Consider the following 72,089-nt stretch of genomic DNA (forward strand, 5'->3'; position numbering starts at 1 on the left):
GCGACCAGAGGGAAGCGGGAAGAGACACACCACAAGGAGCCACAAAGGGAGAAAAAGACCCAAGACGCAGGGAAGCACAGAGAGACGGAGAAAGGGGAGCAAAAAGAATAAATACATAGATATTTCATAAACAGATTACTTCGATGTAGGTGTCAGATAGTATGTAGGGGAGGTGATACGACGTTGGGGGTACACCGGTGGGTAGGGTACCGGGGGAGGGGTGAGATGACCCAACCCCTAGCTTCCATGACCCACAAAAGGCCCACTATTGTGTGAAAGTTACACCGATCGCTTTATGGACTTCAACAAGTTCTACGAGCTTGGTTTGACTGGTTAAGCACATTTTTGTTGGAGTTTGGCTTTGTATGTTGTGCATTTGATAGCTCTTTGTTTATTTATCTAGTCAATGGCTAGATTCTAGTTCTTCTCTTATATGTTAACAATATAATAACAAGCCTGTCAAAGCCTTCGCCATTTGGAAGATGGGCTTAGTAAATATTTAGCAAGTGTATTATCATTTAAAAATCTTTTAATGCTTTATTTTGATCAATTTTTACAAGTGTCAAGAAGGGGGAGGAGAATAAGTAGACCCATTAAAATTCATAGATGCGAACTTTCTTTTGTATATTAGTTCTATAATTTTTACTTCTTTGTAGATTTTTTTCTTTTTTTTGGAACACCCAACACAAGAGACTTGGAGAGAACTTAATGTTTATATGTGTTCACATGCATTTGATAAATTTCACACATCAACAAGGTACTCAAAACATACCGCTAGTAAACCCAATTCTAAACTGTTAGTCAAAACTGTTACTCAGCCCGAACCCAAATTGCACCGGCCTGAAACTAACCCGAAACCGTTATTTTCTTAATGGGCCATGTTTGGGCTGAGTGTTTTTCAACCCGAAACTGCCCCAACCTGAACCGTTGACACCCCTAGTTTATTGGAAAGCTAGGTGCACCCTTTGCAATAAAAGATTTGGGTTCTGGGCATAGAAGTTTCTTCTACAAATACTGAGTTTTTCTTATCTTAGAAGAAGTATGCTGCTTGTGATCTACTTCAAAAAGCTCATTTAGAAGATGCCAACACCAATGGCGACTCGATCCAATCAAAATACTGATCAAATTTTATATTCTGATGTGTATCATTTTAGGAGCTTAGTAGGTCGGTTGCAATACCTCACCATGACTAGGTTGGACATTTGATATTTAGTTAATACCATTTGTTAGGCCGTGCATAAGCCCACAATGGGTGATTTTATGCTTCTAAAACATATCCTTCGCTATGTTAAAGGCAGTTTAATTAGATCATGGGCTTCATATTCACCAACATAGCTCTTTTCAATTGTATGGTTTTTCGGATGCAGATTGGAACGGATGTCCAAATAGTAGATGGTCTACTACGGGATTTTGTACATTTTTGGGTACCAATTATATTTCTTGGAGTGCAAAGAAATGTCCCACTATCACCCGATCCAACACGGAGGCGGAATATTGTTCTATGGCATCTACCACTGTGGAATTAAGTTGATTGAGCTTTTTGTTACGAGATATTGGTATACCACAACCAGCCCCTGCTATCCTATATTATGACAATCTCTGTGCACTTCACAAGACCATTAATCCGGTCTTTCATGCCCGTAAGAAACACATCAAGATAGACTTTCACTTTGTTTGGGAGAAAGTGGCACTTGGTCACTTGTTTTGTGTCTTCAAATCATCAGTTGACTGACATTTTTACCAAAACTCTACCCTGTTGGGAATTTTTTTCTATATGTTGCAAACTAGGTCTCTTGCCTCTTCCTATAGAGACATGTCTATAGTCATATAGTTAGAAAATATTTGTACTTTTTATAATACTAGCCTTGTACTTAGATTCATTAACTACAATAATACATTCCATTCTTCTCTCTTCTATACTTTATTCACCATATAGATAAGTACACAAAAAGGTACTTGAATTAGATGATTGCAGTACACGTCTAATTCAGTCTATAAGGATTACACTCTTACCTAAGTTTAGACAGAGTGATTTGACACGTCTGGAACCAGGATACAGATCTAGACATACTAGATTCCCAATAGTTGTGTTTACCTTCACAAGTTGTGAACATAGTTGGCTAATGACCACCAAAAGATTATTTAGTCGGTGTTTTACAACCAGTACCAATTTTTAGTTCGAACCTTCTTAGGGAAAACCCTCTTTGATGCTCCATTCAATATGAGCTCTCTAGTACAACTTCAAAGGGTCACATAATAATAAAATAAAATAAGGGGGAAAAAAAAAAGAACGGTAGAGACTTATCCATCTCATATTGCCCTCACCCACACTGAGCAATTGAAGTGGCCATGAACAAGGTTGCAATGAACACAAGCAATTCTAGGGTATGGGAAAATCGTTGACTCATGAAGAATCAAACTCTAAGAAATGCTAGTCTCCAGCTAGGGTATGCAAAATTGGGGATTAAAGTCAAGTAGAGTTAGTGTCATGACCCCAGTTTTCACAGGCTTGGTGGGGCCCACATTACGGACATTCAACCGGGGCATGTGACAGTTCCTCTCTTTATCAATCTGTTTATAGCCACTAAAAATAATGCTAAACTAAACATTTCCAAGGACAAAAATAGAAAACTTGTTTGACAGTTTGACTCATAAACATATGTATACTTGTCCGAGTCCTGTTATGCTCACGTTTGAGTTTTCAATAGTATCTAGTTAAGTACATATAGTCTCGAAAGAAATATATACATTCATAATCTAGTTAAGCAAACATCAGTTACAACAAAAAGAAAAAGGATTTCCATCTTCTACTTTAAAGGCGTTGTTGGGTGGCGGCACCCTTGCCATTGTCATGTATCTAGGGACATGTCAACATTTACAATAGTGAGCTTTGCAGCCTAGTAAACGCTATAGACAACCATGTAAGTCAAGCAATTCATCATGCATCCACTATCACATCAAAGTCATAGAGCATTATGCATTCCAATTTTCTTTTCATTTATTCTCATCTCTGTTATCTGACATTATAATCTTGAGCCTATGCAAATCCAGAGGATGTACATTTATCTTCACCACCGAAGTGGCTTCTATCTCTTCACCACCAAAGTGCCTTCTATCCCTTCACCACCAAAGTAGCTTCTAGGCACAAGGCCATGTACACTTCATGGATTGCCATCATTAGCACAGACTCAATCTTTCCACTTTTCAGTCTTGCTTCATGATCTCCTATTTGGGTATATTAAGTACCTATCATTTTATTCCTTTCTCTCTTTTTTCTTCTTTTTCTTTATTTATTTATTTTTTTTAATTCTTTTTCAATATTGCATTACAACCATTACTGAACCCTATCCATTTCAATGTACTTCTTGCATTTCAATTATCACTTAGCCTTATGTGAAACCCGGCCCTAAACTTAACCAAGATACTCTATTGTTTGTAGGTCCGAAGACCTGAAGTAGAAGTGAAAGTCAACTATGGGCCATATCAATAGAAGACATGGTGTTCGACTCTGAACCGATGGAGATTGACGATGATGCCCATACTTGAAGACCTTGTTGGATTTGGAAAAGAGACTGCACCTCGATGAAGAGAATATTGGTTGATGACTTTAGAGGTTGGTGGGACATGATTCGAAGGCATTTCCCCATGCTAGGTGAGTTATAGTTCATGTTGTGAAAAGCTCGTTTGATTCCGATAAGAGATAGGCCCTCAAATCCTTGATTCAAGCTTTGCTGTCAACCTGGGTCGACTGAGCCAATCAACCTAGCCAATCAACCCAAGGAGACAGAATCCGTGCAAGATCTCTTGTAAAGGTCTGTGTTGCTATATTTATTTAGGACTTCATATTTTTAGTTTCCCTTGCCTTCAAAACACTTAGAGAATGAAAGGAACTCCTCCCCAAGCCTCCAATAGTGTGGAAGAAGATCAACTCTTGCAACTTTCAAATTTCCTCTCTTGTTCTTCAATCAAAGTAATCACTCTAATATGGTATTGATCTACTCTTACTATGATTCATTCTCTATACTGAGATTATGAAGAAGATGTTGCATCCTTGCAAACATCTTTTTTACAATCTCAATTCATTCTTTCATGCTATGATCTTCATATTCATTTTCAACCATGATTCTTATGATTTCTTCATGAATCTATGATTATACTCATATTATGATTTCTCTAGCATTATAGATGCATCTTCATAGTTGTTCATACTCTTGATTTACTGTGTTAATCTACTAGAATGAGATCTCATCATCTCTAGTCCTTCTCTTTCATTCATAGCTTGTTTTCATTTGAAAACTATGTTTTCTACCAAATTAGAAAGTATGATTCTAAATTAGTAAGTATTGGTTTTTATCATTGTTTGATGTCTAACATATCCTAGAAACTCTTATAATACTATGTTAGACATTTCCTCCAAGTTCTGTAGCATTCCGGATCATGTAGAATAGGTTTCGGATAAAAAGTCTGATTTTGGATGCGTACTGTTCACCGGGCAGACTACCTGGTCGATTGGACCAATCAACCCAGCCAATCTACCCAGCATGACAGCAAGGGATTTCTTCGTCCGTTTTGATTCGTTTGATGCTTATTCTTTTAGGACTGCTTCCTAATGATTGTATGATGCTTATCTAGGGTTTGTTTGCTAACTTTGGATCCATCCTCTTGTCCATCCGGAATATCTCCAAATTTATTTAAGGTAAGGACAGTTGTTACCATATTAACATAGATTGCGTGAATCTTAATTTCTAAATTGGGAATCACCTAGATTCGCTACTGATGTTATAGTTTCTATTATGATATGACTGCTGTAAATACAATAGGTTCGTACTTTCGTATTTACTTTATATGCTTGATCATGTATGGATTCTTATTCATGTATGTTGTATATTCATTTGATCTTGTCTTTGTATACTCTTTCATTTGATGAGATATCAGTTGTGTGTGATATGACTGAATTGGGATTGTGATTGATTAGGTATGATTTGGGATTGGGGTATGTCCTTTTGACATTTCTGTCCTTGGACATCAGTGGGACTAGTATGGGAAATTTCCGATGGTGCCCCTTGACGCTTTCTTGGATTATTGGTTGTCATACCTAGGACTTGTCTAGCAGTGTATATATATAATACCACTTACATGATTTATTATATTCTAATATATATACATATATTAATGAGTCTAGTTTATGGGCTTGCAGGCTCGCTCTATTTTCTTATGCAGGGCTCACTCTGAGATGCGAATATTAATACTTCCAGGTTCAAAAAATTATACTGATTATTTCCTTGTTTTCAGTTCAGTCTAATTCCATCTTTGTGGGACCCATAAGCAATGTCGGATCTCCACCAAAATACTAATTGGAAATTCAGTTCCATTTGAGCTATCATTTAATTACATTCAAACCATTTGGTTAAACCATTGACACATGATCTAACCACCATAATCCTTTAATAATCTTGAGGATTGAAACATTCCCACACAATGACAAAATAATAATATAAAAAGGTGTGGGGCATCACAGTTAGGAGCTTAGTTTTGTAAACTTGTAAATTATTAAATCCTTGAACATAAAAATAAAATGTTATATTTACAACATAAATCCACTCATTTGATTTCACACTGTCCGATTACTTTCTAAGCACATGGTAAAATATCGACTCTTGACTACAAGCTGTAGCCTTTGTAGCAAATACAAATCCTAAGATAGGAAGAAATCTCCCTAAAATCTAACGACAAACAGGTTTTGGTAAATCAACCACAACTTCCACTCCTCTATTTTCAAGTTTTGAAAATCCGTAGGGAAGAGACCAACAGAGTATGACTCCCCTCGGGGCCAGCGGCGAAGCCCCACCTATATTAATTATAAAAAAGCTCCCAAAGGATGTAATTGAGGTGCGCGTAAGCTGGCCTGGATGAACCTCAGATAAAAAATAATAATAATAATAAAATAATCTATAGGAAAGACATTAAATAACATATCCAGATAGTGAGAGATCTACAAAGCTCTGTAGAGAACAAATTGTTGAGATATTTGAGTCATACTCAAATATGGTTGAAATATTTGAGTTATACCCAAAGTATGTTCTAATATAGGCCATCGGATCAATTACAATCCAACGGTGTAATGGGCCTTTATGGGAGAGTCCAACTAACCGTAGAACCTAGTGTTGGTCTATAAATACTAGCTGGAAGCAACGGTTGGGTATTCCAATCTAGATACTCAAAGTGTAATGCTTTAAGCAACCTTGTGCTTAAACCTTAACAATCATAAAGCATTGTGAATTCATAGGGATCAGACCTTGCCATAAGTCGTGCAATTCAATTCCTAAATACTATTTCTTGAGTAATCTTATCGTGCGGGTACGTTTCTTATTAACTCTGTGTTCGATTAGTTGCTTGACTTGATTAGGATCGGCAGGAACAGCGGACAAAAGTAGCAGCGATTGCATCAATTGACGATTTCATAGTTGGAATCACCACCTGGAAGAGCCCTTGGAGACTGAGTACCAGCTATCAGCGATGATGGCAGGAGATCCTTCAAAGATGGGATTAAGATCTACCTGTATTTTGGAAAAACTTGAAGAGTTGGTTCCAGTGCTTGAGCGGGCGCCTTCAGTCATGGATGTTGCCAGAGGACCAGACCAAGCGCTGGCTGTGTTCTCAGTTACATGCAGTTCGGTTAACAAATCGATTGCCTGTTGTGAAGCTGAATGATCCAGATATAAAAACTTTGGATGACTCAGATTTAGTCGTAGAAAACTATGGCGTATCTGGTTGGAATTGACGACCGGCAGTCATTGAGAAAAGATAATCTGATTCCCCATTGCTGATGCAAGCATGACTTCAATAATCATTGCTGATGCAAGGTGCTGTCATTTTGCAACTTTGCAAACTGCTGAGGCTTGAAGAACATCCAATTGATCAAAAGCTTGTTGATCCTAGTTTTTTCCTTCACAGAGCGTTTGCTAGGAGAAAAGAATGTTTATGTTTCTGATGGGGCTAAACAATATGTTAGTGTAAATTAAAGAAACAAACACAGCTGTAATGGATCAAGCATTCAACACACAAGCCACAATAGACACACATGAATTTTTAACGTGGAAAAACCCGCAAGGGAAAAAACCACGGGACCGTTATCGGAGTCCACCCAAAACTTCCACTATCACTAAATGATAATAATAATGAGTACACAATTAATATCTCATCTCTAGATAACACTAGAGGAACTCAAAATCATAAGCACATCATCAAATAAATGGAATCATAGAGAGAATGGAGAAAAGTCACCAGGGAGGCTTCCTGAGAACTATGGTAGAATGATATTTTGATCGTTGGATATGAAGAGCTAGGTGCCACAGCCATTCCCTTTAAATTTCAAATCTCACTTCATTCCGGCAACGTATCACCATCGGATTCTCCAGAGAAACCAGAAAACTCTCCCTCTTTCTTTTCTTCTCCCGCTCTCTCTCCCTCTTTTTTTTTTTTCTTTTTCAGTTGGTTATCTTTCTTATGCGGCAACCATATATATAGGAGAGTGAGGCGGCAATAGGGTTTCTTTTGAAACCCTATTGCTTCACTTAAAGCTGGGCCCCACATGTCTTTAATGGGCCATGGGCCGGACCCAACATTTTCTAGGGCTGCATTTTGCATCATAGATAGCATGAGGCGAGATTGGATCCAGACAGGGAGAAATCCTGGTGGTTTATGTGGAGCTCTGAGAGATAGAATTATATCTTTCTGGAGAAGATGGATGGGGGTACAACTGAATGTTTTAATACCAAATTTACCCATTCCGTTGATGACCTGCTTCAATCAAAATCGATATTCCTTTGATTTTTTATTTTTCGGGCTTGTGGGACTTGCTTAACCACAGAACTGCTATTTTTTATGGCATTGAGGGTTGGATCAGAGCCTCCCCATCATACTCTTACCATGAAATTGATGAACATGACAATGATAGAGCTGTTGATGGATTGCAAGACAAAATCAATTTACTGAAGAGAGTTTGGACTTTTTGAAGACCTATAGTTAAAGCATCCTCTTTATTAGATGTTGTTGGGCCCCACCACTTGCAACTTTTGAGAAGGAAAATATGCCCCCAACGCTGGATTCTTTACTTCCTCTCTCCTGGAGGTGTCCGAATCGAGTATATTAGTTGAGATGCTGAAGCTTGGCTCTGGATTAGTAGAGCTCTAGAAGTGGAGAGAGAATCAGGGTCTTTTTTGGGAACTTAATTGCTCACTTCTCGTATCTATAGTCAACTCTATCAAGAAGGTACAATGGTATTTATTTTCAAGTATGGCTCTTGAATATACGGTATAAGGTACTTTTAATCTTTCCTCTATAGATTCATCTTTCAGTTAACATTGCATTGCTGATTTGATTTTTAAATCTAGCATGGATGTTAACCTTGATTAATGTTACAGTCATTAGCTATTATTTGTGATTCTTGTTAGATGATCATGAATCATTGGTTTGAAATGTTCCACCACTTACGCTAGCACAAGCCAACATTATTCCAACCACTTGAGTGATGGTTTCTCAGTCCTTCTTAGTTTCACTTAGTCGTGGTTGAATTGAATTTTGTACAAAGATTATACGTATTTCTTTGTTGAATATTGGTATTGGAAGCCTTGGTAAAGGTGATGTTTTTGCTGTTAAGACTTTAAAATCATAGTGATTTTTTGAACGGTGAAACTAAGGTGGAATTATGTGGATAAATTTTTTAAAATATTTCCAGATGCTTTGAGCAAAGAATGGAGAATTTGAATATTTTCAGATACTTGGTGCAAAACCATGAAATTTGAAATAGGAGACCCACATTGTTTGGGTTGCTATTTATTCTACGTTTTTATTGTTAAAACAGAAGAAAGGATTCGGTTAAAGTGAATAAAGTAATGCCTTTTTCAATATCGAAATAAAAAAAAATAAAAAAAAAGAAACTGCAACTTACTTTGTCAAGATTTTTTTTTCAGCATTTTTTAGGGGAAAAAAAGGAGGAGAAGAGAGAGAACACCTGAATGGAGATATGCGTCCAATTAACCTGACCAAATTAGAGACCTTCATTGGGTCTAAAATCAATGCAAGAAAAAAAAAACAAAATTTGGATAAAAGACTCTAAATTTGTTTTATAGAATACTAATATGTTTTTTGATTCAGTCTTATGATTCTTGTGTCATTGATTCTTGGTCTTGTAAATAAAAAGGACATGTCTCTAAGTTTTTTGTTTCATATCAAGTGATTTATATCGGTTTTAAATTTTGTGGATTTTGATAGAGTGAATGATATTGACAAATAATATATTAATTATAAAATCTACATGAACAAACTTGAAGGGTATGTCATGAAAGGTTTTAAACATAAAGACTACAAACTAACTAGTCCTTTTATGATTTTAAATACGCACCTAAATTATGGCACAAAAATTTGACAAAATAAATAAAGAGCTTTGGGTTTCAAACGAGTAACTCGATAATTGCCTTTACTATAAGTCTGTGTCGAATAAGGTCATAATTATTTGCTTATATGTAGACGACATACTGATTCTTAGTTCCGATCATTATGTAGTGAGTGACATCAAAGAAACCTTAGCTAAAAATTTTAACATGACGGATCTTGGTATTGTCAACACCATTCTTGGCATAATAAATTTTTCTAGACAATGAATTACCTTTAGTCAATCTAGCTATATTGGAAAACTATTTTCTAAATGGAAATACAGTGGATGCAAACTAACAAAGATGTCATATGATTATAACAATCTATTTAGGTTTCCTTTACGGTCCTTGAGTGGGGATTTTTTTCTTTAATGCCTGAGCAAATTCGATAAATCCACTTTCCAATATCAAATTTTTACATTTTTATTCTTTCTTGAAAGGTTATGCGTGCAGTATAACACAGCTGTTTTTCACCTTCATAGGTGCCAACAGACAAATATGCAATACCAACAGCGTCCTCAGTCTGATTTGTATCCTTTAAAAAAAATGAGTTATGCAAAGCATGAAACCAGCTTATGATAAGCTTTTGTTCACTATTCCAGTTTGGAGCCATTCAGGTATTTCTAGTATGATAAGTAATTGTTCACTTTACCAGTTTGGAGCCATTCAGGTATTTCTAGAGTGGCGGCACTGCAAAAGCATGCAGTACTATTTCCTGAGAATCTTCACATGCAAGACAGGAAGAGTTATTGCTACTATCCTTTTCTCAAGAACCTTTTGCTTACTTGTAAGAGCTCCAGTGCAGCCTTAATGGCCAATTTTAATTCTTAATATGAACTTTGTGCATCTTTTGGTTTGTTATATGTCTGCCATCCATGAGCATTTTCCGCCCACCACAGTTTCCATTTTCGACACTAAAGTCTCATCTTTCATTTGATCTCATAAAAATCAAGTCCTAATTATCGGCAATTTAAAGTATTGGTATCAAAAATAATATCGGTCTGGTGATTTTAAGAGATGTATCGTCGTATCTAGTATTGTATTGCTCTGGCTAATGTATTTTAGTGTAATTCAATGGAGAGACGTATCGAGATGTATCATCTTTAGAAGGATTTGGCATTATGACTTTTTTGACTGACCCTTTGTTATATTGCTTTTTTATCTTCTGATCATTGACGAATGGACTTCGCAGCTCAAGTCAATTACTGGATTTACCAATCTATTCAAATCTTTCTTGACATCCATTATGAGATGTACGTCTTATATAGGTCTTTAGAGGATTTGGGTGAGGGTGACCCTAGGAATGGCTATTGGGTCCCAAAATTGATTGATATGCCCTGGCTGCAAACATGGCACATGTGAAGGACCCCCTCATCCATCAATGCCTTAATTGGGTGATAAATTGGATTAGTTCTGTTGGTCTTGTCAAATAGTTCATTTTTACTTAGTCAGGCATTATCCTGAAACTGGGTTAACTGAAAACTAGTCTTGGAAACTAGTACTAGTTTGAAAGGAGTCAAAATCTGAGCCCGCACATCTGATATCAAAACAAGACACAGAAGCAACTATTTTGATGATAGAAAAATACCAGTTGCATTGATTCTGTATTTCTTCTAGTGCTCTATTACAAAATTTACTAACTCTGCATGCTGATGGCACAGGGGATGCAAATCAAGTTGATTTGATGATGGTGCTACAGCCCATGCACCCATGCAGTGGCCGACCAATAAAATTGATTTGACAGTGCTTTCCGAAGAAAAAAGTATGGAGATGATACCAGACAAGAACCACTGATTCCCTTTAAGGGCTTGAAATCCTAAACCCTAATTCGAGGGTTCTTCTTAATGGCTGGTAGATCAAAAGACACTTGTCACATGTGTAACTGCAGGTTTCCACTTGAGTGCAGATTACGTGTATGACAAAACTACAAAGAGAAAAGAGGACAAGACAGAAAGGGTGGCAACAGAAACGTGTTAGTGGTGGGATGATATCTCTTTCCAATAATGGACGCCCTTTTACATTATTAGGGTTCAAAGAGAACATGCATGGTCCAAAAAAAGTCTCCCAACGCTCCAAGAATAGCAGTTCTCTAAGGTTAAAGCTTTCCCAACAATAATTTATGTAAACAAAGCTGCTTGAGATACTGCCTATATCATCTCACCCCTTCGATTCATCATTACATATCCAATTTTAGTAGGTCGTGGATTATGCTGAAATGATGCATCACTCCTACCTCGGTACCACCCAGTGTCTCTCTATTCCTTTTAAGGTAATTGGCTCTGGGCTTGAGATAAGTCATTTAATTTGCCACCTTTCTGGGCCATTTTAATATCTATCAAGATCTCGACCGTTTGCTGCAGGTGCTGCGCAATTATTGTGCAACTCCCAAGCAATTTTATTTTCGTTGTGGCTTGATTTTCAAGATTTATTAGAATTATTTCTTAGTCGGGTTTTAATTTTGATGATAGGATAATTAATTGTCACATGTCATAATCCTAGATGAGAAGAGGTGAGAATTATAGAGGATGTGAACTCTCACCGCATTACATATGGGTCTCACATTTTTATTTCCCCCTCCACCTTTGCAAACAAATAGTGCCTTGGGAGAAAAGAGCATATTGCTGCAATGAAGTGAGAATCCTTACTCCAAATGATGCAACCATTGTCTCCTTTTTATGTGGAAAATATCATCACACATGATGTGGTATTCAATAAGAATAGATCTGGTGTCATGTTGATAGGTGATGATAAGTGATCTTGAGGTTAACAGACGCTGCCAATTTCACTAAATGCCATGTGGAATGCAACCATTGTGGTTTGCAGTGAAGGTGGACATTTGAAAGATAGCTCTTTTATCAACATTACTTTTGCAATAGATGGGGATACTATTTGCTTACTAGATCTCCATGGACAAAGAAATTGAACTCACCATACCATACAAGAACTAATTCTGTCCTTTGGTCTTGTCATGCTGTTGTACTCGAAAAGAAAAATCTCCATTATTGAAGAAGCTGCTGAAAATCATAGCTAAGACGACCACATTCGCTTCCTCTAATGAAGACGCATGAGAGTAGCACAATATGCTACCCTCAGGGAGTGTCGAGTCACACTCGTAATCTACGGGGAGTCATATTTGCATCTTCTCCATCATATATATAGTCTCTTGTCCTTTTCCTTTACCCCACTAGGGTATTTGATAAAGACCCACAAGCTATACAATCAATATATTGTGGTACATCAATGGTTAATACCAACAAGAACCTATCGTCTTCACCAAACAATCTATTGAATGCAAGAAACTAGATTGATCACAAAACCTTCTTTACTACAAAGAAAATAAATAAATAAAAGAAAAAAAATCATCAAACGGTTGTTCAGTCAATGATGACCAACACCTCCTAATGAAGAGTTCATGTTTTCAATGTACTCTATGTATATGTAATAGTTTCCATCTCCTAATATAAAGCTACCAATAATCAAGAAATAAAAATAAAATAAAATAAAAATAAATAAAATAAAAAATAAAAAAGATAAAAAAGCAGACCTCCTAAGGGTCAAAAATGATATAAGAAGAGGGGCCATGCAGCTCAGCCTATTGTAAGAGAATAATAACAAATCCAATTCTTCTAGTTTTAACTCCATTTGTGCAGCTCAAGCTCTCCAACATGAAAAGGGTAACTTGTGCAAATCTTCGCATACATTTTTTCAGATTGGGTGTTAAAAAATCTTTTTGATACGCCCAATCCTGACCCATTCGTGTGAACTAAACCCACTGGCTAGTTCAATAACCTATTTACCAAGAGAAAGTGAGCATAGGCTGGCTCTAAGGCCGGTCAAGCACCTCTGGAAAATTAAGTCGATTCAATAACAACATTGCTCAAAAGTCGGGGACTTGGAAATTATGAAGATGATGAACTATAAATGCTCAAGGAGTAAATGTGCATTACTAAAATGGTAGATGAGGAGTATTTATAGTGAAACCTGGTGCTTCTTGGTGGTTGGATCGTCCAACACGTCTCAGATCTCCTCCGTAGAATACATGTGCCATCTATGTTTATGACCTTTCTGACAAGTGTAGGCTTGATACTAAAGTGACAGAGACATGTCCTACCTGCTCACTTGACAGCTCGGCTAGAACGCCGCCCTAGGAAGATAGGGGTAAGGTCAATGGATCTCTTGGCAAGTACGAAATAATGTCAGGCCTCTAGGCATGTAAAGACAAACCATTCTACTTGTCCCGAGGTTGGGGGGTGGTTCCTCAATCTCATCCTAGATCCTTATATGGGAATAGAACAGTTTGAGACACTAACTACGGGAGCCTTCATCCATTGAAGCCCTCAGGCTTGGGCTTTGACATGATATTCCGGTTTTCTCTAAGAATAAAAAAGTCAGACTTTGTTTGCTTGGACCTAGTCTAGACTTGGGTCTCCCCTGGGGTCTAGGGCTTTGCCAAATTTGGCATAACACTTTTTATATTTGATAATATTTCTCAATGCTTGAAGACCTGCGTGCACTTTCATCTATTCTTAAACATTTTACATGAGCTCCCTCTGTTTCCATTGGAAACAAGGCACACCTCCTCCGGAATCAAAACATTACTAAAACCCTCTCCATCTTTAACACCGTAATGTCTTGTTAACCTAAAATGTGATTTTACATTTTTACCCTCAATTGATAAAATTATTTTAAAATCTTTACAAAATGACCAATATACCTTGATGTTATTTCCATTCTCAATCGATTTCTCTTCTTGTCTGAGTTCCAAATTGAGGGCCAAAGTTTAAATCTTATGCATAAATTTCTTAAAACCCCATCTTTTATTTTTAATTATGATGAGCAGTAGAATTAGGTCTTGCAAAAGGGCAAGGAGATGGTTGGTCATGTCGGGATTTAAATGCATATTCAGTTGCAACAGTGGTGGGATGGCTGTGATGGGAATTGGGAAGAGATTAAGCAGGCTGATATTGGGGAGAAATAAATCAATATATACCTTGTAGAGGGGAGGGTTGTTCCTGACTGTCTTGCAACACCATTTGGGGGGTTAATATGGTCATTGTAAAGTTTAATTTGAATTTTAATAGTCCCATATGTGCAATAACTAATGATGTTAAATTTGGAGGGATCTTTGTAAAGCTTTGATTTTGAGGGAGATGGGAATAGTTTCCAATGTAAACAGAGGGGGTTTATGTAAAAATTTTCTTTATTTCTTTGGATTAAAAAAGAAACTTTCGAGGGGTGGGTCAGCTGGTAAAAAAACCAATTACTCTAAATAAGAGATTAGAGTTTGAATCCCCAGGGGCAAAGGGCGTATAGCCCGGTCTATTATGTAATACTGCCATCCCAATATACAAAATTGCTTTAACAAAAGAAAAAAAGAAAAAAGAGACTCCCTTTGTTTTGATATAACTGTTAGTGCTTTTCATTCAATAATTGTTTCAAAATGAAAAAAGGGACAAAAATAAAGGCTACATATGGTTGGTTGTCTAGTCATTAATTAACGAGCTTGAATTATCTCCCCTTTAGAAAGCTCTTGCAAATCTTACTCCAGAACTTCCTATCTGGTTCACCGATCTCCATTCTTGATTTTGCATCCTCTGCAAATTCTTTCTGTGTTGTTCCAATCATTGTCAGATATACATATATAATAATTTTAAATGTTTTTCTTTGAAGAAGTGAACAGAAATTGATTAAGTACCGATATCTTACTTCTATGACATTGTTGTTAGCAAGCCGATCTATGATATTATGTAAGATGTCTTTGGTGTATTCTGGGTGGCCTTGGATGCCTAATATATGTTCTCCAATTGCAAACATCTCTACTCCTGTTTGTTCTGAGAATGCTATCACTTCAGCTCTAAAAGGTACTTCCCATACCTGTTTCACATTTGAACAGTGCTGTCATGACAGATGAAAACTAATCACTTAGAGAGAGAGAGAGAGAGGAACCTCATCCTGATGGCATTCAATGATGGTAAGGGAAGGTGGGATTTCCTCAAGGTCACCAAAAGAGCTAGAAAGCGGCAAGTCTTCAGCAATCCTGATTTTCCTCAATCCAAGATCCCATCCACCATAAGCTTTCCCAACCTTGCCACCCAATGCTCTGCACAGCACCTATATGACAAACAAAAATAGAGAAACCCATGAGCAGATGAACTATTAGGAGAAAAGAAATGAAGAGAACCCAACTTGTGAAACCAAGCCAAACCCTTCATGTACCTGGTGCCCAAAGCATATGCCAAGCACCTTCTTTTCCATGGCATCCAGTGTTTGCAAAAGAAAGCAAAGCTTCAAGATCCACAGCTCATTTCCATAAGCATCACTAGGACTACCACTGATGACAAAACCATGGTACTTGTGAAGATCATCCATGTCAGGAAACTCCCCATCAAAAACCCTAAACAAGTCCCATTGGTCTCCTTCTTCTGCAAATGCTTTAAGAAATACATTGAAGTATCCACCATACACTTTCTTCACATAATCAGAATCCTTTACTGCCATCAACAGACAATACTTCTTCTGATCTCCAGAAACCATCTTCAAGACAATAGCGAGAGACAGAGAGAGAGAGAGAGAGAAAAAGAATATTGATGGACTCCGAGAATACTGGGGTAAGACGGTGAGAGATAATAAAAACCCACTTGAAGGAAAGTTGAAGGCTGAAGAGTTGAGAATGAGAAGGGCGTTGAGGGAGAAGGAGCTATTTCTAGTGAGGGATCGATAGAGACGTAGAGTGAGTCGGAAAACACATGGTTTTATTATTTAGTTCTTTTTATTATTTAATGCAGTGAGTTATACTTGCACGTGTTTTGTCTGATGTTAAAATCCAAAACTGTGATTCTGTGAGATTTTATATAGGCAAATACTTTCTGAGTAAAGCCATTGAATTTGTTCTTAGGGAACCTAAGTTTGTTTAACATGTTTTTGTTGGGAATAAACTGTTATTTGATTCTCATCTATCTCTCTCTCTCTGTGCAGTCCCCACTTTTTTTGTTTTTTCGGTAGAACAGTTCCATACCCACTTTACAGCTCCATATTATTATAAAGAAGATATTAGAAAATTAAACCAAAACGCTTGGTTCTCCTGATTTGATATCTATTTAATTTGGGGGTAGAGGGACCATATATAAAGTTGTGAAGCAGGTGTCAACATTTAAATAGCTCCATTTTTCTCTATATACCAACTAAAGAAAGAAAAAAAGAAAATCTATTATGTTAAGAGTATAATTAGGGGAAATCACTTCATGGGTCAATCATATTATTTATTTATTTATTTAATGATATAAAGAGATAGATAAACATGTTAGATACCCATATCAATGACAGACGGAGAATCACTGATAACTAGAATTGCCATTGGTTGATTCGTCCACCCACCAATTTAATGTCACATTGAAGGCTAGAAGAAGGATAATAGACATTTATGAAAGAAAAAAACTAAAATGAATGATTTGGACATGAGCTTATGGAAAAATGATAGCATTTTTTATTCTTATAATACCCTCAATCATTACTTAAAGGGATAATTACTATTGCCCCCATACAACAAGCCCACAAAACAACCAACCACGCAAACAAGCCCCCCAGCCAGGAGGGCACCCAATTTAAAAACCCAAAACCCACACCACATTACCCGCAAGGCCCATAAGAGAAAAAAAACAAACGTACCAAAAAACACCAAAAAAAGAAAAAAAGAATAAAAAAAGAAACCGAGAGGAGGGAAAGAACAACCAAAGGACAAACACCACCGAACCCCGCAGAGGCACAAGGGGGAGAAGCGGAAAGCAAACCCCAGGGGAGGCGCCAATATTAAAAAGCACCCCCCAAAAAAAAAAAAAATGGGTTCCCCACGAGCGGGAGAAGGGGGACCAACAATGAATTTGCCAATTCTTATCGATAAAAAGTAGGAGGGAAACCAATATTTTATAATCAAAAAGAAGTGGAAATACATTACGGTTTAAGGGTAGCGCTGTTCTAATAATGAGGACAAGACATCCAACCGCACACCGTAGGGTGAACGGGAAAAAGTTCCCTACTAAATAATATATTTCTGTCTAATAACTTTGGATAATGTTAATGAAAGAGCATCAGGATTAAAATGAATTTTTTGTGTGGATTGAACAAATCCAGTCGGAAACCACACAGGAATTCACCTTCTACGTACATGGACAAAAGTGCATGAAACTAATCGCTTCTCCAACTCTCGAACTTCCAACTCCAAATCATCAACATACTATGACACATGGTTGTCCTCTGTGATCATCAAAATTACCACCTTTGGATTTGAGTGAAGATGAATACAAAGTAGATGTAGCTCCTTTGCTCCAATGGTGAAGATTGTACCCCTGAGAACTCCTATTGTTCCTCTCTTGCCACACCTTATATATCACCAACATAAAATTGTAAATTCTTACCATATTCATAAAGGTGTTACCTTTGAAATGGTTTGCAATCCAGTCAAGCCCCTCCTTCCAACAACTTAAAGGACTCTTCAATTAAATCCATTCACCTTCAAGATGGCACCCCATATCTTTGCAGAAAAAAGAACAAGAGAAAAACAGATGATCCATGGTTTCAACTTGCACACCACAAAGACTACAAACAAGATCAATAATTACTCCTCATCGACACACTTGATCCTTCCTTTCAAGTGATTGCAAACCAGGAGCCAAGCGATGAAGGTGTGTTTACGAACCTAGTCCCCAAATAACCTTATTTCAACTCGTCGAATTGTATTTCACCCTTGCCATTTCTCATGCCGAGCTCAAAGTATATGCACCAGATGACTCAACCTTCCACATTGGAGGACGTGAAATCCCCTAGGATCCTAACTTGAAACCCTGATCACAAGTCTGAGAACCCTAGGATCTAGTAGAAGATAGTTGTGGGCCATCCGGATTGAGACCATTTGATTAGGATCAGAATTCATGAAGTTGGATGGTGAGGATGGTGATTCCGTCATTTTGTTGGAGTTTGGAAGAAGAAATAACTTGAACTTGAATTGACTCGGAAGGTGGATATCCAACTCACAGATGATGAAGTTGGGGGATGCCCAAGTCTAGGTAAGAGTCCTTGACATGCTCCCTAGGGCTAGGCAAGTGTCTGAGGCCAGCCATATTGAAAAACCACCTTACCATTGTAAAAATGGTAGGGGCAGTTGGTCGCCCGATCGACCTCCACATGTGGTGGTTGGTCAATTATGCATGGACAATTTCGGGTTTTTAGCTTCTAACACCCATATTTAATAATCTTAAACCTCATGAATGGGATTATTTTATTGTTAGACGACTGAGAACTCTAAAATGAGTTAGAGTTCACGGTATGCGATCTTAAAGGTAATCAATCTTTTTAATATTTTTCCATCGTTTTTCTTCTATTCATGGAGGAAGGATGTCTAAGATTTATGTTGGGAATCTGATTCAATTGGGAAACATGTGTTTTCCAATATTCTCAATCTGATCTAGTATGTGGGATGAGAATTTTCTCTCTCCCATTGGTAACATTTTTTTTCTTCCCAAAATAGATCTCAGAGAACCTCAAATAATTTTTGATTTATTTCGTGATTGGTTTTATTTATTTATTTTTGGGGTGGTGGGTGTTCTTACATCCATTGGGGACAAAATTCTAGTTTAAGGTCGACCCAAGACCTATTGGAAACAGGATATCGAAGACGGGAAGTTCGAACCCAAGTGCTATCATGTGCACCTGGGCGATTGTTTGGGGGCGGTCAACTGCCCTCATGCAGCCCGACAGACCACCATCCCTCTGTAACGGATTTTGGGCACTATTTCGGCTTATTTTGGTTCCAAACTTAGTTCTAGTTGCATGCTTATATTTTATTAGGGATTCCAGTAGCTTGTTAGCATATTGATTTGTGAAGTTTGGGTATACTTTGGAGATGTTTGAGTGTTTATCAGGTGAGGGATACAAATCCTAACATATTCATGATTATGTTATATGCCTTACAAATCCACATCATGCCTATGTTATTGTATGATGATGTCTCTCACTCTTAAGGCATGCTTGCTTGGGTAGTTGATGGGATCTATGTTATCTTGCTATTTCTTTAATTAAATATCTTGAATATGTGAATTGCTATATGTTGGGTTATAGGAATTGTGTAGATCCATCCATGCATATTATTTGCTTGGGGTTGTGGTTTAAGCCATTACCCTTCGTGCCTTGCATGTCATATGGATTGAATGTTCATAATTGGATGTCTAGATTGCATGGCCAAGAACCCTTAACATGTACGACTTTATCGAAATTGGGCATTGCGATCGAATGACTCATGACCATGGTACCTAGGTTGGTGGGCATCCAAGACTGGCTAGGCCGTGTGGGAGACACAACCATACCACCGTATCATTCATGGTAGGATTACATATGGTAGGTGTAGGGTTTGTGAATGTCCAAGAGCGAAGGGAATCCATCAGCGACACAATGTTTGCCCTATTATATGTGGATGACCATAGGGTCATGGGTGTGTATCCGAGGGTAGGCCATAGGATATGATATTCTCTGTCTTGGGAAGGATATTGGACCGAGTTCGTAGGCCATAGGGAAGGTATCTGGACCTTGGTTAACACGGTGAGAGGTTGTGGTCCTAATCCCTAGCCATGGTCGTGATGATGGATTTATATCCCTATACCTAAGTCATGACAAGCCGTGACACTCAGGATCAGTTGGAGCGATGAGGGGTCTGTGTGTGACATTCCTAGAGGGGACTAGTGGCTTCCTTTATGTATGTCTACCTAGATAGAGACCAGCATGGTTAGACCTTAGATGCATCCCACATTGCATTGCATTCTCATTCATATTATGATACCAGGGTTATGTGAGTATTGTGATCTCGTGAGTTTTTAAAACTCACTCCCGTAGATATATGTTTCGGGTTTGGTGCAAGATATGATGACCAAGCCATTTAAGAATACTTGGCGCCGTCGGAGATGTATGAGGTTCCAGGTGTAGAAGACTACAAGCTTTATGATAGTTTGTGTGTATGTTTGAAGTGCTCCTATGGCACTTAGTCGTCTAATAGTAGAGTAGTTATTTATCGAGACATTGAAGTTATAGAATGGAAAGTACTTCATTTTGTTACGTTCATTGAGGGATGTAACTAAACTCAACGTTATTTCTCATTTCTTTTGAGATTTTTGAGATAATTGTTCATTTGATATTTATATATTATGGACTTGATTATTCCTGCTATTTGATTATGATATTGTGTATAATATTGTGGACTGCAATGTAACCTGATCATGTGACCACGGATCACATCCACGGGTCTGATACCGGCGGGTAGGGTGTGAGAGGGAATCCACAGATTCAACTAGAACAATTGACCACCACCCCCCCACTCCTTTGAAGTTCCACATCCATATGTCTATTATGCCACCCAACTCCTTCCAACCTCAACCGACTAATCCTATCCTCCTTATGTTTCCCAACAACCGACTGACTAGCAATCCTGATTTATAGATGGGGCCATTACTCAACATGGTTCATACCAATGTCTAGTTTCTTCTCCACAATGAAGCACATACCTAATACACTTCTATGTTAGCCATAGATGAGCATGAGAATGGCATCTCCAAAGACCATATGGAATTGCTACCAAACGATCTATAAGTGATAAACCTCACCTAACGGTATCTCCTTCCATAGGAAGGCTCCCGCCCCCCCCATATGTGAGAATGGCCTACTTGACTCCATTCAGTAACTAACGGATGAAAAGGACCCCCCCCCATTTTGGATGAACACACTAAACTCCATGCCACATTGTGAGAACCCACATCGAACTACCAAACCAAAGAAACTTCGCAGCGACTATTTATTTTGTGCATTACTATTTTTGGGATGGCCATTGCATTGAACTAATAAGTTAGTATTCCCATAAGCAAGCATATATTTAATGTGCTAAATGCCCAGCATAGGATACTACTCTATTACACCAAAAACCAATCCAACTATCAATTTTCGATCAAACCATGGAAATCACCGTCGATAAGCCTTTGAGGAAATACGGATGCAAGGTACTAAATGAAAAGTACAAGGCTAAACCCTAATCTCTAGAAAATCATCCCCCCCCCCCATCACACTTTCCAAAGAAAATACTAAAGTTGCTCTATTACGTCAATGCTGATTGCAAAGAGAAACAATCAAATACCCTCGAGAAAGCTCCATTGTACCAAATCGTTGGCTTTCTTAGATCCACCTGGCCGCAAATGTAGTGTGCTCCAATTCAAGTGCTACCCATGCAACAATTCTTGGAAAAGTATAAGTCTATGATCCGCCTTCCTTCAATAAATGCCCATTGAGCGGACCTATCACACCCCACCCTTGGTGTGTCGGGTCTACCCAAGTAATTTGAAGTCCGACAGGCGACCCGTAAATAGGATTCAATGTCAAGCTCGTAGTCCCATTAGTGGGCAAGGCATCTTCCACCATTGTTGATCGATACCGTAATAGTACTCCATACCGGTGCATGGATTGTACCACGTACTCCTATCAACTCCCACTAGGTCCTCAATTATATCTTAAAAGGAAGGGATCTCCAAACAGGAGTTCAGGATCTCTTCATCACCTGCAAAACCATCTAAAAGAAAACATTGTCCCCAAAGAGTAAGCTCAAAAGAACTCAGTGAGTAGTTCAAATACAAGTAATGAATACAAACATAGTCAAGAACAAAGTATGATGCAATATGATATGAGACAATATGCAAGTATGCAACTAACTCTAACAGATACTGGTCTCTAATAGGCCAATAGCATAGGGGTGGGCAGGTTGCCCAAAGGACCAATAGCTAGCTACTGACCAACTACCCCATCAAAATCCACATAAAGTTGTGGTTTTCGGCAAGGTTCATCCGAGACGCTTCCCCTGCCTTGTAGAGCAAGATGAGAGCATTTACTTGAGCTTTGAAACCTTCTAACCTTGTTTTTTGTGCCTACAACATCCACCTCCTATATCTATCTGGGTTGGATCTAGACCTTCTCCCAAAGTCTTCCAAAGTGGCCAATTCCCAATTCACCATATTCATCATCTGTTCATGGATTCAACACTTGATCCAAAAGTCTTTGTCTCTTCTTGGCATTTAACCTGCAAGATGGGATTTTAGGTTAGGATTCTAATGGATTTCAAACCCCACCCCAAACAAAAAAGGGGAGAGGAGGAGAAGATAGGGAGCATCTCTCAGAGACCCTTAGGGGGGAGCACAAATCTACTAAAGGATGGGATGAAAATTGTCCTGTGGCAGGATCTCTAGGGATTCTAAAGTAAAGATAGAAGCTGGACTCTGGGGAGGGGCCAAGTCTCTTGCACTACAAGAATAGAAACATAGAACACATAAGCAGGTAAAGATGGAGGAAGGGAAGATAAAAGGAACAGTGATCTCAAATGGTCGATGTACCTAGGGGTAGCTACCGAATTAATCCACACCCCTTCAAGGTGAAATTCAAGAAAGGAAAAGAAATAAGAGCCTGCGAGGACTCTACCAGAGAGTTGTCGATCTCTCTTATCATAACAAAATAGCTCTAGTAGCTTCTATCAACTCCAAACCCAAAAGGCCAGCTCATCCTAATATAGGGAGTCACAGTCCATTCATACAATGCTGAATGGAGCAGAAGATCAACCATAGATGTTATTGAGGCGAACTACTAATGTTAGGTGTGTGCAGTAATAAAGGGGTAAGAGGGATATCATTCCCACTAGGATAAAAAGAGTGAAAAATTACATACTAGCAAGAAAATAATTATAGCTAAACAAATTATGAAAGATAACTAAATATGATTTAATTACAAAAAAGAAAGAAATAATAAAGCAAGAAAACTAAGAATGAAAAAAAGAGATTCCAAAAGAAAAACCACCCCTAAAAAAAAATCAGGAGATGAGTAGATTACCCAGACGAAGATCCCTAACATATAAACCTCCCAAGTTATGCAGAGGATCAATTTAATATATGATTAAACACAAAAAATTATAAACAAGTCGAACAAAGCATCTAACCTATAAGTTAGATGTAATTGTCATCTTAATCCTAGGTCTAGCATGCATCCTATGTTACATGAAAAAAACGATATTCATGAAATGGCAAACATAAGGCATTAAGAACAAAATTGAAGAAGACAAAAGGGAGAATTGAATCAAATGAAAGGGAAATAAAATCAAAACTATCTCATGTAAGGATCCATCTAACCCTAACAAAAGAAACTTAGAACATTATAGAAGAAGAAATAGTTAAGGGAAACATCCATAGGGTTGTAGAACAAACTCAGCAACTCAAAATTCATTCCAAAGAGCTCCAACTGCAAATCATCGTCGCACTCTCCAAAGCTCCAAAAATGTTTATGCGAAATATGCTCCCTATATAGATTGATTCAGATTATATGGGATATGATTCGATAAAGTTTGAAAAAACAAGTGAATGACCAACCAAGAAATGTTTGTCTAAGTGAGAAATTATAGTTTAGAGACAAAATAAAACACAATTGGATAAAGATCAAGAAGTCGAAGCCCTCTCCAAATATCAGCTCGATGAGCGGATGACCATCCAATGAAGGACTGATCGAAATGACAAAAAAAAAAAAAAAAAGAAAGAAGGGATCTTCTCCTGAATAGGATTCTTTTTCCTCTTTTTCTCTTCTTTGATCAACCATCAAATTCCATTAATTGCTCCAAGAAAATTGATGTTGTTCAAGGAGTCTAAGTACTAAGATGATTCACGGCAAGCATAGATAATTTGAATAAGTACTTACTAGGATAATATAAATTACCAAAATTACTTGAATTTGGCGAGAGTGCATTTTATGCTCATTTACATGCGATATTAGGGTAGAATGATACAAAACGAGTGCCAATACATGAAAACGTATCCAATTAATTACTCAAAATAATATGCATAAAATAAATTTATCAAGTGTTCATCCCAATTTTTAGACAACCTCTAAGCATATCTTCCAAGAACTATGTGGTTTGCTCAGACTATCCATCTATCTTAGGATGATGGATTGTATTCAAGTTCAGAGGTTCCAAAGCTTCGAGACTACTCCAAAATGAAGGTAAATCTTGGATCTGGCGAACAATGCTAAGCGAAAGAGAATCTCACACATTTCCACATATAACCTTACTAGTCTTGTCCATTGTAAAGGTAATCTTCGTCGGGTGAAGTGAGCGATTTAATCAATTTATCACGATCACCCACACCTTGTCCATTCCTCAAGGTACGAGGCAACTGTGACAAAGTCCAGTTATGTTCTCCGACTCCGATAGGTACGAGAGTGGTGTGAAGGACCTGATGATGGTTGTCTAATGGCCTGGGATAGGTACAAGTGGACAAGTCTACATCATCTAGTAAAGAAGCCTCAACCGAATGTGAATGCTATCGGAATGTGCAGTGAGCACTCAATGATGTTCCTCATTCAAAATTCCATAGGTTCTTCCACAATGGAACATACAATCTTCCTCTATACGAAGGCACCAGAGAGGATATAAAGAAGTCTAACACTTCGTAGATTTGAAGAAAGTTTTCAATATTATCCTTCAATTCTAGATCCGAAACTATAGGGCAATAATGTCTCTTAAGTTTGGTCTTACTGTCAAGGCTGCAAGAATCACATCCAAATCTACTGGCCACAATCTCCAACTCAAAATCCATGATGACCTTCAATAGAGGCTTGTTGAGCATGCAAGTCTATGTCTCAAGTTGCTCTTCCTATTCAAAGCATCTACAAGAACATTTTCCTCACTAGGGTGACATTGGATGTCACAGTACAAGCCTTCACCAATTACAACCACCTATGCTATCTAATATTCAATTCCGCCTAGGTGAAGAAGTACTTTGAACTCTTGTGGTCGGTGTAGATGGCTATCTTTTCGCCAAAAAGATAGTGATGATAATTCTTCAAGGCAAAGACTACAATTAATTGTCAACTCAAGGTCGTGAATGAGGTAATTGTGCTCATAGTCCTTGAGCTGCCTCGATACATAAGCAACCACTTTTCCATGCTACAACAAAGCACAACCAAGGCCAATCTTTGATGCATCAATATATATAGTCAAACCCCCAAAGTCATTTGGTACCGTCAACACTGTTGCATTGTCATGTCTACTCAGCTCTGAAAGCTCTTTCACAAGCATTGTTCCACTCAAACTTGACCCTTTTCTTGGTCAACATTGTCACAGAGGCAAATAGTCTGGAGAAGTTCTCAATGAATCTGCTCTAGTAACATATCATTCTCAAGAAGCTTCTAATCTCATTGATTGTTTTAGGTTTATCCCAATCCGCCACTGCCTTGATCTTGTCAGGATCAAGGATCAACACTAATTCATTTGGCAGATACCGCATGACCTTAAAAAGCTAATCTATTTTCTGGGTCTCAAGCTACCTGGCATCACAGAAACCTAAACATCCTCCCCAAGGTGTAAAGAAATAAACCAAGATCCCACCAAACAGACCAGGAGAGCAGCGAAAAGGTGTTGAGTTCAAAATCAGTTAACTCCGGTCGATATTGGAGTGGATGTTGAGATTGAATCTTCATATGAAGAAAATGTATGTGGTCTCTACCTATAACCTGCTTTGGATGTGAAAATTGACCACCGCCCTAAGAAAAGAAGTTGAATATTCACATTTTTGGTTAAATAATTTACCCATGAAGTACGAAACCCATCTTTGTTTACCATTAAGTGCAATTGCGTGGACCTCCTCTGACAGTTTACATGCAGTCATTAGCTTAAGAATTTTCCTCAAGTACCCTTTGGATGCTCGTCTAGTTGATGTTAATGGTAAGTAGTTAATGTGGCCAAACATATAGATTGGGATAATCACCTTTTTGGTTAATCAAAATTCCTCGCCTGCTCTTTCTCTTTTATCCTTTTCCCATCACTGCTTATTTTGATTTGTTTTCTAATGAAAGAGGAGTGTTACATGAATCTCCAGTACCTCATTGTCAACTGAACATGTCAAGCATTCCAATGTAAGATTGAATATAAATTAAGAAGAAATCTCATCTTGATGTATATATGGTCATTATCTACAATAGAGTTCACTTTATGTATATATGGTCATTATTTGACGAGTTCTTTTATCAAGTGCTACAGGTCGCCCTACTATTTTAGCAATTGAAAGGAGTACTTTCTCATGCCAATACTCAAGAGGCAAGTCAGGGAAATGAACCCAAATGAGCTTTGCTTCCGGTTGAGGATCATGAATGTTAAAATCCGGCCGCCACTACTGGAAGTGAATAAACTGATTGCTAACATTCCACAAACCTCTACGCCATACCTCCAACATATCGGCATATCGGCCTCACAGCGAAATTATAAGATAATAAACCCCTTCCCTAGAGAGTGTAAGAACACCCCCTTGATTGAGCTTCCATGACTTTCTCACAAGATCACGCAATGCATCCATGGTAATTGTTCGAAAATTTTCTCATCTTATTAAGGAGAAACGAAATTGATTACATTGAAGTTCATACTCATGTTGAGGGATCACAATCCTACAACATAGACCAACTTGAATTAGTGATGGGAGGGAGTCAATCTCTGGTATAATTGAACTTCCCATCACCCCTCCTGCATAAGATTTCACCTCTTCCCCTTAGTTATAAGGTTTTTGGTGTGCTTGTGCCCATTTTGTTATTACCAAACAGATTTTAACAGGTGAAATGAGAAAATAAGCACATGCATTAAAAACAGTAAGAAGCATTGTCAAACACCTTCTTAATGGCATTGAAATCACCAAGAAAGATCCATGGTAATGATGGATCGATCATGTAATATCACAGGATAATTGTTCTCGTCCATAGAAGTCACTAGCACCATACACAAAAGAAAAGAGGAAAATTATTCTGAAAAAATTGCACCTCCCCTATGCACCATTTGTTCTGAAACAAAGAGAGGACAAAATATTGCGTTGTCTTTGTTCCGAAAAATCCAGATCCTCCCAAGCGCATGTGTTTCATAATTCACAAACCAATCCCAATTTGAAACCATCTTACGTTCAATAGATCTTGATTTTTCTTCTTTAACACTCCAAACAACTCAAGTCAATTTTTTGAGGCACAGTCCCGAACCGAAGGTTTCCACCCTAGTTCATTTAAGCCTCGTGTGTTCCAAGTATCATTTAACAGTCATGGAGAATTAGGAGGAGAAGCATTGCCTGCAAAACCTTATTTACATGTGGACTTCTGTCTCTCTCACAATGGGAGTAGACTTGAATGCAGCGTATTAAATGCGCAGCACCTGCTGCCAACAGTCAAAATCGAGTGTTGCGCATTTAATTCGCCGCACTAAAGTTGAACCCTCATAACAACCCATCAGGATTGGAGGATCATTCTTTATCCCAACATCAGCATCCACCTCACCACCCATATCTCCTATAAGGCATCAAATTGGGTTTAGAGTAGTTGGCTACATGAAATTAGTGACCCTCCTCCCCTTTAGACATTTTTATCCCTAAAACTAATAATTTTTTTAAACCCTAGAATCTTTCGGCACTATCACCATTGGATATGAGCAAAGCCTATGACCGCCTGGAATGGAGTTTTCTAGAACAACCTCTAGTCAGCTATGGATTCCCCCTTCAATGGATAGAATGGGTCATGAAGTGCATTTCTACCACTCAGCTTTCAGAGCTTTTGAATGGGTCCCCCCTATCGCCCTTTACCCCGTCAAGAGGTTTATGACAAGGTGATCCTTTATCATCCTACTTATTTGTTCTCTGTGCGCAAATCTTGACTTCTCACCTCAAGCTGGGTATGCAAACAAAAAAGCTATGAGGCATCCACCTTTCGCCAGGTGCGGAGCGCATCTCACATTTAGCTTTTGCTGACAATTTGATCCTGTTTGGTCAAAGCTACTACTGCCGAAGCCAGAACCTTCCATAGAATCATTCAGGACTATTGCTCTCACTCTGGGCAGCAATTGAATTTTCAAAAAACTAGAGCTCATTATAGCCCAAGCACCTCATCGACACTCAAAAGAGATCTCTCCACTCACTTTCACATCACACCCACATCGGAGCTTGACATTTATCTTGGGATACCCCTAATTCCTGGAAAACTCAAAAAGAAGCATTGTGATTGCCTTCTCAATAGAGTTAACACAAGACTTCAACACTAGCGGGCCAAACATTTATCTTATGCTAGAAAGAAGGTACTCATTCAATCCACAATTGCCGCAATGCTTACTCATTTCAGGTCTTGCTTCTTACTTCCGGTCTCAGTCACACACACACTTGATAAACTGTCTCAAGACTTCTTTTGGGCTAATGGAAGCCAAAGACACATCCACACCGTCTCGTGGGACACAATCTGTAGCTCTACCCGAACTGGTGGTCTTAATCTCAGAAAGACCGCGGATTTTAACCTCGCCCTTTTGACTCGGAAGGCATGGGAACTCCTCAACCCCACGAACTCCCCAAGGGGACGACTGATTAAACATAATTACTTCAAGCACTGCTCTTTCTTAGAAGCTACGACACCACCCACGGCCTCATGGGGATGGAAATCAATGATTAAAGCGAGGGATCTCCTACATCAGGGTCTCTTTATCCAAATTGGCGATGGTCTTCAAACAAGCCCTTGGAACCCAAGCTGGATACCTGACCACCCACCCGATATTGGTTGTTATCCAGTAGCACACTCTCCCAGAAACATGTCTGAATTTATTCACCCCGAGACGCCTTTATGGGATAGGGACAAAGCTTTCGCCTAGTAGCCTTTGGAGGTGGCAATTAAGATCCTTGGCATCCCCCTCCCACTCCATCCGACCGCAAATCATTTCATTTGGAAAATCCATTCCTCATGTATGTTCACTGTGAGTTCGGCTTACCGTCAGGTATCCACCTCCCCAATCCCGACCCCTGACTTCAATTGGCTACGTTTGTGGCATATCCCACTTCCACCTCGGATTCTGTTTTTTGTATGGAAGGCCATCCATGGCAAGTTACCCACAACAGACCTATTGCGAGAGCGTGGTTGTAGTGTACCCCCCAGTGCCACATTTGTGGTTATCCCAGCACATCGGCACAACACCTCTTTACCTCTTGCCCTTTTACCATACAATTATGGAACACTATGCACTTGATTCAAGGGGATACATCCAAATCTTTCAGTTCCCATCTACAAACATTGGTCACCCAATCTTCTTCCACCTCATCCTCCAATCAACAAGCCACTATCACTCTAATAGCATTGTGGAGTTATTATAATCACATTACCTATTCCTCTCAAGAACAAACTATCCAAGAAGCCCTGCAAAGATTCCAACATGCTATGGTCGCTTTCTCCCCCCCCCCCCTTCCCCATCAACACAAGTCTGAAAACCACCACAGTTAGTCAGATGGGAGCCCCCGGAGCCAGGACATTTCAAACTAAATGTGGATGGATCCTTATTCTCTGAAAGGCATAGATCTGATATCCGGGGCATAGCTCGGGATAAAAACCATCAAATGGTTTTTGCTTTTAGCCAAGGTACAGGTTGCCAGGACTCTCTTATTTCGGAAGCTCTTGCCATCCGCAGAGGTCTTGCTCTTGCACGTGATTTCAATCTGTCTCACATATGTGTGGAAAGCGACAACCAAGCACTCGTGCTATCCTTACAAAACCCGATGTCCCGCAATAGCTGGAAAAACTCTCTCTTAATCTCTGACATTATGCAGTTAGCCTCTTCTTTTACTGATTGCACTTTCATGCATATTCCCAGAGAGGCTAACTTTGTGGCAGACACACTAGCAAAAAATGCTGCGATCTCTCAGGAGAACTGTGTGTATCTACATTCCCCACCCCCCTTTTTATCTTAGGTCATTCTTTTACTCCCTTATGTGTAAACTTCCTAGAGGATTTCTGTTGAATCAGTAAAGTATCTTTCTTACCAAAAAAAAAAAAACCATTGGAGATGAAGACCACCCTTCTTATCTGCCCAAGAATCTTCACTTGTTTTTGTTTTCCCACAGTGGCTCCATTATTATAGTGAACAAGGAACCAATGATCGAGCAAAGCGATTCGTCAACCTCCCCAGCCTCTAAACAATTTAGCATTTCAACAATGTGGTGATGCCCGCTAGTACTTGCAATCATCATCTTTGTGTCCACTGGATTTGTGAACTTGCACCAAGAGACAGGTCCATGGAGCTGTGATCCAAACCCTCAGTCTACAATCTAGATTGGTTACGTGCTTGGGATCATTACTCTTGATGGTCACCCAAACGATGGAATCAAAGCACATTTGGGGAGATCTTCTATGATACAGAGGTGAAGACTACAACATGGGAGGGGGAAAAGTGGGGGTTTTTTGGCAGACAATGAGGGTGGTCCTCATCTGCAAGGATGGTGGTGCTAGAGGATTTTAGGGCCTAATGTATCCTAAGGATTAGTTTTATGGGTAAAAATATCTATTGGGGGAGGGATCGGCCTCCTCTCCATGGAGCATATCTCCTAGAGAGTGTTCGGTGAGGTCTGTTATCTGCCACATGGAACATACCAATCCAAAGGCCAAAACAAAATTGCTCTTTTTACATAAATGAAACCACAAGATTGGAAAATAGAACCCAAACCCGATTTTTACATCTTTTCCCTTTCTCTAAAATTGATTTTAGATCTTGTCTTTTTTGTTGTCATCTTGTATATCCACCCTCATCGCGGCTGTCAGACTCAGTTGTACTTCGTGTTTCTACCACGCTGGAACTTCCAACCCTTTCATTCATGCATCTTTTGTTACTAAGTTTCTTCTCTTTCGAGTCCAACTCCAACAAGTGAGTGAAATCATATACACACCTAAGAGCTTCTTCCATTAATGCCATTGAGTATAGAAATGAAGGAGAGAGTGAAGGTGTTTGTTTTCAGGTTCTGGTCTCAAACAAAGAGTGACTAACCTAGAGAAGATAAGAGCTAGGAAGTGACAGTGACGGATCTATTTAAAGAGAGAATCGAGTAGGACGTGATGGTTGTAATAAATAACAAGTGATTTATGAAACAAGAATTTTTTAAAATGTTCTTGGCCCAAATTGGGTTTGGGTTCAAACTTCCAATTTCGGTTTTTCTCATGAAAAAGAAAAAGGGAAAAAGTTTGCAATTTCTTTGTTTAAGTTTTACATCTCGTCCTTGAAAGTGAAAAACGTCATTCTTCATCTGTGTCTCTGCAACTTCTCAATCGGTGTTGGCTTCTAGAGTAATTTGATTCACCGTTTGAAAAGGCTTGAAAGCGAGATTGAAAGCTAAAAAATGAAACCATAAATTCTCCTCATTCCCCATTATACTAAAATCCAGACTTCCAACTCTTGCAGGCTTGAAGGAAGAAGATGAATGTCCACAATCAAGTCTAAAGAAAGGGGAAAGGTGTAAATCAAATAGGGTTTTGAGTTCTATATTGGATCTTGTAGTTACATTTATGGGAACAAAAGCAATTTTGTTTTGGCCTTTGGATATTTCACGTGGCGGACTTTCAGATCTCACTGGGCACTCTCTTGGAGATATTTTGTATGGAAATGAAGAGAGTCAATGTTTTGACTAGGTTTGGAGACTCAAAAAGTTATTTTAGTCAGTTACGTGAATAAAAACATAGTGGTTAATTTTGTAAAGAAAAACCTAAAAATGACTAATTATGCACTTTTCTCCTAGGTTAAAAGTATTCATATCGAGTATTACATCGATCTGGTGATTTTATGAAACATATCATCTTGTATCAAGTGTCATATCATATTGGCCAATGCATTTTAGTGCAATCTAATAGACAGGTCTCAAATGTATTGTGTCGGTTATATCTAATAGGATACGTATAGACTAGTATCACACCGTATCATGGATACCTCAATCTTGATTTTCCCTTTAAAAAATATGTACCAGTGACCTGCCTTGGATACAAATTGATGTCACACCCACCTTGATTGGAACTCCTCAACAATATTTTCCCTCCATGTGGGCCTAGTAACAATCAACTCACCTCGATTTCTGAAAAAGCTTACTCCTGCACATTAAATGCACATGATCTTCAAGCGAGATTTTGAACCGTTGGATCCAAGTTTTGGTTGAGAATTCAATCTCAACCATTGAATCTCAATGGTCAAGATCAAAATCTCAACTGAAATTTGGATCTGATGATCCGAAATGTATCTTTTGACGGTCATGCGCATAACTGAAACAAGGTCCCTTGATTTCTTGATAGACGGACAGAACATCAATCGAACAATTACGGTGATAATGACCGATCGAACACACAACATCCACCCAGTGCAACGCTTCGGCAACCATTCATAAGCTACCAGCTGTATGAGAATAACGTTGTCCTCGTGTTGAATCTTCACACACCACACCAAGGCAGCCCCTTTGTAGCATTTACAAGGACACATATTCAGGCCAATGCAGCCAATCACATAGTGCTTTCTCATTCTTGACATCTACAGCATTACAGTCAACTACTTCCTCGCCGTCCACCATCTCTCGTTCAATAAAGACAAGCCAGTATCAACATCCGAGCTCTACTTTGCTGTGCAAACTATACTCAGATTGAAACTTGTAGGCTAAATATCTCGACCACAAGTTTTGCATTTAATCTTTACCCTAAAAAAATTCATCTACGTGAAATGAGGCTAAACGAGTGTTGTTCCAAAATCTGATTGTGGGCTATCTGGTTCACTGCTGGACCAAGCCTGGTCCCTGAGAAACAAAGAACATGAGTCTGGGCCGCCTCTGAGGACGAGAAGCCACCTCCAATAATTAAGTCAGAATCTGAAAAACACAAATCCCCTTGGACAAGAGTAAATGCTTCAAGAAGAAGAAATGTCCTTGAGTAGTTGTAGGAGAGTGAATGCCAGAGTTCTTGTTCATGGATTTACCCTAATTCGTGTTTAGTATTGGCTTATATATCAAGTTCATACCTCTAAAGTGGTAAGAATGTATCACAACCCTCTGATCCTCCCGCTCAAGATGAAGGGTTCAGATTGTCCACAGGGGGTAACTTGATCATCAAGCTAAGAACTTAATCTTGTTGAAGAAGCTTCTAGGCACCTATATCCTATCCCATCCGGATCTAGAGGTCAGAATCACATAGACTTGGATGTGACTACAATCCCCTCACTGAGTATTTACTGAGTCTCAGTGCATTCGATGCTGAATTTAATGCGCTTGATTGACATTTGAATAAAGATACTCCGAATCCCCTTACAGCATTGCTGAGACATAGCTTCTCGGATGCTTGCATTCAATGCTGAATTTAATGCGCTTGATTGACATTTGAATAAAGATACTCTAAATCCCCTTACAACATTGCTGAGACATAGCTTCTCGGGAAGGGTTGTCCGACAAGTCCACTATGTCAGCTGGCAATCACCATGAAGTGTCATTCTCAACAAGTATTCTACAGAGAAGTGCCCTACGAATAAGTATCGGATGAACCCTACGAACCAGGTCTGAGCCAAACGAACTGGCCTGCGTGGTTCACTCATATCCAAGGGGTTAAACTATAACATCTATAACAACGAGTGATTGAGGTTGCAAGAACCAAACTTTGAGAATATATCCTATAAATTTTTTTTTCAAAGGGGCTTTATTAAGCCAGGTGTTGGTTTCAACCACTAAAACAGCTTTGCGTTGGCATCTATCCTATAAATTTTATCACATGGTTTGTCTTAATTTATTAATATAACTATAATAATTTAAAAAATAACAAATATTCATGCGTATTGCACATGGTATTTTATTAGTAAAGAAATAAAAAGTCAGACAATTGGAAAACGAAGTTGGGTTTATTTGATGAAGGTCTCAGTCAATGGAAAGAAAGTTCTTATTTAAAGACATTAAGTAATGTATCAACTCTTCTAATTATGGAAACTAGTTTAATCTTACCCTTGTAGCTAGAACTTCAAGCATAAGAATTATTTGATGTTTTCTCTTTTTTTGCAATAAATCTTTGACGTGAACTTCATTTTTTTTGTTTTAATAGATAGCCTATATTATAAGAAAATAATGAAATAATACATAAATTTACAATCTATAACAATATAAGCAGAAATAGAAATCTCAATCCCCGGCCATATGGTGTCAATATGCCCTCGTTGGTCCCCATATGACTTAAACTGGTAAAAGAATGTTCTTGCTACCCTGCTGGCAATCAACGAATGGAACTTATAGGATACTTTTGGAAATACAAATATTTAGGAGGTATTAATACACCCAAAGGGAAATTGGAATATTCCATTTCATTGGTTGTCAAGTTTTCTTCACTATATCATTAATCTTACAGAGATTACCACCATAGACCAAAATAGGTTTTGTGCCTTCCTTCCAGACATGAGAAAGTAGATCAATAATATATTTAAGCTATGAAAGCATCTAGATAATTATGCAAAATCTCCATGTACACTTTTGATAAGGTATCCAAAATCATTCGTATACATGATGATAATATTCTCAATGCTTCAAGACCCCACATAAATCTTCTTGTGACTAATTCAATAATGTGTTACATATAGATATAGTTGGTTGTCACTTGTCACTTATTAATGAGTTGGTAATCGTTGAAGAGCGAGAATTATCTTCCCTTGAGAAAGCTCTTGCAGATCTTCCCCCAGGATTTTCTATCTGGTTCACCGATCTCAATTCTTGATTTTGCATCCTCAGCAAGTTCTTTCTGTATTATACCAGTCATTGTTACTGTATATATAACCATTTTAAATGTTAAGTTTGAAGTGAAAAGAACTAATGAAGTGATCACTTACTTGTATGACATTGTTGTTAGCAAGCCGATCTATGATATTACATAATATGTCTTTGGTGTATTCAGGGTGGCCTTGGATGCCTAAAATATGTTCTCCAATTGCAAACATCTCTACTCTTGTTTGCTCTGAGAATGCAATCACCTCAGCTCCCGAAGGTAATTCCCATACCTGTTTCACATTTGAACAGTGCTATCGTTATAGATGAAAACTAAACTTTTAGAGAGACACAGAGAGAGAGAGAGAGAGAGAGAGAGAGAGAGAGAGAGAGAGAGAGAGAACCTCATCTTGATGGCACTCAATGATGGTAAGGGAAGGTGGGATTTCCTCAAGGCTACCAAAAGTGCCAGGAAGAGCCAAGTCTTCAACAATCCTGATTTTCCTCAATCCAAGATCCCATCCACCATAAGATTTCCCAACCTTGCCACCCAATGCTCTGCACAGCACCTATGTGACAGAAAAATAGAGAGACACATAAGCAGATGAACTATTAGGAAAAAAAATCAAGAGAACACAGACCCTCTAATAAAATACCTGGTGTCCAAAGCAAATGCCAAGCACCTTCTTTTCCATGGCATCTAGTGTTTGCAAAAGAAAACAAAGCTTCAAGATCCATAGCTCATTTCCATAAGCATCACAAGGACTACCACTGATGACAAAGCCATGGTATTTGTGAAGATCTTCCATGTCAGGGAACTCTTCATCAATAACCCTAAACAAGTCCCATTGATCCCCTTCTTCTGCAAATGCATTAAGAAATACATTAAAGTACCCACCATATACCTCCTCCACATAATCAGAGTCCTTCGCTGCCAGTAACACACAATACTTCTTATGATCTCCAGAAACCATCCTCAAGAAAATAGAAAACGGGAGAAGATGGACTCAGAGAAGATTGGAGGAAGACAGTGAGAGTTTATAAGAACTCACTTGAAGGGGATAAGTCTGAGGCTGAAGCAGACTTGAAAGCGAGTAGGGCGTGGAAGGAGAATGCATGGATATTTGTAGTGAAAGAATACAGTTGGAGAATCCGGAAACACGGTTTTATATTCTTCTTTATCATTTAATGAATTACGTTCGTCATTTTTTTCCAGAAGCTAATCACATTAGGTCCACTTGCTCGTGTTTTTCATGTGTCTGATTAAAAAAAAAACACACACACACAACCCAACACAACATGCGTTTGACGTTAAAACCTAAATGATGGGAATGAGATTTGAATAATGGGCATAACCTGCTACCAATGGTCAAAAGGCCGAAAATGATGACTCTGTGAAATTTTGTGTAAATGCCTTAAACTTTACTATTTTAAATAGAAAGAAAGTACTAAACTTGGTTGAGGGCCGAAAAAATGATGGAAGGAGGGGTTCACATCCTCTACAGTTCACACGTCTACAATTTCTTGCAATTTCTATTTAGTTTTGTGACACGTGGTAGTTACTTATCCAAATGTCAGAATTAGAACTCAATTAGGAATTGAATCTATATAAATTACTAAAAATATGCCTCAACAAAAAAGGAAAAACAAAATTGGGAGAAAATTTAGGAATTTATTAGATTCAATTCCTAATTGGATTCTAATTCTGACCCTTGGATAATTAACTGCCACATGTCATAATCCTACATAGGAATTACAGGGAATTGAACGGGTGGGAATTGTGGAGGATGTGTAAACCCAAGAATGAGACTTGAATAATGTGCAGCACTTGCTGCCAATGGTTGAAAGCGAGAGTGACGGCTGGAAATGATGATTCCGTGAAATTTTATGTAAATGCCTTAAACTTATCTATTTTAAATAATTAAAAAAAAAAAGTACTAAACTTGGTTAACGGCCGAACATGATGATTCCGTGAAATTTTATGTAAAAAAATGTTTTTACCTTAACAAGAGTTGAACCTACAACTACTTCACTATAAGAGGTATGAACAGCTTGAGTTGGAAAGAATCAACTTCTTTTAATGAACTTAACCTTGTATAGCATTGTATAGTTATCTTAAAACATCTAACCGCTTGGGTTGGAAACAATCAACTTCTTTTAATGAACTTAACCTTGTTTAGCATTGTATGGTTATCTTAAAACCTCTTCTGACACGTTCAATTTGAGATGGACCAAATCAGTATATTGTTAAACTATCTAGGTTGGGATTCTTATCGGAAAAGAAGAAAAAAAACCAAAGATTCAAGATTTTTATTATAAATAATTATGTTGGAGGTCTTTTCAATCACTCAATCTTCTTAATATCTAGTTTATTTCTGACATTTTCTTGTAGATGTGTGACATTTGTCCTAACATCATATCAAATGATTGAGGTCTATTTACAAGTCATATCAAAGGATTGTGATTATAATTTTAAAATAAAAATTTATGAGACTTGTAAATGGACCACAAAGAACACATGATACACATTTATAAGGAAATAAACCATTCATTTTCTCATTAGAAATTAACTGGATAAAATCCCCTCTTAATTCTCTTTTCTCTATAAGAAAGATATACAAAAAATAAATAAATAAATAAATAAATACAAGGAGATGGAAGAAAGTTTCATCTCTTTTGCAATTTCAGCATTCATGGTTTTGGTTAAATCATCTTATTCTTGTTATAATTTTTGTATGTATTTGAATTAAGATTTTGAGAAAATCCCAAGACTGTTAATTTGAGGTCTGAGTACATGGAGAAATTTGAGGATCTAATTGGTCATCAGGAGGAGAAATTTTAAGTTTCTTGAATCTAAAAGCTAATAAAATCCCCCACCATTTGGATGAATTTACTCTTATCCAAAAATATAAAATATTAAAAATTAAAACCTATCCCTGAGAATAAGCAAGTACTCCAGTCTTTTAAAATTGTAGATAGAAGAAAACACTTAATAACACAAAGATCCATGTGAGAATAACTTTACCCTTTAAAAGGAAAACAAAGTTGAACACATAGATTAAGCAAGGAATTAGAACTTAAAAATTTAGTATGGAGTCTGAAGGATCCAAATACAAGCACATACTTTAAACAGGTGCATTCAGGAAAAAGATGCTAAAGAGTTTATGGGTGAGAAGGATTTGGACCACTTAGTTACTACCATTGCACTAAACCGACAAACCATTTTGTAAAATCCTCCAAAAGAAAATTTTATATCGAGGGTGTAATAAAAACTTTGGAAAATCCTTCACTTGAGAGTTATTGGGAGCCCATCAACCAAGGGGATGTTGAGGAGGAGCGAAGGTGTAGAGGGACAAAGAATAAAACTTGAAACCTCTTTGAACTTACCCTCTCTATATAAGAGATTGCCACCATTGTGCTAGTCGTACATCCATTATTCATTTCTTTCACATAAGAAAGATTTATATGATAGAATGTACCATCCATACCTAGATGCAAGGAAAAAGAAATGACTACTCAATCTCTGCAAAAAGTGGAAATCTTATCCATCACGATGACAATATTGGACATTCGTCTCCATATGCAACTAGAGACCAGGCTCCTGATAGAAAATTATATCCCTATAATTATATGTGGTCGAGGAAAATACTAGTCCCCCACCCCACCTAACTCTTTCATTTTCAAAACAAAGGACCATAGATGTCTTATATTATTAAATAAAAAATATACTATTAGATTCTTATCCAACCCCTTAAATTTGGCTAGCGAAATTGGACAACACGCTATATCGATCAGATAATATGTTTTTTTTTCATTAAGAATTTAATTATGTACTACTTTGACAAACCCTGACGTAAAGTGTGCTTTCTGGTACATTCATAAGAAAATGCTATTGTTGTTTCAATGAGATACATTCATATGGGATAACTTTCACAAAAGTTTCATTTTAAGTCTAAAAGTTCTATTTTCCTTCCCCTTTATTTTCCACCACAACCAAATGGAGCCTTGATACATTAACCAAGAGGGTATATATATGATTTTCTTTTCTTATCTTTTCTTTTTTTAATTTTATTTTAAATTCATTTAATCATAAATGATTGAAATACATGATTCTCTCTCTCTCGTATGTTTCTTAACTCTATTTTCATAGATAAACCAAAGATGTGCTTCAGTTAACAAGTGAATAAAAAATCTTCATTCTATTTCTACAGTTGCTACATGAAGAAATCTTCCAAAAGAGGGAGGTTACAAGTTTTTCCTTTTTCGTCATAATCAAACCAGTCATAAGGGTTGGGCACTCATTGGCTCAAGGGATGTGGGCGTTACAAGTTACATCATCACTTATTCAATGGCCGGTCATCTGTGGACTTGTATCATGGGCTTTTCTTTTGAAGCTGAGTAACTATTTGCCCTTGAGAAAGCTTTTGCAGATTTTCATCCAAGACTTTCTATCTGGCTCCCCAATCTCCAAACTTGATTTGGCTTCCTCAGCAAATTCTTCCTATATTGATTTCAAAGAATGTCAGATTACATATAATATGTTCAATTCATTCAAGGAGTAACAAAAATTATTTTAAAAAAAAGAAAAAATATACAGATCACTTACTTTTATGGAGTTGTCATTAGTCAGCCTATGGATAATATCATACAAGATATCTTTGGTGTATTCTGGGTGACCTTGAATGCCTAATATATGATCTCCAATCACAACCATCTCCACTCCGGTGTGCTCTGAGAAGGCAATCACTTCAGCTCCCATTGGTACCTCCAACACCTGTTACACGTTTGAGAAAATGACACTTTCTTGCTAAAATATCTCTTTGAGAATCACACACAACCACATCTCCAACACCTACCTCATCTTGGTGGCACTCAATGATGGTAAGGGAAGATGAGATTTCCTGAAGGGCACCAAAGTGGTTACATTGGGGCAAGTCATCTACGATCCTGATTTTTCTCAGCCCAAGATCCCACCCACCATAAGCTTTCCCAACCCTTCCACCCAATGCTCTGCATAAAACCTGCAACATGAGCAAAACATAACAACCCATGAGGAATTTGAAGTTTAAGAATGGTGAAGACGGAAAAGAACCCAGTTTTGAAGCTAAACCCTTCATGTACCTGGTGTCCAAAGCATATGCCAAGCACCTTCTTTTCCATGGCATCCAGTGTTTGCAAAAGAGAGCAAAGATTCAAGATCCATAGCTCATTTCCATAAGCATCACAAGGACTACCACTGATGACAAAACCATGGTACTTGTGAAGATCATCCATGTCAGGAAACTCCCCATCAACAACCCTAAACAAGTCCCATTGCTCTCCTTCTTCTGCAAATGCTTTAAGAAATACATTGAAGTACCCACCATATATTTTCTTCACATAATCAGAATCTTTTACTGCCATCAACATACAATACCTCTTCTGATTTCCAGAAAGCATATTCAAGAAAAGAAAGAAAGAAACGATGAACTGCTGAACTCACAGAATTAAGATTGAAAAGGACATGGAGTTGATAAGAACTCACTTGAGGGGGATTTGCACGAACACTTGGGTGAGAAGGGCGTTTGAGGAGATGGAGCTATTTGTAGAGAGATAGAGATGTACTTAACGTGAGAATATGAGGACACGGTTTCATTTTCTCTATATTGCAACTTTATCCCCTACTATTGTATCTACATGCACGTGTTTTTTACTGCATTATTGTTTACGTATTTGTTTGGTCATGCGGCCTTTTCCTTCCGCCAAAAAAAGAAAGTTGGCCTTTTCCTTCAAACTGTTGCAGCTTTTCATCCGTCCAACATAACAAAGAAGACCCCACAAACCAAAGTGGTACCTGTGTGGTCCACTGGTCATCCTCATCCGTGAAGGATGGGACTCCCTGTGTGAAGGACTGTGCTGGTGCTGAGACAAGGCAAATAATGAAATGAATCTGTTCACTTCACCAACCCGAGGCTCGAAGGAAGATGCATCCAGTGACGGAAATTTTGAGAACCCAAAAAACAGATGTCAAGCAGTAGGAGTGCAGTGATGTATGTAGCCAAGGTATCCTAACAGACCGACTATAGACTTGAAGAATCTTATTTAGGGGGAATGCAATAGAAAATCTGAAATTCAACGTAAACAATCAGTCGAAGAAGGGGAGCAACAAACCAGCGGGTGCACTCACTCTAGTCGCGTAGCTTCTGCATGATGGGTGCCTCATCTGTTGGCGTTAAGGTTGAGGTTTTAGGGTTCCTACTATAAGGAAAGCGCTTCTCTAGTATGTCTTGTGGCGAGGAATCCTTTGATAGTAAGCCTCTCTATTGCGGGCTTCAACCAACCTTTCAAGGTTTTCTTTTAATGATCAGAGAAAAAATGGAAAAACAAATAATTAATGTAAGAAAATGACAATATAGGAATGGAAAGAATCGCATGTTGGACCCATTGCATCCCAAGATATTTTGTGTGTTTGTTTTATCCAAAGATGCATATGTAAGTTTTACAGGAAATCTCTGAAAAGGTATTAACTTTAAGGCCGGACAACACATGAGACCATGTTTGGACTGTTCTTGGTATGTGACGTCCACATCCCATAGAGAATTTAGATTTAATACCTAATCAATCTTTTTTTTCTTTTTTAAAGAATCTGATTTAGTTGATTTTCCAAAAATGACCAACCATTGTGAACCAGGTTTAAGGATTATTTGGGTCAATCAAATAAATGGAAAATACAAGACTATTGCCGATGTCAAAAGGCAGTTGCTATTTTCATGCTCCAATTCTTTTTTCTGAACTATTGGGAATTTATCCAAAAAGTTAGTTTTAGTCTGTCATTGGTAAATAGTTACACTTTCCTCTATAAATACCTGGAACGATGCATTTGCAAAAACAACACTCAATCCAAATGACAACATTACACTTTTATCTTTTTATCTTTCACCCTAGGAGTATTTTCTTCTTCTTTAGCTATAGCGTAGATGATACAGATTCGCCATTGAAAAAACATCACGAGTTGTTTTCTCCCGAAATGCGTCAAAGTCCTCAATACACTGAGGCAGAGAGAACTTATTAGATTCCCTTGGGTTAGTTGCAAACCCTAGCACGCCAACGTATTCTAGCCAAAATTTGTTGAAATAGATTCCCATATTTTTTTTCTTGTATCATTGGTTTATTGGAAGTTTTTCGGAGAAATAATTCGATTGTGAAAAATATCACACTATTATTTAAAAGAAGATACTCTTCTTTCAGGGCAAATCTTCTAGATTCCCTTGCCTAATTTTCCTGGAAGGCACATGGTGCCCCTTGGTGCACCATTAACTAGTATGGAATAGCAAGACACAAAAGTCACATCTGGCTAATTTTACCCACTTAGAACGAAACCCCATTTTCAATAAAATGGTCCCCCTTTCATATAATCCAAAGTACGGCTATCATAAGCCTTTCTTATGTCAAATTTCATTGCCATAATAATTGTTTCCCTAAATTTTTTTGTTTTTGTAATGGAAGAATTCCTTAGAAAGGCACTATATTGTCAAAGATATGCCTAGTAGACACAAATGCTGACCATATAGGGGATATGAGATCTTCCAAAATAGGTTTGATTTGGGAAGCAACAATCTCAGTTACCATTTTAAGCACAATATTGCAAAGGCTAATTAGCCTATATTGGTGAATTTTCTCTAGTTGTTTAGTTGGGAATCAAACCTTTGTGGGCTTTATTGATGGATTAGGGAAGAGTACTTGATGCGAGGACTTCTGTGACAAATGTTCCTTTCACCACCTCCCATTATTACTAAACTGGGGGTATCATCAAGGCTTGGAGATTTTAAAGGAGCCATTCCAAAAAGTGCAGCCTTGATCTCATTTTCCTTGGGAATTTTTAGCAGTACCCCTATCCCTGACCTTATTTGTACTATGTTCTCAAGGCCTTAATGCCATTCTCAATCAAGGTCAAAGTGGAAAGTCTAGTCCATGAAGCATGCATCAAAGTAGGATCTACCCCTTTAAATGATTTGCTATTTGCAAATGACAACCAGCTCTTTGGTGAAGTGAGGATAGATGAAATTCACAATCTTAAAGGCGCATAGAGATCTTTTGTGAAGTCATCAATGGTCAAGGCATCAATAACTCGAAATCAACATTGATATTCAACCCAAACACAACCCCAAAGTTCAGAAGGTGGTTCTCTTATGTGATGAAAATACCATATGCCAATGCTCCGAAGAAATACTTGGGGTTGCCATCCATATGCGACAATGAGAAAAAGAAGCTCTTGAATGATATCAAAGACACGGCCTTGGGGATGTTTCCAAGTTGGGCATCTCAAATGCTTTCAAAGGTAGGAAGGGAAGTCCTAGTAAAGTCGGTGGCTTTAGCTTCCAACTCTTATGCAGCATCTCATTTCTATCCTCTCAAAAGCCATCATCAAGATCTTATGAGGAAATCTGCTATATTCTACTGGGATGACAGTGATGAAGTGCTCAAAATACCTTGATGTCATGGAAGAGGATATGCAATTTTAACGATAAGGGGGTCTAGGATTTAGATACCCTAAGCTTCAAAACCCTTTTGGATAACCTAGCATGGAAATTATATATGAAAAAACCCAAACACATTACGTACAACTACTTCAAAGAAAATTTACTTCCTTAGAACATCATTTTTGCATGGAGGCAACAACAAGATCCTCCCCTAGTTGAAGTTGGCATAGCATACTTGTGAAATCCCCTAAAATCCTAACCTGATAATCCATCGTTTTAGGTTTGCGAATCGGAGTTCTAGTAGAAGACAACTCTGGACCATTCGAGTTGAGCTCGGAGTTCAAAAATCAAACCTATGAAGTTGAAAGAACAAGAAAAAGACCCAGCGACCCTAATTGAGTTCAAGAGGAGAGAGAAAGTCAACCGGAAAGGAATAAAAAGGAGATTTTGGCATGCACGAAAATAAATGCTAAAGGACTCAAATGTGAAAGTAAATTACACCATTGATTGGGCAATGTTTAGAGGTTTCTACCCTCCGAAGCCCGTTGAAGTTGACCTTCATATGAAGAAGTTAGAGGGCCGGTTGATAGGGCTAGTTGCACAGTTTGATCAACCACCCCTACCCATAAGAGGGATATTTTTGGTAATTTTTCCTTTAAATCCCTATTTTATGGTTTTTCTTCCACCTCATAAATGAGTTGTTTATGCTCAAGGGAGGCTGAGAACATGGGAGAGAAAGAGAGCTTGCGTACTTGAAGGAATCTAGCTCATTTGGCGGTGTCGAAGCACGAAATACAAAGAGAATCACATATTGAGGTAGAGAGACCTGTAAAACCCTCTTTACAACCTTTCTTTTAATGCATTTATGTTGAGAAGTTGCAATAATAGTGGTGGTTGAAGTATTTGGTTAGATTTAAATGCTTGCTTAAGTCCCTCTTTGTGTTTCCCAACTTCTTTGAGTGTTGGTTAGTCTTATTTCACCCATTTGAGACCTACCGAACCTCTCTAAGATGCCCACGAGCGACTCTCTGAGAGCCAAATTGGGGTTTTGTATTGAGGACTAAGTGGAAAGATTGGAAGGTGTTTTGAGTAGGGCTGCAACTGGGCCGGGCTGGGCCGGGCTTTTGCAATCCCAAGCCCAGTCCTAGATGTTCTAATCCGAGCCCATTCCCGCCCTAACCCTAATTCAGGGCTAAGGATTATTGTCCCTGACCCTAAGCCCCACAAGGCCAAACCAAACCCATTCCCTCCCTAATTGACCCTAATTGGGCCAGGTCGGGATGGGTTGGCCCTGATTGACCCTAATTGGCTCTGACCCTGGCCCTGATTGGCCCTAATTGGCCTTATTGGCCCTGACCCTGATTGGCCCTATCCCTGGCCCTAATTGGCCCTGACCCTGATTAGCCCTAATTGGCCCTGGCCCTAGCCCTGATTAGCCCTGTCCCTGGTCCTAATTGGCCCTGACCCTGATTAGCCTTGTCCCTGGCCCTGATTGACCCTATCTTGGCCCAAGCCTTAATCGGTCCTATCCTTGGACCTAAAATATCAAATGTAAATTCATAAAAATATATATAATAATAATAAAAATAAAAGTATCATAAATAAACTAAAAATAAAATTCATAGAAATATAAGATGATTCAAGCTCATACAAAATGATAAAATAATAAATAAGTTGATAATGTTGCTTTAAACATAAATAAATTCATACTCCATATTCTATATTGATCTCTGGAAAGTCTCGAAGTCTCTCATTGCTTTGACGATGGAAATTGAAAACCTCTCCCATTACTTTGGTGATGGAAATTGAAAACCCCTCCCATTGATATCTTTATTCAAAAAAAAATCATATTCAAAACTTTGTTAACAAGTAAATCAATGATAATTTAGTATTGATATTTTTTTTCATAGTTAAAGAAAATTATATTTTAGTTACAAACAAAGCTATCTATCCTTAATATTTTGTTCCCCCTTCTTCTGAAATATCACATTGGAGGCAAAAGAAAGATGTCAATATTCATGATGAGAAGTTGGGGTCTAGATTTGTTAGATATTAATTCTCTATATACTAGCTTTTATTATTTATAATATATTATCTCACCTTAGTCCCCAAAAGAAAAAAAATCATCTGGACCCCCTGAGGTTTGGTCTATGTCATTTTTAGTCCAGAAATGTTGAGACTTTGCATCTACCTCCCCTGTACTATAGAAAAAGTCAATTTAAGGACAAATTATCACTTATATGACCAATTTGCCCTTAATTTTTTTTTTCACATTTTAAGTGGTTAAAGTTTATTAATTTGCAAAAACATACCCTCATTAACCGATTCCCAAATTCCCATTTCTTTCTTCTTCTTCAATGGTTTCATTTGATTCTAAGTCTCAGTTTTTCAAACCCAACTTGAGAATGGTTCTGAACTATGCCCTGTGGTATTCATCTTCAATTCAACCCAAAATGTTGGTGATTTGATTTTTTTTTTCTTCTTATTTTCTTGAGCTACATTAGCTCCCATCTTCAAACCCTAGTTGAAGATGAACATCAAAATCAGAAAAACACACAAAGGAACTAATCTGCAGCGTACAATAAAATTAAATTTGCAAGATAATTTCAAGATTCTTCTTGATTAGATAAAGAAAAAATCAGAAAAACACAGAGATGAACTACAACAAAATCAGCAACTCTTCCGTTTCTCTAGAAATCACCCATATTCTTGACCAGTCTCCAATGTACCTGTACAAATAGCTTTTATAAGATTCAACCAGTGGTGCAGGGACTCAGAGAGAGAAGAAAAAGAAACATACCCAGCATCGATGAAGCCCAACGTGAAAACAGCAACAGCAGATCGAGCTATCAAGACATTTGAGATCCTCAAAGGAAAAATTGGCTGTCCTGTTCTTGAATTTTTAGTTAAATCTCGTTTTTCAGCACACATGGGTCTGAATTTCCTTCCATTATGCTTTCGAAGAAGATAAAAAGAGAAGTTGCAGGACAGATGCTGGTGGCTTTCACTGCCGATTGTACGTAATCTCTAACTAGGGTTTGAAGATGGGAGCTAATGTAGCTCAAGAAAAGAAAAAAAATCAAATCACCAACATTTTGGGTTTAGTTGAAGATGAATACTACACAATGTAGTTCAGAACCATTCTCAAGTTGGGTTTGAAAAATAGAGATTTAGAATCAAATGGAACCATTGAAGAAGAAGAAGAAGAAAGAAATGGGGATTTAGGAATCGGGTAATGAGGGACTGTTTTTGCAAATTAATAAACTTTAACTCCTTAAAATGGTAAAAAAAAAAATTAAGGGTAAATTGGTCATATAAGTGATAATTTGTCCTTAAATTGACTTTTTTTATAGTACAGGGGAGGCAGATGCAAAGTCTCAATCTTTTTGGACCAAAAATGACATAGACTAAACCTCGGGGGTCCAGATGAAAATTACCCATGATTTTTTTGAACTAAAAATGACTTAGTTCGAAAAATAAAAATTATCTTAAAAATAATATAAAAACTGAACTCATAGTCTAATATGATCAAAATGATTGAAGGTCAAAGTCGAGACTTATAGTTTTATCAATGTTAATGTGAAGATTAGGGTAAAAATCTAATACATGATCAGGGTCAAATTAACATTATGACTAGAGCCAAAATTAGAGTCAGGATCGGGCCAAAATCAGGCAGATGCTTACTACATTGGTAATGAATATATAATTTATTTTTATTAATTTTTTACAAAACATGATCATGTTTTTAAAATTTGACACGTGTCAAATATTCACCCACGTGGATTATAATTAATTCATCTCCATATGGGTGGAGGGTCCAAACTCAAATCAGGGCCAAAATCATGGGCCTAAATCAAGGCTAAGATTAGGGCCAATATCAACGCCAGGATTAGGGCAAAGATCAGGGTCAAAATCAGGGTCAGAATCAGGGCCAAGATCAGGGTTAGAATCAGGGCCAGAATCAGGGCCAAGATCAAGGCTAGAATCAAGGCCAAGATCAGAGCCAAAATCAGGGACGGGCCGGGATGGGCTGGGCGGGCCAGAGAGTAATCCCAAGCCCGCCCTTGGCCCTTGTCAAACCCCACCCAGCCGGATCCAGTAATACCCGAATACCCGTGGGGGTGATACACTGCAAGGTCTAGGTTCAGTGATAAATCCATACAAAACATGATATAGCATAATTAAATGGACAAGAATAAATCAAGTTCAAGTAATAAATTACCAAATCTTAAATAATGATTATAATCATCCATTACTTCAAATCAAAACTAAACATCAGAGTCCTAGAAGAGAAAGAATATTTAAAGTTGCAGCGGAAAATCATTTAAGGAAGCTCTAAGGAAAAGAAACTCCATAAGAGCAATCTTGGCATGAACATGAAGCGTCATGAGCTTCCACTTCTTCTCCGACAACGCCCTCCTGGTAGCCATTTATCAAAGGATCCTCAGCGTAGGAGGGGTCCTCATAACCTGTAGAGCAGTTTAAAGAAACAAACAAAATAAAGGAATGAGTTCATAGAACTCCGTGAGGTAACTAACATTCATGTCAATACATTCATCCATACTCCATATCATAATTCATAAAACAATCATATATTTAATAATATAAACAATAAATGCATGGTGATGATATAAGGTTCCTAACTCTATAATGTAGTCTCTAAAGTAGACACGCATTAAGTCATACACCAGTCTTCTTTGGGTTCTCCGCGGCAATTGGGTCAAGTCACATCAATCCGTAGCTGGGGTATAAGTCACCACTCTCTCACATCACCATTGGTATAAGATCTGGTGCGTGTCAAGGATTACTCTAAGCCCAATGCAAAGCCATACGGTTTCGTACTACATATGGTCCGAATACTTCCCCTATGGCACCAACCAACTCGGTTCAGTATTTTTTCCCACCTAGAGTCAACGTATCCTATGGCACCAACCAACTCAGACTACATTGACCCCTAACCCTATGGTCATCCACATATAATGGACAGGATGCTCTCCATGTCCTCTCATGGGTCATTTCACCGGTCTTGAGCGCCCATGAGCCATTTTCTATTATATGCAACCCTACCATCTCATGATGACAATGGGCCTGCTTGATGCTCACAGGACCCAGCCACTAACATCACGGGTTAACCGGTTTCAATACCCCTACCGAAAGGGTAGTAGTACTCATGAGGTCACCTAGCCAAACACTTCTAGACATGCCCTACATATGTCAATCAATAATTAGGGAAAGCGCCAACGGCACCATAGGAATGCGTCTCATACCGCCTCCTCTGGTATCCTATGGCAGAAATGCCAAAAGAGCATTCCTCATTCCCCAATGTTACCTAGACAATCACATAAGATCACTAGGGCAATGGGTGAACCCATGACCCTAGTAGAAAATACAAGGTAGAGGGAATAATAATATTCCTCCTCTCTCATCTCATATAATATCATACCATATTCATATCAATAACATAGTGTTGGTGCAACCTAGAGGGGGGGTGATTAGGTTGCAACTAGTGGATTGTCCCAATTTTTCGGTTTGTGCGGAAATACAAGGTAAATTGACAATTCAAATGAAATTAAACAATACAATCAACCACAAGACAAGTATTTTATAGTGGTTCGACTTTGCAAATCTACGTCCACTCCTCTCTTGGCCTCAAGAGAGTATTCCACTATTGATTCTCTTTCAATACAATGGATAGAGATCAAACCCTTTACAATCTTTGTTACGGGGCAAGAGCACCCTTTACAATCTTTGTTTATCTTAGGGCAAGAGCACCCTCTTCAATCTTTGTTCACGGGCAAGAGCACCCAACCAATCTTTGTTCACGGGCAAGAGTACCCAAAACCAATTCTAATCTACCTAGACTAGAATTGAAAACAGTTACAAGAGAAGGATCTTACCTTAACAAGAGGTGTGACACTTTACCTCTTGTGTGTGTGTGATGAAATAAGAGTTGTATGCTCAAGATATGAAATGCATGCACCACCAAAGCCTTCAATCACCTCAAGCTTGACTTCCACAAGCTTACTTTAACACCTTGGTATGTTCTTCAAGGATGGGGAGAAGGTGAAAGGCAAAGCACAAGGCTTTCTTGCAATTTGAGAGCTTTAGGATCACTTAGGGAGTGGGTGATCAAGTGTGAGTGTTGTTACTCTCAAATGAGGTGAATTGGGTTTATATAGAGCACCTTTGAGTGCCAAAACCCAATCCCCAACGGATAGAAAACGGACACATTTTTGTCCTGTTTTTCAGCCCAGACGGACGTCCGTCTGGTCAGACGGTCATCCGTCTCAAAAGTATCCGTTGCAAACAGCTGTAGAGGATATTCTCTTTAAACTAGCCGTTATAGTCAAATCTGGGCCAGACGGACGTCCGTCTGCCTAGACGAAATTCCGTCTGGCCTTCTGTTGTTTTCTGAGAAACAGAGTTATCAGTACAGACAGACATCCGTCTGCTCAGAAGGCTGTCCGTCTGAACTCTATTTTGCTGCCTTAAGTTGGGGCTGGGACATGGCTTGGGTTTTTGGACTTTTTGGTCAACCCTAAGCATTGTACACCTCACTAACATGTCCTAGGTCACTCTAGTAATATGAATTACATATAATTGATGCATTTACATGAATGTGTATGCGAGAGTGTTCTAAGCCCTAATTCAACATAAGTCTTGATCTTCGACTTGATTTTGTGCAACAGTCTTCATGTCCATCTTGGCATGGTCATTTTGACTTAGACTTCATGTCCATCTTCATGTCTATCTTGGCATGATCTTGGCTTTGACTTGCATATGGCTTTGACTTGGAGTTGGTCCACTTGTTCTCATCTTGAACTAAAACATCATAACTCAATATAGCCATTAGTAATTCATGCTTATTATCATCAAAACCAATAGAGGCTGATGTGGCAAATGCTGACATGGCATTTCCCAACAATCTCCCCCTTTTTGATGATGATAAACACATGAATGACTGGAAAATATGAATGATAATTAATAGCAAATAAGCACTCATTCATATGCATGTTATTTTCATGTTTTTCTATGGTGAATTCTAATTCATGTTTGTTATCATCAAAACATGGTGAATTCAAGTTTCATGTTTGTTATCATCAAAACCAATGGAGGCCAATGTGACAAAATGCTGACATGACATTTTCCAACACATAGGATTCAATAGCAATGAGAAATACTTAAGCAATAAATCTTACATTCCATTCATGCAAGTCATACACATGCATATCATGGTAAATATAAATTTACAACAATTTATATCAATAAAAGAAATTAAAATAACAACAATTAATTATGTATAACAAGGTTAGTTATTCCTCACCTTTTTACTTTTCTCATTTCTCCAAAGTCCGAGAATTCACTCCCACAAGTTTGGTGACTAAAGATACATAAATGCCTATTCATGTAAGAAATTAATAATCACAAATTAGAGTCAATATGGGTTTCAAAGGATATCCCAAAATCTTCCCACGAAAATCCAAATCCTTACCCCTACTTTACAAAAGGGTAGCTCCCAACCTTACTAGTGAATGATCTCTAATTTGCCACAAAATCGAAGTCTAAACGAAACAAAATTTTGGTGAAAGCTAATTGACAACAAAATGATCCTACGGGTACCTTCAATTTAATTAAATTTGACCCATCTCAAAAATGCCCAAATTTGGCTCTCATAAATCACCCGTAGGTGACCCAGAGAGTCAAAATGCATAAACCTTAGTATGGGATCTTACCATTACTCCCACAAACTAGGAAGGGACATTAATATAAGAAAAGATAAGCATCTAGGATACCTAACATTATTCCCTTTAACAGATCTCCATGAAAGAAGAGAAGATAAACTCTCACCAACTATGATTAAAGAGAAGGGTTAAAGAAAACTCACCTTTCCTAATAATTTTGTGAAGATTCGGATTATAAAAACCTTCGGAATGATGGAAATCATTCCTCTTTCTCGTTTCTCCTTTTCTCCAAAGCTCCGCCTCTTTCTAGCCTCCAGAATGTGTTTACAGATGAAATAAAACATAAATAGGGTTTAAAAATCCGAATTTTCATTTTTGCCCCTAAACTAAAAATTGGGTGGGGGTTGGTTCACCCAAACGGCCCAAACTTTTGGTCCATGTTTGGACCATCAAACAAACTCCAATTGTAGTGATTTTTGGCTCATTGGAAAGGTCTTTGGACAATCTTCGATTTGATACCTTATTCATGTCAATCGGATTCTCCATCGTTGACCTATGGACATTCTAAGATCACCATTTTTACACTATCGAGACTAATCTTCTCTCTTCACTTAAACTCTAAGAGAGTTTTTGAGTCATTACAAGGGTCATCCACCAACATTGGTTCAATTTCCAATCCTTCGGGATCAAATTGAATGGCCCCCAGTTATCGCCAACTCGAGGCCTAGGTTCTCGGTCTTGAAACCACGGGTAAAAGGGGTAAAAATCTGGGGGATTTCACAGCCCTAGTTCAGGGCCAGAATATTTTGGCCCTAACCCGCCCTTAAGGCCAAAATCCTTAGCTCAAGCCCTATACGAGCTCAGGGCAGGCTTAGGGCGGGTCAGGGCCGCCAGGGCCAAACTTGCACCCCTAGTTTTGAGACAATACTAGTGTCCCTTTGAAATCCCAAACCCCCCCCCCCCCCCCCCCAACATGATTGGATTTCTAGAGGAGTTCGAAATCAAGCATTCTTGGTTGCAACCCTAGGGCGGCAATTGACCAGGGGTGGTCAACCGGCCTAATAAGCTTATCCTGCTGCCCCTTGGCCTAGGTGTGTGTTTTGTCTAGTTTGATACTCGGTCGATTCTGGGTTTATGCCTAATTTAGTCCTTATGTTTTCTAGGGTATTTATAGCTTGTTTAAACTCTTGAATTGGTGGATTTCTTGGGCAATTAGAGGTTGTTTTTGCCATTTGATAGATGAGGGATGCATATTCATATGTCGTGTAGTTAATTTGATTTTATTTTTCATTAATTAAAATGTCAAATATTCTATTATGATTTGTGTGAGACTTTGCACGGATGAAAGATAATTTGGTGTTTATGTTTATGCTACCATTCATTAATATTCAAGTTTATGTTACTATTCATTTCATTCAATGATGGATGTGTATGTGATTGTGTTGAAAGTTTGGTGGTAGATTGCTACCTATGTATGTACTTATACCAACCCAGGGTTGTGGGCTCACCCATTGCCCCTGGTGCCTATGCATCTATATAGATTCACTAGGTGCATGGTGGTTAAGTGTCTAGACATATTTGGCTAATAAACCTGATTGAATGCTACTACCCTTTCGGCAGGGGTATTGAAGCTGAGTAACCTATGATGCCAATGGATGGGTCCTATGAGCATCATGCAGGTCCACTACTATCATATAGTGGTCGGATTGCATATGTTAGGGTTGGCCTCATGAGGTGTTCAAGTCATCTCGTGAGGAGACATGAGAGGCATCCACCCCAACATATGTGGATGACCATAGGGTTAAGGAATGACATTCCAAAAGATGTCTTGGGTGGTATGAAGAATAACATTTCTAGGTGGGAAGGATACGCAAACCAAAAGGGCACTAGGCATGAGGGAAAACATCTGGAACACATGTAGCACAAAATGTAGTTGACTTTGCATTAGGATAGGCTTATCCCGACACATGCTAGTTCTCAGACCAATGGTTGGTGAGAGAGTGGTGACCTAAACCCCAGCCACGGTATGATGTGACTTGACTCAATTGTTGTGGGAAACCCAATAGATGTACTTGAGTGCTGTGAAGGAGAGTGACGAGACTCCCCAAAAGAGGCTAGTGTTGTAACTTAATGTGTGTCCACCATAAAGACTACATTTATTAGAGTCTAGGATCATATTTGCATCATTATTATTCATTATTTCATTATAACTATATTGTGTATAAATGTGGGTGATTGTTGCGCGATATGTGACTATGTTTACCTCACTGAATTCTGTAGAACTCATCCCTTTGTGTATTTTCTTTCAAATTCTATTGCAGATTATGAAGACTCCTTTTATCTGGAGGGTCTACCGCTGACAGAGTCCCTTGAGGGACTGGCGAGAGAGGACGAGGAGATACATGGAAAGTCGTGTTTCTGGGAGGATTGAGCCTACGAAGTCGAACTCTTTTGAGGTTGTGGGGATATCATGGGAGAAAGTAGTTGCCTTAGCTGTCATCACTTGGGGATTAGAATCTAGTAGAATCAGGGGTTTTATTTAGTAAATTTGTAAAATATAAAACTCTTGGTTGTAAAACGAAAAATAGTTTTTACAACTAAACACCCAGGATTTGATTTTACACCGTCAGATTTCTTTTTGGATATGTGGCACAATCTGAACCGTTGGCTGCATGTTACAACAGTGGCAGCAAATAAAAATTCATTGCGGGAGTGTGAGCTATTTGAAAAGAGATTGGGATGTAGGGTGTGAGTAGGAAGACAAGGTTTCATTCTTTCTAGTTTCTATAGAGGGTATTTACTGCATTGTCTCTTTTCTCTTACCATGGGTTCCACATGCACGTGTTATTGTAATGCTTTATATGTTTTTTGGTCTTTCTTTTGGTGCATTATATATTTTTTTGTGCACACTTTCGTGACAACTATAATGAAAATAATCCAATGGATTGTTTGATGGGTAAACTTAGTAATTTAGTTTATTAATTTTAGAAACTTTTTAAAATTACAAAACTTAACCCCATTTATATTGAAATTCACAAAAGAGTCCCTCCTTGACAGTAACGTGAAAAAACAGGGGGGGGGAGCCCCCCCCCCGGCCCCGGCTTTCCCCACCCCCCCCTCTGGGGGGGGGGGGGGGGGGGGGGGGGGGGGGGGGGGGGGGGGGGGGGGGGGGGGGGGGAGGGGGGGGGGTGATTTGTTAAGCAATTAGTTGTCGCTAGATACATTGAAGGTAGACCTGATTCTTGCAGTTATACATTGCTTTGCAGGAGAATGAGAACAATAAGAGAAAAGGGATTCTTTTGAATATCTATTTGCAATGATTCTGATAAAGGGAATCTTTGTTCTTTAAGTTACTCATGTTGTTCCTGTTCTCTTCAACAAAAGTTGGTTCACTGAAAAAAAAAAAAATTAAGTTGAATTTTCAGAGATAAGGTACAAGAATAATACTAGGAACAAGATTATGTCACTCAGAGCAAGTATCTCAAATAAAGATGTCAAAAATTAATCTGCAATGGCAAACCTAGCCTTTAGATCCCCTCATTAGCATTTTAGAGTTGATTTTGTTCCTTTCCGGTGGATTCAAGAGATGTTCCTGAATTCAAGGAGGCTTTGTTAGGCTCTTTTTGGTATCAATTCTTATTCTCTATTATGCTTATTTAAAAAAAATAAGTACAAGGATTCATCATTGGTCAATAATGAAAAATGGTTTGGTGAATTTTGTTAAAAATAATATATGGAATGAAAAATAAATTTAATATGTCAAAATAAAAAATTGTTAGATAGTGAGCATGTGAGAAAAGAGAAAAGAGAAAGAAAAAAAATATGATATTTATAAAAGGATGTGTACTTTACCTTCATCTTAACTATAAAATTTTAAGTAAACATTTGCATAAATGAAGAGAATGAAATTCTCATCATAATTCATAATAAGCAAAAACACTATGTTAAAATAAATTATTTCTTTATTAAAACAACTTACTGTATTCTTTCGATCAAGAATATATATATGTACCATTCAGACAAACCCTAACATAAAGTGTGCTTTTGGATACCAATAAAAAAAAAGTGTGCATTTTGGTCTATAATTACAAAAGTTTTTTTTAGGTCTAAAAGGGTCTATTGTACTCCTTCCCTTTATTTCCCATTACAACCAAACGAAGCTTTGATACATCAATCAAGATGTTAACTCTATTTTCATGATAAACCAAAGATATGCTTCATTAACAAGTGAAAAATTCTTCATTCTACAGTTGTTTCATGAAGAAAGCTACAAAGAGAGAAGTTACTAAGTTTTTTTCTTTTTAGGGTCACCAAGAACCAGTCACAACGATTCGGGGCCCATAGGCCCAAAGGATGGAGCCCAAGGTTACAAGTTAGATTTCGTCACTTATTCATGGCCAGTTGTCTGTGGGCCTTGTGTCATGGGCTTTTGAAGCTGAGTAATTATTTCCCTTGAGAAAGGTTTTGCAGATTTTCACCCAAGACTTTCTATCTGGTTCCCCAATCTCCAATCTTGATTTTGCTTCCTCAGCAAGTTCTTCCTGTATTGAATTCAAAGAATGTCAGATTACATATAATATGTTATGGTTCTTTCAAGAAGTGATAATAAAAATTATTTCTAAAAAAAATACCGATTACTTACTTTTATAGTTTTGTTATTAGTTAGCCTCTGGATGATCTCATACAAGATGTCTTTGGTGTATTCTGGGTGGCCTTGAATACCTAATATATGATCTCCAATCACAACCATCTCCACTCCAGTGTGCTCTGAGAAGGCAATGACTTCAGCTCCCATTGGTACCTCCAACACCTGTTAAATGTTTGAGAAAATGTCACTTTCTTGCAAAACAATCCAATTTAAAAGTCTCCTTGAGAACCACACACAACCACATCTCCAACACCTACCTCATCTTGGTGGCACTCAATGATGGTAAGAGAAGATGGGATTTCCTGAAGGGCGCCAAAGAGGTTACATAAGGGCAAGTCTTCTACAATTCTGATTTTTCTCAGCCCAAGATCCCATCCACCATAAGCGTTCCCAACCCTTCCACCCAATGCTCTGCATAAGATCTGTAATATGAGCAAAACACAGAAAACCCATTAGGAATTTGACGTCAAAGAATGGTGAAGACAGAAAAGAACCCAGTTTTGAAGCTAAACCCTCTAAAGTACCTGATGTCCAAAGCATATGCCAAGCACCTTCTTTTCCATGGCATCCAGTGTTTGCAAAAGAAAGCAAAGCTTCAAAATCCACAGCTCATTTCCATATGCATCACTAGGACTACCACTGATGACAAAACCATGGTACTTGGGAAGATCATCCATGTCAGGAAACTCCCCATCAACAACCCTAAACAAGTCCCATTGCTCTCCTTCTTCTGCAAATGCTTTAAGAAATACATTGAAGTACCCACCATACACTTTCTGCACATAATCAGAATCCTTTACTGCCATTAACATACAATACCTCTTCTGATCTCCAGAAACCATCTTTAGGAAAATAAAGAGAGAAACAGAAGAAAGAAAGAAAGAAAGAAAGAAACGATGAAAGGCTAAACCCACAGAAGATTGCAGGAGGAGAGAGAGAGAGAGAGAGAGAGAGTTGATAAGAAAACACCTAAGGCCTAAGGGGAATTTGCAGGTTGAACACTTGGGTGAGAAGGGTGTTGGGGGTGATGGAGGTATTTGTAGAGAGATTGAGATGTACCGTGAGTCAGAAGACACGGTTTGGTTTTCTCTATATTACTACTTTATCCCTTACTATGGATTCACTTCACATGCACGTTTTTGTAGTGCCCTATAAGTATGACCCCCTACGTATTTTGTTGGGTCACGTGGCCTATTTGCTCAAGGGAATTAAAGTGATTAAAAAAAAAAAAGGAATTAAAGTAGATTTTCTTGAGAAAAAATGGAAAAATTAATATAGGAAAATGTCAACAAAATTCACTAGAGATTTGAAAGAATCGCATGCATGTGGGACCCATCACATCCCTAGAAGTCTAGAAGTCTGGGGTGTTTGTTTCATCCAAACGTGCATGCAGCTTTACAAGAAATTACTGATTTAGGCATGAATTGTGCCCGTAAGTCCCCCATGGGACCATCTTTGGACTGTTCATGGTTGTGTGATTCACCATGGATATGTAGGACCTACAACCCATGGAGAGTACAGATTTAATATCTCATCTGATCTGATCTGATCTATAGGATTTTCATAGGTTGAGATAAGAAATTTTGCCTAACAAAAATTTAGCTGATCTGACCAACCTCATTTCAAAACTTGAGAGAAGAGAAGAGAAAAAAATCTGGATGGTGAGGGAAAAATCCAAGTACTTGAAATTCTTGGGGTGTTTTTGGCTAGTTAATGTACACATTGATTACATCCTTGGAGATAATGTTCTATAATATTTCAAAATAGGATTTCAGCTTTGGTATCAAGGAAATTCAAACTCTTGATCTTTTTCTTTTTTAGTAGAAAGATATTTATTTAAAGGCAAAAATCAAAGGATTTTGAGAGCATAGTTCTAGAACCCTAGTCTTATACTATGAAGAAATAATTAGTTTTTACTAACTCAACTAATCCCTTGAGATTTTTGTTCTATATTTATAATTTTAAATGATTTGTTTATAATTAGTTAGTTGTTGTTAGATACATTGAATGTAGACTTGATTCTTACAAATTATACATTTGCATTGCGGGAGAATGAGAATAATACGAGAATCTTTACCCAAAAATAAAGGAATAAGAAGAGAAAAGGGATTCTTCAAAGATCTATTTGCAATGATTCTGATAATGAAGAATCACATAAGTTGAGTTTTAAAAGATAACGTAAAAGAACGACACTGGAACAAGATTATGTAACTAGGAGCAAGTAAGTATCTCAAATAAAGATGTCATAAACTTTTTTCCATTGGCCAAAAGAAATATATATATATATATATATATATATATATATATATATATATATATATATATCATACTACTATAATAAAAGCATGTACTCTACCTTTTTCGCAAATCTTTTTCTGTCCTTTTCTGTCCCTATCATTATTTTAAATACCAATAATGTTGTACTATTTGTTATTTCTTTATTTATTTTTATAAGGATAATTTAGACATTTTAGTCATTAATTATTATTAATTTATCATTAATTTTAATCCCTCTCTCAATTTCTCTCTCGATTTATCTCTCGACCTCTTTCAATCTCGCTCAAAGTCCGTCACTCTCTATATCCCTCTCCTTCTCAAACTCTCTCGAACTCTCTCTCTAAATTACCGCACTCTCTAAACCCCCCGACCCTCTCAATCTCTCTCAAACCGCCGCTCTCTATATCCCTCTCCCTCTCGAACTCTCCGAATCTCCTTAAATCCCTCTCAATCTCTCCGAATCTCTCTCAATATTTCTTTCCCGTTCGTCCGATTCTCTTTCATCTAATTTCCAAATTCCCAACCGATATGCGAATTACCCGCATAGCGTTAAAGTAATAACCGAAGAGATATTCGCACCTCCGTGAATCGAAGGTAAGAGCTCCAAGTAAACCCCCGCTCAAGTTCTCTGGTATATTATTGTTAACGCATGTTCACGAAAAGCAAGCAAATGGGTGAGGTGGGTTGCCTTCTACTCTCTCTTCCTCTCAATTTTGAAATTTGAATTTGATGTTCAGTATATTCGAGGAATTTATGGGTTTCTATGTATTTGTTCTCTCATTGCGAAAGATAATCGAAACCGAACGATGGTGAGAAGCCGAACAATGGTGAGAAGAAGGAGATGGGGAAGAAAGAAGATGGATCGATAATGGCGGGAAGGTCGACAGCATATTGCAAAGGATGTGCCAAGAAAAAAAGCCAAGGGTTTTCAAGGTATTAATCCACCTCGTACCATTGTAGTGTCGCTCACAGAATTTCAACGTGAAATTCAACAATCAAAGAGTTTTTATTAGCTCTTGAATTTGTTATAGAACTCAAATTTGATTCCGATTTATTGACGATTCACAAAAAGAATTAACATATCATCTCGATCGGCATTAACAAGCAACATCCTAACATTATCACCGATACGTAACAAGGCCCTTCAAGCTTGATGAAGGCTCAAGTCGACCAAAGATGTGCCAAAAGTGACATCTCGACCACTACGGCACGGATATACCATGATAATCAAGCTCAGATATTTTATAAATCACGGCCCAATATTGGATAGCCAGATAACCACAACTATGGCCCAAATGCACGAAAGTTATGATTACCTTGTTCGTGGAATGCATTTTATACTACTATTATAAAAGTATGTACTTACCTTTTTGCAAATCTTTTTTTTTTCAAATTTATAGTTGCTTCAATTTTATCCCCACCTTTTTTTGCAAATTTTTTTTTCTTTTCAAATTTATAGTTGCTTCAATTTTTTTCCCCATATATCACTACGTGCATTTGCACGTATGTTTTTTACTAGTATATATATATATATACATATTATACTTTTTTAAGTAAAAAACCCTAAAAAAGTATATATTATATATATTGGGTGAAATTTTTTTTTTTTTTTTTTTTTTTTGGTAAAATCATCAGTAGAAACTTACAAAGTATTAGTTATTGCATGTTATCTCTCAGCTAAAGGCTATAATAGAGTTCCAAGTCTACGTCTATACATATTAACATAGAGATTAATCGTGCAAGTTTGGCTCTAGCGGCCTTGACCTGCCCTAGGCCCGCCCTGAGCCTGAATAGGGCTTGGGCTAAAGATTTTGGCCCTAAGGGCAGGTTAGGGCCAAAATATTCTAGCCCTGAACTAGGGCCAAGGACAGGCCTAGGATTACTCTCTGGCCCGTTCAACCTGTCCCGGCCCATCCCTGATTTTATACCCTGATCCATGCCCTAGATTTGGCCTTAATTTTGACCCTAATTCTAGCCCTGATTTTGACCCTGATTATGGCCCTGATATTGGCCTTGATTCTGGCCCTGATTTTGGCCCTGATTTTGGCTCTGATCTAGGCCCATGAGTTTGGTCTGATTTGAGTCTAGACCATCCACCTATATAAAGAGGAATTGATTCTAATCCACATGGATGAATACTTGACACATGTCAATTTTAAAAACATAATCATGTTTTGTAGAAAATTAATAAAAATAAGGGATAATTACTGTTGCTCCCTCGTACTTTGATTTTATTACTACTTTATCCCCTATACTTTTTAAAATTGTTAATCCAATGTAGTAAGCATCCATATGATTTTGGCTCTGATTCTTACCTTAATTTTGGCTCTAGTCTTAATGTTAATTTGACCATGATCATATATTAGATTTTTACCCTAATCTTCATATTAACATTGATATAACTATAACTCTATAAGTCTCAATTTTGACCTTCAGTTATTTTCATCATATTAGACTATAAGTTTACTTTTTATATTATTTTTAAGGTAGTTTTTATTTTTTGAACTAAGTTATTTTTAATTCCCAAAAAAATTGACTTTTTTTTTGGGACTAAGGCGAGATAATATATTATAAATAATAAAAACTAGTATATAGAGATTAATATTTAACAAATCTACACCCCATCTTCTCATCATGAATATTGACATCTTTCTTTTGCCTCTAATGTGATATTTTAGAAAAACTTATTGACGACAGTTGGCTTTGTTTGTAACTAAAATATCATTTTTTTTAACTACGAAAAAAATATCAATACTAAATTATCGTTGATTTACTTGTTAATAAGGTTTTGCATATGGATTTTTTTTCTCTCTTTTTAATAAGGATATCAATGGGAGTGGTTTTCAATTTCCATCACCAAAGCAATGTGAGAATTTTAGAGCTCAATATAGAATTACGGAATGTGAATTTATTTATGTTTAAGGTAACACTATCAAGTTATTGACTATTTAATCATTCTGTAGGAGTTTGAATCATCTTATATTTCTATGAATTTTATTTTTAGTTTATGTGTGATACTTTTATGTTTTTATTTTATGAATTTACATTTAATGTTGAGGTCCAATGATAGAACCAATTAAAGCTAGGGACAAGGCCAATCAGGACCAGGGCCAAGATAGGGTCAACGGGCCCAACCCGGCCCAATTAGGGCCAATAGGGCAGGAATGGGCTTGGCTTGGCGATGTAGGACTTAGAACTAGGGACAATAATCCTTGGCCCTGAACTAGAGTCAGGGCGGAGAATAGGCTCAAATTAGAACATATAGGACTGGCTTGGGATTGCAAAAGCCCGACCCAACTCGGCCCTATTGTAACCCTAATAGATATACCCCTATTTACAAACTTCAAAAACCGGGGTATAAAGCTAATAGGAAACGGCTTTATTGGGTTTGGCATGGGAGATAGCATGAAAAAACAGGACAATTAGTTACGACACATAGTTTTTGTAGCGGTTCATAGTACCATGTCACAAATTGGTCTTGATGGAAAACTTTTAATATTTATGATGTGAATGGTGTTATTTATGAGTTTCTGAAACGTTTGGATAGGCAAAAATACAGAATTGTGAGTAGTTTTAGTTTTATAGTAATGCTTGAAAGGATTTTTTTTTTTTTTTTTTTTGGTACAAAGGCATTTTTTATATATAGGGATAGGGATATTACATATGCCATCGGTAGGAGTTGAACCCATAACCTCTCCACTGAGAAGTAAGGTTCCTAACCATCCTACTACTCCTCCATTGGCAAGCCCCACCTGGTTCACGGATAAGAATCCTTTCAACAACCAAGTTCCACCGTTTAGTGGATTTTTGGGTTCATTTTAGTTTTCTAGTTAGAGTTAAATTTTTAATTTTAATCGTTTTAATTTTGTTTATTTTTTTTAATATTTTTAGGGTTTTTTTAAGCTATACATAAGCATCATTATTATCTTGTAAGGCATTCTTATTTTTTAATAATACTTTTCAGTTTACCTAAGTTCCTTTTTTTTTGGTAAACTGCATTTTATTCAACAGCAGAACGGTTACACGCCCAACTCCTGGGATAACAAATCCAGGAGCCAGGAAGAGCTCACAGGCCAAACACACCTAAGTTCAGATTCCTCATTCAATGCTACACGTTGCGTAACTTCAGATTCCTCATGATTATTGTAGAGTTGATTCTCCTTAAATTTGCTCCACTAAGTTTTTGTTTCTTTTGGGTGGACGCAACAGATGTTCTTCCTAGTTCTTCCTACCAAAAAAGAAAACAGATGTTCTTTAAAATAGATAGCTTTGAGGGTTGCCTCTTTAGTGTAAAATCTAGAGAACTCGAAGCTCTCTTCACTATTACAAAGTTGAACAAGCCAAGAATAGGAATCTGGCCAAGTGATTGCAACTTCCAGTGCCACTGACTTTTGGGACAAGGTATTAGAAGTTAGAACCACACGGTTGATATACCTTGGATTGTAGGGAATGGAACACCCTATGTACTTATTCACAAGGTATCCGATATAATACGCGAGATTTCTCATGGCATGGAATGACAATTATTTACATGAGTGGTTAGATTTCATTGAATCTAGGTTTTCATCATTAAATCAAAAGGGTTATGTTCTTACTCTATGTAGCATCATTTGTTGGGTGATTTGGATTAATAGAAATAACATTTTGTTCAATGGTAAATCCTTTTCTCTTCTTGACTCTATAAACTCTTGCAACAGATTGCTTTGTGATGTGAAATTGGCCAAAGGTGATGTTGTGCAGGTTTATCTTCTAATCTGAGTGATGTTCATGTGGAGTCTCCAGCCCCCGAACTAGCTTTAGCATGTTCGTTGATGCCGCTTGGGACTCCTCTTCAAAGCATGCTAGGAGAAGTTGTATTTTGTGGAGCCTTACGGGCAAATTTGTAGTTGCAAAAACTTTGTTCTACTTTGGTTTCTCCGCTCTTATCATGGAGCTTGAGGCGATTAGAGACGTCATTTTTTGTATTTTGGATCTTAGGATCACCCAGGCGGTTATTTTTTTCGACTGCTTGCAAGGAAGCCGACATATTTTGGATCTTAGGATCTGGCCAGATGCAATCGTTGGATTGGCCAAGTAACGGCATTATTCTGGATATTTTAAAGCTCTCAACTGCTTTTTCCTTTATTAGATTCAGTTTTATTAGCAAATCCTTAAATGCTCAGGCGGACTATCTTGCCAAGGGCTTTAGGGTCTTTCAGCTTAATAGGTCCTGGTGTTCATCCCACCAGCTTGCTTTGTAAACCCTTCTTTGCTTGCCTCAGGTCTTCGGCTTGAGAGCTTAATATAATATTAGCATTGTTCAAAAAAAAAAAAAAAAAAAAAAAAGAATGGTGTGTACATTGTTCGATTTCACTTGAAGTTGATCCATGTGGCTAGTTCGATGAGTTATACTTTGTTGAAGCATAGATTACTTGGTCCCTTTCTGTTTGCTCTTGCTGACATATCAAATTTTACTTCTCAACATGAATATAAGTTTGATTCGATATGTGTAAAATATTTATCAAAAAAAAATTATTTCTTTAAAATATTCAAATAAATTTAAAACTTTCAGAAACCTAATATATATAGTTAAAAAAATTAATAAAGCAAATATTCCAACATAACATCAATCTTATTAACTGGCTTTTGAATTATTGGGATATATGCTATAACCTTTTGTTTTACTTGATAGTTCCATAAGCCCGTCTAGCTCAGTTGGTAGAGCGCAAGGCTCTTAACCTTGTGGTCGTGGGTTCGAGCCCCACGGTGGGCGTTTACATTTTTTTGTCCCCCCTGTTTTTTCGATGGCACATACAAGACAAATATTTTGATTGAGCATGAGATTCTGGGTATGATCAACAAATGTCAAAGAAATGAATTATAACAATCAAACTTGACATGAGCAAAACCTATAATAGGCTAGAATGAGAATTCATAGAGAAAAGACCGACTCTTAAAGCATACAGCTTCCTTGAGAACTAGATTAAGTGGATCATTTTCTATGTATCTACCCCTCTATACTCAATCCTCCTTGATGGAAAACCTTCTCCTTTCTTCAAGCCATCTAAAAGATTGAGAGAAGGTGGCCCCCTATGACCAACTTAGCTTTTTGTTGTATGTGCTAAAAAGCCTTGCCTAGTCACATTGAAAAGGCTAGCTAGATTAGGCAAAAAGCTCAAAGGAATAAAATCATGTAGAGGGGGAGAGAATATTTATGATCTTGCATTTGTGTATGATCTCTTCCTTTTTGATCAAGCATCTCACAAGGAAGCCGACATCTTTTATAGAATCATTCAACAATAATGTTAGTGTTCATGACAGCAACTAAATACGTAGAAGATAAACAAAGCAAACTTCAGAAAAAACACATAAAATGCAACAAGAAAACAACTTCAGGATTGCTTCAGCATAAGAACTCCAACAAATGCTTGTGGATTCCACTTTTTCGAGGAAAATAAAACAAAAACACTGTCAAAATTCATTCAAAGAGTGAATCTAAGGTTACAAGGATGGAAAGCAAAGCTCCTTAGCTTAGTAGGCTGATCGAGTTGTTCTAATACGACATTGTGACACAGGCTATGCAGAGTCACTTCATGTCATGTTTTATCCTTTCAAAATCTATTTTTGGATGAAATGAAAAAAGCAAATGAAGACTATATGTCTTCCAAAAAGATTGGGTGGGCTCAATCGGAAGAGTGGCCAAGAAAGCATGGGAACTCATTACCATGAAGAATTCTATGTGATGTATAATCATGAAACAAAATTATTTCAAAGATTGCGATTTCTTACAAGCATCAGCATCTACCACCTCTTCTTGAGGATGGAAATCCCTAATCAAAGCTAGAAATAAAATTATGAATTTTCTACTAAGCTGGAAATGGTCAGAATATAGACCATTGAAAGATTTTGGATCCTAGGTGACCCCCCCCTCCCTCTTTACAACACCTTTCCCTCTTCCTACAAATGCTCCAACCTCTGGTGCTACTCTTAGTTAGAAGAGTGATACACAATTTCAAGCGAGACTTGGAGAAGTAACTAAAGATCATTTGGGATAGGTGACCTTCTGTTTCACACAGTTTGGTGAAAACCCTACTGTTCTACGAGTAGAGGCAATAGGGATCAAATGAACACTTCATTATGCTTCCTCTATGTCAATTTTTATTTGCGGCAACCCTGCTGCCTGCAGTCAATGATTACAATTTCGCCACGTACATGATAGGAGATCCAACAGTTGTAAATAAAAATGTGAGGACTTAAGTGTAAATAAATAATTTTTATTTTACATCTTTAAACTTGATGTATATCAAATTTACAAGAATAAGTCCCTAACTTGGGTTATATACTTATACGAAAAATGGATGTTCAGATTTGAAGAAACTCAATCCCATCCATGGAAACCCTCAGTAATCTTGGATGAAGGACCCAAGACCTAGCGTGGCCGAAGCAAATTTCCAGCGAAAAACACCATTTAAACAGCAACCGTGAGAAAACCCTAATTCAGATCTTCATATTCTTGCCTCCCCCGTTCGGGCTCTTGCCCGAATCGGAACCTTTATGCCTTGGTAGGCTTTTGACTCAATGGTATGGGTGAATCGCTAATTCTTGAAGAACAGGAGTCGCTGATTCTTTCGAAGAAAAGAACTTACTATTTGGGAACGGATAACTCAAAGACTTTAGTTTATAAATTCGTAAATATAAAATCCTTAAATATAAAAATATAAGGATGTATTTATAAATATACCCCAGCTAATTGATTTTAGACGGTTGGATAATTTTTCATACACAAGGCACAATCTTGACGACTACTATTGTAAATAAAAATCCCCTCTATGTAGTTCCAAAGGTTTCTAATAGAAAGTGATAATGCTAGCATCATTCACTGCATACAGACCTCACCAAAAAGTATACCTTGGAAGATTAAATCATTTTGTTAAAGATATCTCCATACTTCCGAAAAATTTTGCATTAATATTTTCCAACATTCTCATAGGGAGAGCAACTTTGGCTGCTGATCATCTTGCTTCACTAGTAGCAAATTTTTCTACTCTCTTCAACACCTCCCCATACTTACCCTCGTGGTTTCAGATTTAAAATGAAGTGGATTTGATTTTTTATTTGTATTTTTTATTTAGATTCTCATGTGCTTAACTTGGCCAACAGTGCGAATTGTCACAACGTTTTTGTTGAATACTATTTTGGATTCTTAAGCCCGTAGAATTAGCACATTATAATAGATTAGGATTGAGATAGTAATATTCTAAATAGACTTTCATCATTTATTTACGTTATCAATTTTTATAAGGGTATTTTTCATCTGGACCCCCTAAGGTTTGGTCCATGTCACTTTTAATCCAAAAAATATTTCCCTTTGCATATGGCTCCCCTGAGGTTTCTAAAAATGATTAGTTAAGGACAAGTCATAATTTTGATGACCAAAATACCCTTATGGTGCAATGGTCAAGATTGTAGCATGTATGTCATTTAGATCTAACGGTTTATAATAAAAATACAATTTATAACTACAATTTCTATCTTTTTATTTTATATTCAAGTATCTTAAGATTTCAAATTTACAAACTGATACCCCTTGATTGAAACTCAATAAAATCTCATTCCAATGAACTCCATCGCTTCGCAGGTACTCTTCCCTGAAATTCATCTGAATCTCTTTCTTCCATGTGCTCCCCAAATGGACAAGCTTAACGGTTACAACAGACACCATTTTAATTGTTAACAACCATAAACTAGGTTCCAGCCCTCATTCAACCACCATAACATGCAAATCCAGGTTATTCTTATAAGAAATGAAACCCAGATAAAGAGGAAAAACAAAATCCAAGATCAAATTTGTGGTTTCCCGCACGATGAAATAATAAAAAGTGACTAGGGTTTCCCGCCAAGCAGTTGGTTAATTATGTTAGCATTACAAGCTAGTTCAACGTCCGCAGAACTCAAAGCGTTCTTGGGACCTTCCATCAGATCTCCACCACCAATCTCGGTACCTCTGCCACCGACTTCTCTCCATTTCATCATCTTAACCACCATTACCTTCTTCCCCCAAAGATTTAGATATCAGGTAGAAAGGGATAATTTTCAGCAAAAAAAACCGAAAAGAAAGATAGTGAAACGAAACCCTAGAGAGTCCAAATATCTCACAAGGTTCAAGACTCAGATTCAATACTCGGTCAAAATTTGCCAGCGAAAACTATAAAAACAAATCGAATCCTATGGATCTTTGAAAAACCCAAAAAAGGCAGAAACATCCTATGGATCTTCGAAAAACCCCAAAAATGTAGAAAATTTCCAGCGAGGTTCAACCATACATTCAGGAGGGGAGAGTAACTCTGTATAGAAGATGGCCCCGTCTCTTTTGAAGCTCAATACAGTTGTAAATTGATCATGATGAAGCGTGCTTAGCTTATGGGATTTCTTTCAGTTTAAATCGATCGAGGGTATAAATTTGTAAATTTGAAATCTTAAGAACCTTAAATATAAAATAAAAATATTAAATTTGTAATTATAATTTGTCTTTTTAACATAAACCGTTAGATCGAAATAACATATATGCTACAATCTTGACCATTACAATATAAGGGTATTTTGGTCATCAAAATTATGATTTGTCCTTAATTAGTCATTTTTACAAACCTCAGGGGAGCCATATGCAAAGGGGAACCTTTTTTGGACTAAAAGTGACATAGACCAAACCTTAGGGGTCCAGATGAAAATTACCCTTTTTATAATAACAATGGATTTCACGTGTGTACAGAACCATTGAAAATGGATTGCTTATCTCATTATTTATTAAATTAAAAAATCTTTTTAGTCAACGTCCTTGATGTGTTTCCATTGGCTCATGTCAATTTTTTTTTTTTTTTTTTTTTTTTTGATAAGAGCTGATGTTAATGTTAGAAATCATAAAATATTTCACATTCCATGATATACTTCATCACACGAATGCTGATGTTAATGTTAGAAATCATAAAATATTTCACATTCCATGATATACTTGTCTTCTATGTAGAAGCAATAACTCTAACCAGTACAAAACGCTTTAAAGAGAAAACGTCCAAATAAATGTCCGAAGCATTCATTTCTTAATCCTATGAACTATACTAAAAGAGTGATTTTGTCACACTAATGACTTCACATATATATAATGAAATTTCTTTTAAGTACGTCCAAATATATATATCACGCCAGGTTCACCAAAAATAAAAAATAAAAAAATCTAGCTTTCGTAGCTCAGTTGGTTAGAGCACCCGTTTAGTAAGCGGGAGGTCTTGAGTTCAACTCTCAACGAAAGCATGTAAGTTTTTTCTTTTTATATGTCGGTAGAGAGTTAATACTGGTCCGAGTTCATACTGGTTTTGGAAAAAGGAAGATGTGAGATGGAGGAGATGGAAGCTCTAGGAAATTCGGAGGTGCCTAGGGAATCGGTCTTCCTGAGTTTGAAGCCTCTAGAGGTGCCTACCAATGGGGACAAATCTTATGCGGGAGTAGTGGGGAGTTCATTGTTGCCTGAGATCAATTCCCTCCTTTCTCCTATACAAGCGGGTAAGTTTCGCAAGATTACAATCCCGCAACAAGAATACCAGCTACAACGAAATCAATTCAGTTTTTCGTTGGTTGGGCGAGCTAATTTTCGCATCACTACTATGGATGAATTGCGAGAGCTAGCTAGGGGTGCTTGGAAATTGTCTCAAGGGATGATCTTACATTCATTGGGGAAAGGGTTTATCATCTTTCAGTTTCATAGTGAGGCAAATATGACCGAGGTGTGGCGTTTAGGTTTTTAGAATGTTGGAAAGCAATACATCCGTTTTCAGCGATGGAGGCCGGATTTTAATATCCACTCTTCTCAACCAGCGGGTAAGTTGGTGTGGGTTCATTTCCTTGATTTACCTCTTGAGTATTGGCATGAGAAAATGCTTCTTTCTATAGCAAAATCTGTTGGGAGACTTGTTTCTCTTGATAGACGAAATCGTCTTGGTTCTATTGGTCATTATGCTCGAATTTTGGTTGAATTGGAGGTCGATGTTGTTTGAGTGAATGAGGTTTTGAGCGCCTTGAACCAGGAACTCTTCGAGTTTTTAGTTTTCTTCAGAAGGTAATTTTTTAGGATGATATTCTGCGGTGCTCACGGTGTAATCTAGAAGGCCACTTGGGTCTTCATTGTAGGTTTGCTTCAAACGATTCTGTGGATGGTTTGCAGGTTCAGCCCTCTATCGTTCCTGCAGAAAACCTCCCAGCAGATAATCCTATTGTGGATGGGATTCCCTACGACAGTGTGAAAGTGCAGACTCCAAGCTCACTCCAACATCAGATTCATGTGGCTCTAGAGGTGGCGGGTTTGGAGGACTCTATTTCATCCAATGAGGATGCGGAAAATTCAATTTTAAATTTCAATTCAAATTTCAAATCAACAAGGTTGGTTCCCTCTGATGTGGTGATCGCGTCTAGCGAGAACTCTTCTCTTGATCTTTCTCTCTCTCTTGAAAGTGATCCTTTTAAACTTCAAAAAATTTTAGATAAGGGCAAGAGTTCGATGTTAGTTGGTAATCTTTCAAAAAACGTGGTTACCTCTGTTGGTCCCACGACTAACCAACTTCCACCTAATTCGGCCACTAAGGATATTGGCTCTTTTGAACTGTTTGAAAAGCTTCATGAGAGGCCTTGTGGGGCCCTGCTGAATTCGGTTAGAGTGGAAGACTCTTCTACGGAACAAAATTCGGTTTTTGTGGAAGACTTTTCTACACAACAAAATTCGATTAGATTGGAAGAAGCTGCATTGGACGTGAATTCTAATTTGGAGCTTCAAGTGGGGTCATGCGGGGCCCAACAGAATTTGAATAATTTTGAAGTAGCTTCTTTGGCCGTGGACTCTAGTTTTGAAATTCAAAATTCCTTAGAGGCGGCAAAGTGTTTTAATTCAATTGGTAAACTTCCTTTGGGGAGTTCACTAGTGGGACCTATAGATAAGCTTGAAAGTGGTTCGGCCACTCCATTTGAATTTCAAAAAGTGCTTGTTGCAAGTAAGAGTTCTAAGCAATTTGGAAACCCTTCTTTGGGGTGTTCATTGGTGGGACCTAAAGTTGCAAATATTATTAGATGTTCGGCCATTGAAGGAACTAGGGAGGATGATTTGGACTGTTGTTGGGCCCATCAGAATTGGGCCAGGCTGGAGAGTTCGGCCAATGATGAAACTTTGCAATTGAAAGTAGTTGTTCCACTTTCGTCTTCGTCTATATCAGTGCGGGCTGAAGGTTCTTCTCGTCGGAAACCTGGTCGTCCGAAGAAGGCTCACGCAGTGAAGAAAGTAGTAACAAGTAAAAAGGGTTCTATGGCAGAGGAATTCAAGAAGGTAGATGCAGCTTTAGAGAAAGTATCCACAGTGCATCAGAGCCTCCCATTGGGAGAGGATAGTGATGCTTTGTAACTATTGTTATGAAGCTTTTCTTAAAGATCTTGATTTGGATGCATCTAGACGTCCTTCATTTCGTTTCTGATGGTTTAGTTGTTGTCAATTATGAGTAGGAACCAGTGAGGAATGGTGTATTGGGGGCAACTGTTGTTGCGGGTGAGCAAGGTAGGTACTAATTGTTGTATCTCTTTTCTTTTTCTTCTTTTCGTTATAAAATGAACCTTTTAGCGAAAAAAAAACATGCTGAAGCATTCTGCCCAAGTATCTTCATGGCCCATGGTTTATAATAAGGACAACTTGGATTGAGGCTTCTCAAAACCCAATCAATCCTAAATGTTTTTAACTAAGTTCAATTCTCACCCTAACTTTGATTCAAGGCCTAAAATTTATGTCATCGCCCTGAATCCTAATGAGTCGAGTCAAGCCCAATTCTATCCTAATTGTCCCTCATTAAATTGAGTTGAGACAAGTTGGTTCTATCCATGTTATTGTCCTTGTTTGGCCCTATTCTTCACCCTGACCTTAACTTTTTAATATTAAAAAAATCAATTATTTGAATTTAAATAAAATACAAATGTAGATAACATAAATCCTAAAACAAAGTAATATGTTGGCAACGTTTCTTTTCTCGATCTCTTTGTAAGTTGATTTCATAGTTGTTTGGAATTAGAGTTGACAAATCAAAGACAAGACAAGCACTAATTCATGATCATTGTTGGTCAAAATTTAGGGCTTGAATATTTTTGCCGTAATCCACCTTTAGGACTAAAATCTTGAGCCCAAGTTCATTTAGGCTCAAAGTGAGTCAAAGTCAGTCAAGGACACTAGAGCCAAACTTGCATCGTTAGCGTGTCCATATTGCATCAATGGAATCATATTGGAATCCAATGAAAAATATCCAACTTTCATCAAAAGTAATACATAAAGAGCATCAAATGCCTCATGTGAGCATGGTTTAAAGTATCGATCAAGTATCAAGGATTATATCAGTCAAGTGATTCTAAGAGATGTATATCATCTTGTACCAAGTATTATATCATACTGATTAATATGGTTTGGTGCAATTTGATACATGCCCTTCATATGAGAGAGGAGAGATGCGTCAATATATATCATATAAATTGTATTCAATATGGATATGTATAAGCTAATATCGAATTGTACGATATACTTTAAACAAAGCATATGAGTAGCCCAAGAATGTGAGAAGTTGAACTTAGGACTTCACAATTTCAACAAGTCGACTCCTCATATTTTTATTTGTTGCAATGGCTATAGCCAGCTTCGAGCTATTAGGATCTTGCCATGTGCACAAAGCACGGGGTTGCATATGTAATAATGTAAATATGAGATTTTGTTTTTACATTCAAAGATTTAATAGTTTTAAATTTACAAAATGAAGTCCCTAACTCTACCTAACTCAGTTTTCCCAATTTCCCAAACCCTAAATGTGAAGTCTTCCAAGACTGTACTCCTCACATGCATACTTGCATTATGTATCCATTTTAATTTGTAATTTTTATTATTGTTGGCTCAATCTAGTGAACAAGATACAACAAGTCTAGATGATCGATTAAAATTACAAAACCTTAAATTAATC

General features: G+C 37.7%; 4 protein-coding genes and 2 non-coding genes across 6 annotated transcripts; 2 read left to right on the plus strand and 4 right to left on the minus strand.

Annotated features, from left to right (window-relative positions):
- Positions 1–14,732: 14,732 nt before the first annotated feature.
- Positions 14,733–16,123, minus strand: LOC149018389 (gamma-glutamyl peptidase 3-like). Its single transcript, XM_089152674.1, has 4 exons — positions 15,651–16,123; positions 15,381–15,545; positions 15,141–15,308; positions 14,733–15,041 (listed from the first exon to the last, which is right to left on the minus strand). Exons 1-4 carry the CDS (start codon positions 15,966–15,968, stop codon positions 14,943–14,945), a joined length of 750 nt encoding a protein of 249 aa, XP_089008800.1. The 5' UTR covers positions 15,969–16,123; the 3' UTR covers positions 14,733–14,942.
- An 18,799-nt stretch (positions 16,124–34,922) lies between these two features.
- On the minus strand, positions 34,923–35,994 carry LOC149018390 (gamma-glutamyl peptidase 5-like). Its single transcript, XM_089154350.1, has 4 exons — positions 35,677–35,994; positions 35,425–35,589; positions 35,146–35,313; positions 34,923–35,057 (listed from the first exon to the last, which is right to left on the minus strand). Exons 1-4 carry the CDS (start codon positions 35,992–35,994, stop codon positions 34,959–34,961), a joined length of 750 nt encoding a protein of 249 aa, XP_089010476.1. The 3' UTR covers positions 34,923–34,958.
- Positions 35,995–39,189: 3,195 nt separating this feature from the next.
- LOC149018391 (gamma-glutamyl peptidase 5-like) lies at positions 39,190–40,583 on the minus strand. Its single transcript, XM_089152675.1, has 4 exons — positions 40,142–40,583; positions 39,877–40,041; positions 39,627–39,794; positions 39,190–39,521 (listed from the first exon to the last, which is right to left on the minus strand). The coding sequence occupies exons 1-4, from the start codon at positions 40,457–40,459 to the stop codon at positions 39,423–39,425; spliced, it is 750 nt and encodes a 249-aa protein (XP_089008801.1). The 5' UTR covers positions 40,460–40,583; the 3' UTR covers positions 39,190–39,422.
- A 14,627-nt stretch (positions 40,584–55,210) lies between these two features.
- LOC149018392 (gamma-glutamyl peptidase 5-like) lies at positions 55,211–56,721 on the minus strand. Its single transcript, XM_089154351.1, has 4 exons — positions 56,334–56,721; positions 56,067–56,231; positions 55,804–55,971; positions 55,211–55,702 (listed from the first exon to the last, which is right to left on the minus strand). The coding sequence occupies exons 1-4, from the start codon at positions 56,649–56,651 to the stop codon at positions 55,553–55,555; spliced, it is 801 nt and encodes a 266-aa protein (XP_089010477.1). The 5' UTR covers positions 56,652–56,721; the 3' UTR covers positions 55,211–55,552.
- Positions 56,722–63,765: 7,044 nt separating this feature from the next.
- Positions 63,766–63,838, plus strand: TRNAK-CUU (transfer RNA lysine (anticodon CUU)). The gene has a single exon. It is a non-coding gene; the product is annotated as a tRNA-Lys (tRNA).
- Positions 63,839–68,299: 4,461 nt separating this feature from the next.
- Positions 68,300–68,373, plus strand: TRNAT-AGU (transfer RNA threonine (anticodon AGU)). The gene has a single exon. It is a non-coding gene; the product is annotated as a tRNA-Thr (tRNA).
- The last annotated feature ends 3,716 nt before the right edge of the window (positions 68,374–72,089 follow it).

This window comes from Hakea prostrata, chromosome 4 (genome assembly GCF_041222555.1).
Source record: "Hakea prostrata isolate BN-2017 chromosome 4, UWA_Hpros_2, whole genome shotgun sequence".
In the NCBI taxonomy this organism is placed as follows: Eukaryota; Viridiplantae; Streptophyta; class Magnoliopsida; order Proteales; family Proteaceae; genus Hakea; species Hakea prostrata.

Coding starts and splice junctions, on each gene's coding strand:
- LOC149018391 (XM_089152675.1), bottom strand. CDS start 40,459: ATGCTTTCTGGAAATCAGAAGAGGTATTGTATGTTGATGGCAGTAAAA. Junction 40,042..40,141: donor GCATATGCTTTGGACACCAG/GTACATGAAGGG, acceptor CTCATGTTGCAG/GTTTTATGCAGAGCATTGGG. Junction 39,522..39,626: donor CTAATGACAACTCCATAAAA/GTAAGTGATCTG, acceptor AAATCAATATAG/GAAGAATTTGCTGAGGAAGC.
- LOC149018389 (XM_089152674.1), bottom strand. CDS start 15,968: ATGGTTTCTGGAGATCAGAAGAAGTATTGTCTGTTGATGGCAGTAAAG. Junction 15,546..15,650: donor GCATATGCTTTGGGCACCAG/GTACATGAAGGG, acceptor TTTGTCATATAG/GTGCTGTGCAGAGCATTGGG. Junction 15,042..15,140: donor CTAACAACAATGTCATAGAA/GTAAGATATCGG, acceptor GGAACAACACAG/AAAGAATTTGCAGAGGATGC.
- LOC149018392 (XM_089154351.1), bottom strand. CDS start 56,651: ATGGTTTCTGGAGATCAGAAGAGGTATTGTATGTTAATGGCAGTAAAG. Junction 56,232..56,333: donor GCATATGCTTTGGACATCAG/GTACTTTAGAGG, acceptor CTCATATTACAG/ATCTTATGCAGAGCATTGGG. Junction 55,972..56,066: donor TTGAGTGCCACCAAGATGAG/GTAGGTGTTGGA, acceptor AACATTTAACAG/GTGTTGGAGGTACCAATGGG.
- LOC149018390 (XM_089154350.1), bottom strand. CDS start 35,994: ATGGTTTCTGGAGATCATAAGAAGTATTGTGTGTTACTGGCAGCGAAG. Junction 35,314..35,424: donor TTGAGTGCCATCAAGATGAG/GTTCTCTCTCTC, acceptor AATGTGAAACAG/GTATGGGAATTACCTTCGGG. Junction 35,058..35,145: donor CTAACAACAATGTCATACAA/GTAAGTGATCAC, acceptor GGTATAATACAG/AAAGAACTTGCTGAGGATGC.